The 62,433-nt window shown below is 44.7% G+C and overlaps 1 protein-coding gene across 2 annotated transcripts; it reads left to right on the top strand.

The window, feature by feature from the left end:
• Nucleotides 1-2,686: 2,686 nt before the first annotated feature.
• On the top strand, nt 2,687-41,612 carry mxi1 (max interactor 1, dimerization protein). Of its 2 annotated transcripts, none has more exons than XM_045707950.2 (6): nt 2,687-3,046; nt 5,338-5,443; nt 9,365-9,394; nt 33,819-33,933; nt 36,958-37,162; nt 37,472-41,612. In XM_045707950.2, exons 1-6 carry the CDS (start codon nt 2,812-2,814, stop codon nt 37,654-37,656), a joined length of 876 nt encoding a protein of 291 aa, XP_045563906.2. In that variant the 5' UTR covers nt 2,687-2,811; the 3' UTR covers nt 37,657-41,612. The 2 variants fall into 2 exon arrangements, with proteins under 2 accessions (XP_045563906.2, XP_045563916.2); XM_045707960.2 differs by lacking the exon at nt 2,687-3,046 and adding an exon at nt 4,472-4,968.
• The last annotated feature ends 20,821 nt before the right edge of the window (nt 41,613-62,433 follow it).

Here is a 62,433-nt window from a genome sequence, read left to right as displayed (position 1 = left end):
ACTGCACCCATTTACCTCGAAACACAGGGAAGTTATTTTGATTGATTTCTTTTTTATTTAACCTTTATTTAACTAGGCAAGTCAGTTAAGAACAAATTCTTATTTACAATGACGGCCTACCAAAAGGCAAAAGGCCTCCTGCAGCGACGTGGGCCTGGGATTAAAACAATTAAAAAATAAATACAATATAAATATAGGACAAAACAAACATTACAACAAGAGAGACACAACACTACATAAAGAGAGACCTAAGTCAACAACATAACAGCAAAACATGACAACACAGCATGGTAGCAGCACAAAAACATGGTACAAACATTATTGGGCAAAGTCAGCAGCACAAAGGTCAAGAAGGTAGAGACAACAATACATCATACAAAGCAACCACAATTGTCAGTAATAGTGTCCACAATTGAGTCTTTGAATGAAGAGATTGAGATAAAACTGCCCAGTTTGAGTGTTTGTTGCAGCTTGTTCCAGTCGCTAGCTGCAGCGAACTGAAAAGAGGAGCGACCCAGGGATGTGTGTGCTTTGGGGACCTTTAACAGAATGTGACTGGCAGAACGGGTGTTGTATGTGGAGGATGAGGGCTGCAGTAGATATCTCAGATGGGGAGGAGTGAGGCCTAAGAGGATTTTATAAATAAGCATCAACCAGTGGGTCTTGCGACGGGTATGCAGAGATGACCAGTCTACAGAGGAGTATAGAGTGCAGTGATGTGTCCTATAAGGAGCATTGGTGGACAATCTGATGGCCGAATGGTAAAGAACTCATAGAATTAGGAATTTGAAACTCCTATATAAGCCACTCGTATATAGGCCTACTAATATTCTGGAGCGTTTTATTTATAGATCCATTCATTTCGGAAATGCAATACCTTCAAACAAGGCCACTGAGCCAGAGCAGACCAGACCAGGGCAGCTAGCTCTGTCCCTCAAATGGCTTCCGTCCTTCCTCTTTTCCTTCTACGCAGCAGGGCATGACAGAGAGGGGACGGACTCTGTCGTGGTTCCCTGGTGCGTTGGACTTCTCTGTGAACCTTACATCAAACACCCATAGCCCACTGCTGCTGCTTTGAAGTGGTGTGTGTGTGTGTGTGTGTGTGTGTGTGTGTGTGTGTGTGTGTGTGTGTGTGTGTGTGTGTGTGTGTGTGTGTGTGTGTGTGTGTGTGTGTGTGTGTGTGTGTGTGTGTGTGTGTGTGTGTGTGTGTGTGTGTGTGTGTGTGTGTGTGTGTGTGTGTGTGTGGTGTGTGTGTGTTTGAAGTAGATTTCAAAGAGGAGAGAGCTCTGTCTCAACATGTAGTAGGCTATGTACCGGGTAAAAAGAACTATCTCATGCTGTAAAAAGCTAAAAGGCTCCTGGGAAATGGGCAAAGAATCAAGGGTAATCAGCTCCTTCCATTCCAGGCAGTCACACAAAAAAATGTAGTACTTTTCTCCCTTTTTCAAAGGAATGCTCCTTCCTGGTTGAAGTTCAAGAAGACTGGAGTTTTTTCTAGCCTATTCAGGCAGGTCATACATCAAACCAAATTTGATTTGTCACATGCGCCGAATACAACAGGTTACAGTGAAATGGAGGATTACAGTGAAATGCTTACTTACAAGGCCTTAACCAACAATGCAGATTTAAGATTTAAGAAAAATACCTAAAAAAAAGAAAGAAAGAAAAGTAACAAATAATTAAAGAGCAGCAGTGAAATAACAATAGTGAGGTTATATACAGGGGGTACCAGTACAGAGTCAATGTGCGGAGGTTAGTTGAGGTAATTGAGGTAATATGTACAGTACATGAAGGTAGAGTTATTAAAGTGACTATGCATAGATAATAACAGAGAGTAGCAGCAGTGTAGAGGGAGGGGGGGGGGGGGGCACTGCAAATAGTCTGGGTAGCCATTTGATTAGATGTTCAGGAGTCTTATGGCTTGGGGTAGATGCTGTTTAGAAGCCTCTTGGACCTAGACTTGGCGCTCCGGTACTGCTTGCCGTGCGGTAGCAGAGAGAACAGTCTATGACTAGGGTGGCTGGAGTCTTTGACAATTTTTAGGGCCTTCCTCTGACACCGCCTGGTATAGAGGTCCTGGATGGCAGGAAGCTTGGCCCCAGTAATGTACTGGGCCGTACGCACTACCCTCTGTAGTGCCTTGTGGTCGGAGGCCGAGCAGTTGCCATACCAGGCAGTGATGCAACCAGTCTGGATGTTCTCGATGGTGCAGCTGTAGAACCTTTTGAGGATCTGAGGACCCATGCCAAATCTTTTCAGTCTACATGTTGCACACACCTGGATCTGGTCCAGAAAGACAACAATTGTCTGAATGTAGACAATATGAATGGGTGTGTGTGACCTATCCTCTCAATTGCTGATAATATTAAAGTAATCCTTCATTCACATTACTTAGTGATGTGAACAAAACAGCCTACATGAGTCAAAAAGAACACCAAGATATAATCGTATTACATACAGTGCTTACAGCCACCTTATCCACCAACTCTAATAGTTGTCATTCTATTGCTATCATAAAGAAATATTGGCGTAATATTGTCTGTAGTCTACAAAATCTGGGGTAGAGACAACCGTCAGCAGGAACATACCTTGAAAAGCCGGCGTCAGGACCATGCGGCGTTCATCAGGCAGATGCAGGCTCTCCGGGTGCCCCATGCGCCACAATCCTCCAAGCACCGTTTCGTGCATTGTAACCTGCATTCATAAAAGCCCTATCACCACCAAGAAGCAAAGCAGCCTCTACTGCTAGCTGCCTTTCAGTTTATTTTCCTCCTGGAAAAGTAGCCGGCAAAGCAGGCCAAGTGAACGAAAATGGCCAGAAGTGATAGGCAGAAAAAAGAGTTGAAGAGCGAATATGTGTTTTTGGACTCCGAAACGTCTATGAATCGGCAAGATTTTGATATGTCTAGTTGCTCTATCAATGACGTCTTCAACTCCAGAGACTGCGCTTCTTCTCCATTGAGTCAGATTGATACTTTTCTGAAAAACGTTCAAGTTTTGCTGGAAGCAGCAAGTTTTATCGAGAACGCCGAGAGGAAGGATGGAAGTAAGTTTATTTGTGTAACGGTTTTCCCCCCAGTAATATTCAGGGAAACAAGAGTTTCATTGTCAACAGACGCGAGACAACAAAGGGCTGAGTTCATTCAACTGATCTACTTATTATTCTCATGCATGCATTATTATGCACTCGCACTGATATTGCACTGCACTAATAGCCTAATAGTATGAATGTATTACATTATCTATTACTTTCCCTGTAGCCTAGATTTCCGATATGATTAAGATATATTTATTTTTGTTGGTTGTACGTTTTTCTACCCCTCAAAAGCATAATTTGCTTTGCACCTGCTCACTGTAACAATTTCATAATTTAGCCTAAATTCCCATTTCACCATCTAGGCCTATTTCACCATATAGGCCAGGCCACCGACAAAGCCTAGATTGATTAAACCCCACAATGGTGTTGGGTGTGGGTGCACAGAACATTGTATTGGCCACTACTTTGAGATTAGATAAATCTGAGCACAGCATCGCAGCGCCCTCCAACTCATTTTTGGGTGACGTCATAGTGCCCCCGCATCCTTCTCTGTAGCCTAATCAGCTCGATTGTTAGGGGGGAGAGATAGGCCTATTGTTAGATGTTTGCACATATTTCAAATAGGATGCTTTTTCTCACTATTTTGACGCTAGCCTAGAGCACCTGGTTTCAGTTGTATTGCTTTATATTTCTGTTCATTGTGCAATAGTTTCACAATCTGTAAATCTCAAGATTATTTTGTTGAATAGATGCTTGCCTACTTTCTTAGATTCTTTTAAAATAAATACTTTATTTTGTACACTATGTATCAGGTTATTGCAAAAAGTGTAATATAATAAGTACGTTTCAAAGTTACAGAAAATTGATTACTATTCTCTTATTATCTAACAAATAATGAGATCTTTCGTGCAACATTTTCATCTCTTATTTTTTCCTACCCGATTGTTGTTGCTTCCTGATACTTGCGGGTTTTCCACATGGCGCGAAATCCCTTTGTGATTGGTCAAGTGCAAGTTCGCATGAGATGCCTGTCACAAGGTATCACCAATCGAGCGTCTCCTTTGCGGTGATGTAATTTGTTGCTGGGCCTGGCTTCAGTCGGCGGGTACACCCCCACTCTGGTGTTGATTCATGGGACTTGCAGTCTTTTTTGCCAGAAATGAATGCGAGAAGAGATATGATAATCGAGAATAGCATACAAATAGGGCTTATTCATATCATTTAGTCTCTTTCCTTTAAATATCCAATTAAAAGTAATTATTTCAATAACATGAAACGTTGTACGTGGACAGTAGCACCTTGCAAAGTTTCATAGCAGCCATAGCATAAGGGTCATATTTTCAGCGTGGAGGCCAGTAGAATAAAGACTACATATCCCATAAAGCTTTGCGTCGAGACCAGCCCCCAGTTTTATGCTAGGTCTCCGCCCCTCAGCTGTGGAGCTAGGTAAACAAACTGGGAGGAGTGAACACAGGCAGCAGCAGGGACTTTTTCAGGCTTTGGGTGGAAATTTGATGTAGTTTATATTCATTTTATACAATTTGTAACTGTTTTTCCTGAATACTTTGAATACTTTGCCACACTAGTTTTTCGATTTTTGAAACGGCTGAAAACGTGAATCACTAGGCTGCAGCTAGCTACCTGTGTTGCATGTTAAAACTGGGCAGATTTTTTTCGACAGCGCTTTAAATTACAGGGCCAGCTAACAAGACAAGACATTCATGAAGTAACGTTTTGTGTTATACTCAACGTGGAACAATTATTCCGATTTTTGATCGTGAACCGCAATACTACCTGTCTTTGAAATAGTATTAGAAGTTGTAGAAACGTTTAGCTAACGTTCGCTAGCTCCTGCAGAATGACGGCAGTGCAGTTGATGAACATCCAGAGGTTATTGGAAGCGGCAGAATATCTTGATAGAAGGGAGAGAGGTATGCAAAATAAAAACACGTTACACATTTGTGGTTAGATTAGTTTAATTTGATTATGTAGATTAATTTGTGTCGTTTCAGAGTTTTAAATAATTTGCTTGTCATGTTTGACAACTTTAAAATACACCACAGACAAATGTAGCTAGGCTATGTAAGTGTTCTGTGTGTGTGTTGATGCTGTTTTCAAGCGTAATCACCGAAAAACAAACGATTCATTCCGTTAACGGTAGATGTGTGGGTGGCATGAGTTGCCCCATATATTCAGATGATCTAGCACCAACATTGTATATATTTTGTCCGTTGTTTACAAAATGTTGCGTATGGTGGGGTACGGTCCAACTCGCCCTAACCACAATTTTATTTCAACAGAGTGTGAACACGGATATGCATCGACGTTTCCGTCGTCAATTCAGAACACGAACTACCAGAGGCAAAATAAATTTCGAAACAAGAAGTTCCACAATAACCATAACAGGTAAGAAAAACTGCACTTTTGTTGATCAATAGCTTCAAGCAGGCATGCGATGCCAATGTGTTATTTGCCTGGGTATGCATGTTGCGCTAAACTTCAGTTGACTTTCTGTATAATAAGCTGAATGACCGATAACAATGCTGCCATAATGTGATATCACTCGACTGTCAGTGCAACGTTGTAGCCTAACTGCTGGTAAAACAAGCCTAGATGTGGTTGCCACAACACCACTTGAGTGTCTTAACCTAGTTCTGCCCGCTGTCGCAGCATGTAAGCTCACTTATAGAACATCATGGCATGTTATAAGCAGAAGTTAACATATATTCAGAGAAATTGTCCAAGCATAAAATATACACGTGGATGAAAAACCGTGCAGCCTACAGAGAATGAATGTTAGGGCACTCTTTGCCTGGGGTATGGGGTAGGGCTGGCAGCACCAGCTGCTATCATCAGCTGATTGTCAAACTGATGGAGGTTAGGGACTGGGAGAAAGTTGCAGATGGAGATGGAAAAACAGACGAACACCACAAGGTTTTAAATTATTTTATGTACAAAACAAATCATACTTGGTTATAATATAGTCGTTATTACAGTCTTACAACTGTTTGCCATTTTACAGCGTTGAAACATTTGTTAATTCTATATGTTTCTATAGTCTTCCCAAGCTATAATATTTGGTTAGTTTTGTCCCCAACCCCGAAGGGAAAAAGCTCCTATTTGCTGCTGGTGTTGTATGCAGGCAGGCTGGTGTTGTATGCAGGCAGGTGTTGTATGCAGGCACAAGCAAGGTGAATACATAGAACCTTTTAAAAGACTGTCGATGTGGCTTTATGATTTTTTCCCCCCATTTGTATGTGTCATCTGATTTATAATTGAAATGTCTTTGCAGTTTAATCTAATGTATGTTAGCCTGCACTTCAATAGCCAATCTATTTGAGAATGACATTCTACAAAGAGCCTTAGACGAGATTGATACTACTGCACGTAATGCTCTTTCAGAGGAAAATGCATTGACGACTAGAGGCTGTATAGACTATAATAGCGTAAGGTGGTGTTTTCGGTTAAGAACATGGACAGACTATTGTCCTCTACTTATAAATCCATCTTACCATGGACAGCCAGCCACGATTCAATCCTACTGAGAGACTGAGAGCCTTTTTCATCTTAAACGTGAGAGGAATGAAAAACAGGAACAAACATTTGACACGGCTATGGTGTAGCCTAGTTATGCATGGCAACGATAGTGATCAGATTGGCTCTGGTGTGTGTGTGGCCAAGTAAGGCCTCCTCATTTGTAGCATGTTGAGGCTTATAGGTGATGGGCTTATCTCACTCTCTCTGTCCCTCTTTCACCCTATACAGCAGGGACATGGTTATCTCATCTGTGTGTGTGTGTGTGTGTGTGTGTGTGTGTGTGTGTGTGTGTGTGTGTGTGTGTGTGTGTGTGTGTGTGTGTGTGTGAGGGATCCTCCATTCCTCCATTCAAGTCATCTGCATCTGTTGAGCTATAGCTACAGACATTCTGATCGCTCTCTGATAGCTGATTTGATGTGTCCTGTAACCTACTGTAGAGGGTGATTATACGCTAGTGTCTACTGTATAGGCTAGTGCAGCATTTCCCAAACTCGGTCCTCGGGACCTCAAGGGGTGCACGTTTTGGTTTCTGCCCAAACACTACAATGCTTGATGATGAGTAGGTTATTTGAATCAGCTGTGTAGTGCCAGGATTTGGTGTTTACCTTGGGAAACCCTGGGCTAGTGTGTTTACTAGTGCTAACCCATATAGGAGATCTAGGTCTATCTGGCTTGATCTCGTTTACAAAGAGCCGCTCCAGGCCTCCATATAAAGATGTACTGTGGGTTTGTTGGTTGAGCCTTCCTCCATGGGCTGGCTGCTGCAGACCAGGGTTCAAATACTATTTGAAATGTTTCAAGTAGTTTAAGAGTTTGCTCTAACCTGCTTTGAGTAAGGATGGGCATTTGAAATTATTTGAATAGTGAAATCATTATCACAATTTTTTTTGGGGGGGGCGATATCCGGACAGTCGAAATTCAAAATAATCTTGACCAATGATGCAAAATGCCACAACAGCAGACAGTGCACAGTTGTTTTCAGGTGCTATTTTGTTTTTTGTTGGCTAACAGTAGCCTAGGCTAGGCTAACAGTAGCCTAGGCTAACAACAACAGTGGAAGAGAAGTCTGATGCTCGCCATCATAGAAATGATACTGTGTTGTGTATTGATCTCGGTCGTGTCTGGTGGACCCTCCGTTGGTGCGTGACGGGCTGAGGATGTCACTGATTCAGACTGTTGCTAGTCAGCCGCTGGCCACCATTAGAACAACTCAATAGCAGCAGACACAGTTTGACAGCGCCCCTTTAATAGCTCTCCATCGTTTTTTTTTTTACAGGGGAGAAATAAACTTGCAGGAGCATAAAGTTTTAACGTTGTATACTAGAAGGCTTTGTACAGTTTATGAGCTGAGCTGTAAATTGTGTGGTATTTCCACAAATAAATGGAGTCAGGCTCTGGCTCCTGGCTCCTGGCTGGCTGGTGGACTATAGGCTCTGTAGATAAAAACGCTTTAGATGAATCAAGATACGCTTGTGGGTGTAGGTTGTGTGTCTAGGAGTGTGTGTGTAGCCTGACACGCAGAGCCCAGCACGGTTGATTATTTACACCACAGAGTTGCAAAAATGTTTTGGGCGAGGATGACATTTTTCTACATAATTATTTAAAGTTTACACAGGAAATTGGTTACATCTTTGGTCTTGCTCGGCAATGATGGCCGGCTTAGCAGAGACCGAGTTCCATGGTCCTGTTAATGAGAAATGACTGTCACAGTTCAGTTGTTGACCCAGTCTTGCATACACAATAAGCACAAGAGCAGCAGCGGTGGTAATGTATTCTAATGGAGACATATGGTATTTTTATTTACATCAATAATTAAACACACACAAAAAAAAAGGCTTTGGAGTCGCTCTGAAGAGGCGCCAACTCCCAGAATCCCTTGTAACCTGGCAGTGTCTTTTTTCCTCCCCCTCTGTCTTTCTCCTTCCTCTCTTCCACACTCGTTCCTTGTTCCCTGTAGCAGAACAGCGAGCTATCCAATCAGGTCAGCTTCTGCAGGCGGAGGCCAATGTTTGGCGACTGTAATAGTCCCCCTCAAATAAAGAGAAGTGCCTATATGACCTGGGAACCAATAAATGGTTCCTCCTTGCGGCGAGTGGGTTGAGGAGCTGAGGAGGAGTTTGTTTTAAAAGACACACACACACACTCTCATACACGCACACACACACACACACACACACACCTGGGCGGGCAGGCAGGCCATTTAGGCCGAGGCAGGAGGGCCTGATTATCTTCAGTGTGTTGTCATACAAAGAGGCTCTTAGGGGACCAGCTGAATCACTTTGCATTATTAACACAGTACTGAGTCTGAGGCCTGGACTGACACACACACACGCCACACTCTCAGGCAGCCATATACATGGGGCTACATGGACTATGCACTGTTGGAGGAAGAGGAGGTTGAAGTGTGACGATACAGGCCCTTTGTATGGGACTGAAGCCTGGCCGGGCGTATCGACCAAACTCACAGTTCATAGTGCACGCTGACTCTCAGGCACTGTCTTGGTGTGGTACATCACAGCCCAGCTGGTCTGTGTGTGTGTTGTTAGAGGTTTGTACAGTACTTCTCAATTGGGATTAATTGATCAGTCCAATTCATTCTAATCAGACCAAGTCAAAGTGAGTGCAGTACGCCACCAATATACTGTCGCTCTCAACTGAATCCGTGGCTGGTTGTTAAAATACTTTTGAATTGAAGCTTTTTAATTGATTGAATGTGTTGAAATGTCACAGGTCTTTGCGATGTGTTGGTTCCTTGGTTAACAAGTTCCTTTCTTGTTTTTCCGTTTGCAGGTCTACACATAATGAGTTGGAGAAGAACAGGTGAGTTGGTCTTTCATTTTCATACTTATTAGACTTAAAACAAAAAGTAAACCTGTCCAAATCTATACTGAAAAGTCCAACTAGCCCCTCAAATTGCACTGCAAAAGCGCTTGCTCTTAGCTTGCCAGTTTGGAGCTTTCCACCAGGCAACTTTACCCAGCAACAGGTTATTAAAACCAAAAGTAAGATTTGACCTAGTTCCTCTTAATCTAAGGACATTCCCTCCCTCTCTCCTATACTCCACCTCTCTCTCTCTGTGTTGTCTGTATCTCTGCCCTTTCTCTCTCTGTCTCTCTGTCCCCCCTCTCTCTCTGCCCGCCCTCCCTCCCCCTTTCTCTCTCTGTCCTCCTTTCTCCCTCTCTGCCCTCTCTCTGCCCTCTCTTTCTGTCCTCCCTCCCTCCCCCTCCCTCTCTCTCTCTCTCTCTCTCTCTCTCTCTCTCGCCCTCTCTCTCTCTGTCCTCTCCCTCTCTCTCTGTCCTCCCTCCCCCTCTCTCTCTCTCTCTGCCCTCTCTCTCTCTGTCCTCCCTCCCCCCCCTCTCTCTCTCTGCCCTCTCTCTCTCTGTCCTCCCTCCCCCTCTCTCTCTCTCTCTCTCTGCCCTCTCTCTCTCTGTCGTCTCTCTCTGCCCTCCCCCTCTCTCTCTCTCTCTCTGCCCTCTCTCTCTCTGTCGTCTCTCTCTGCCCTCCCCCCCATCTCTCTCTCTGCCCTCCCCCTCTCTCTCTCTGCCCTCTCTCTCTGTCGTCTCTCTCTGCCCTCCCCCCTCTCTCTCTCTCTCTCTCTGCCCTCTCTCTCTGTCGTCTCTCTCTCTGCCCTCCCCTCTGTCTCTCTGCCCTCTCTCTCTCTCTATCGTCTCTCTCTCTGCCCTCTGCCCTCCCCCCTCTCTCTCTGTCGTCTCTCTCTGCCCTCCCCCCTCTCTCTCTGTCTCTCTGCCCTCTCTCTCTGTCGTCTCTCTCTCTGCCCTCTGCCCTCCCCCCTCTCTCTCTGTCTCTCTGCCCTCTCTCTCTGTCGTCTCTCTCTCCTCTCTCGCCCTCTGCCCTCTGCCCTCCCCCCTCTCTCTCTGTCTCTCTGCCCTCTCTCTCTGTCGTCTCTCTCTCTCTGCTCCTCTCTCTGCCCTGCCCCCCCCTCTCTCTCTGTCTCTCTGCCCTCCCCCCCCTCTCCTCTCTGTCTCTCTGCCCTCCCCCTATCTCTCGGTCTCTCTGCTCTCCTCTCTGTCTCTCTGCCCTCCCCCCTATCTCTCTGTCTCTCTGCCCTCTCTCTCTCTCTGTCGTCTCTCTCTCTGCCCTCCCCCTCTCTCTCTGTCTCTCTGCCCTCTCTCTCTCTCTGTCGTCTCTCTCTCTGCCCTCCCCCCTCTCTCTCTGCTCTCTCTGCCCTCCCCCCTCTCTCTCTCTCTCTCTCTCTGCCCTCCCTCGTCCTCTCTTTATGTTGAGTCTCCACTGTACACTACATTGGGTTCACTACTCTACAGTACATTGGGTTATGCAATGGGGTCATTGCTAAGGGCTTTGAGTTACACAGTTACAGCTAGGCAAGGTAGGGTGCAAGCAGAGCAAACTGGGCCTGAAACCAGAGGCATATTCAGTGTCTGAAATGGCACCCTATTCCCAATAAAGTGTAATACTTTTGATCCGGCACCGTAGGGCACTATATAGGGAACATGGTACAATTTAGTCCCTGGTCAAAAATAGTGCACTGCATAGTAAATAGGGTGCCATTTCAGACACACCCAGGGTTTTCATGGTTGCTTTGTACAGACAGAGCACAGTGGATCCTTAGAAGCCCTTATCAGAATAGAAGTTCAACCACCTACTTTGGAGTGTTTAGGCTTCATCAATCGCCTGAGAGGAGAGGAAGGTCTGGAAGGGTTCACCTGGAAACCATCAATAATACGAGGCGAGACAGCGAAGGATTTCTAGTAAAAACAAGCCCACTCATCTCATAATGTAGCCGCAAGCAATTCGTTTAATTGCATACCACCTCCTTATTTATTTTGTGACTTTTCTAAATGACAGGGACATTGGGGGAGGAGATGTGTTGGTTGACCAATAGTTAAACAGACATGGTTATGATGTCGTATCATCTCATGACTGTCCTGTGTTCTAGTGATACCATGGCATCCTACCATCCTGCCACAGAGACTGGTTCTGGCAGATAGTGCCCACATGGTTTTGCATCGTCAGTGCTGACGCAGCGTGTGGCCCTGGTGGCTCTGTGTGGGTTGTGGCAGAGATAAGTGATGAGGGTAGGAGGAGAGGAGAAGTACAGATGTAGGATCTTCATTTGAGCCAGTTTGCTACAGCAGGAAAATAATCCTGCAGCAACTGAAAATGTGAATGAATATGTGTATTATAATTAATAGATGTTTTTGTAGGGGAAATCAAGTTTGAAATGTCAAAGTGGAAATTCCGAACGTCAGAAGCCTTTTTAAACCTCAAATACACTACAAGTAAAAAAAAAAAAAGGAAAGATCTATGACAGGGTGATCAAATGAAGATCCTACATCTGTAGGCTTTTGCTGGTGTAACTAACTGATGTGCTTGCCTAGCTGGTTTGGAACATCCCGTGCTCAGTGCAGTATGCTAAAACAGCACTGTAGCAGCCAAGTGCACCTGCTAGTTGCTGTTGACAAGGTCTTCAACCTACCACATGACATTTAGACCTAGGCCACAGTGAGTGGTGTTTTTGCTGGGTAGATTAAGCCTAAAACAAATCAACATTAAATGAGAGAAATGAGTTTCATTCATGGAGCAATCGTAATCCAGCCCTTTAAGAAAAAACATTCAAAAATCTGAATATAACTTCTAATCCCTATATTTGCATGCAGTAAGCAAATAGCGTACTTTATATGTCATGGGCCTACTAAGCCTGTTAGGAAGTGAATTGTCCAAGCCAGCCCTGCTGCACTCTGGATTCTGGAGTGGAACACTTCCATTTTGTCAAGTTTATCAAACGGACTAGTTCTGTTCCATTCTTCTTGCTACCGCAGCAGGCCGGTGAGGTGATAACCCTGTAGTGACAGAGCCGTGCGGCAGACAGAGATGACAGGGTAGGAGATGAAAGGAACCTGAAACCCAGAAACCACATTCCAGATGCTCACATACTGTAGCAACAGCCTCCACCGCCACCAGACTAGATAACGCCTCGGTTTCACCCTCTTTGATTAGTTAGCTGCCTCTTATAAACCAGTTTCGCTCATACATGCAGACGTGAAATTAGAACCTACTGCATTAGAGCTAGAGTTTAAACTGGTTGGTTCAGCTTGTTTGTTAGGGTATGCTGGGTGCTTCCCAAAACGTCAGGTAACATTACACAAAACAAATAGTACCTAAAACAAATTATAAACTGGGTGGTTTGAGCCCTGAATACTGATTGGCTGAAAGCTGAGGTACAGTTGAAGTTGGAAGTTTACATACACTTAGGTTGGAGTCATTAAAACTCGTTTTTTCAACCACTCCACAAATTTCTTGTTAACAAACTATAGTTTTGGCAGGTCGGTTAGGACATCTACTTTGAGCATGACACAAGTAATTTTCCCAACAATTATTTACAGACAGACTATTTCACTTATAATTCACTGTATCACAATTCCAGTGGATCAGAAGTTTACATACATTAAGTTGACTGTGCCTTTAAACAGCTTGGAAAATTCCAGATAATTATATCATGGCTTTAGAAGCTTCTGATAGGCTAATTGACATCATTTGAGTCAGTTGGAGTTGTGGATGTATTTCAAGGCCTACCTTCAAACTCAGTGCCTCTTTGCCTGGCATCATGGGAAAATCCAAAGAAATCAGACAAGACCTCAGAAAAAAATTGTAGACCTCCACAAGTCTGGTTCATACTTGGGAGCAATTTCCAAATGCCTGAATGTAACACGTTCATCTCTACAAACAATAGTACGCAAGTATAAACACCCTGGGACCACGCAGCGTCATACCACTCAGGAAGGAGACACTTTCTGTCTCCTAGAGATGAACGTACTTTGGTTCGAAAAGTGCAAATCAATCCCAGAACAACAGCAAAGGACCTTGTGAAGATTTTGCTGCAGGAGGGACTGGAGCACTTCACAAAATAGATGGCATCATGAGGCAGGAAAATTATGTGGATATATTGAAGCAACATCTCAAGACATCAGTCAGGAAGTTAAAGCTTGGTTGCAAATGGGTCTTCCAAATGGACAATGACCCCAAGCATACTTCCAAAGTTGTGGCAAAATGGCTTAAGGACAGCAAAGTCAAGGTATTGGAGTGGCCATCACAAAGCCCTGACCTCAATCCTACAGAAAATCTGTGGGCAGAATTGAAAAAGTGTGCGCGAGCAAGAAGGCCTACAAACCTGACTCAGTTACACCAGCTCTGTCAGGAGGAATGGGCCAAAATTCACCCAACTTATTTTGGGAAGCTTTTTAAAGGCTACTCGAAACATTTGACCCAAGTTAAACAATTTAAAGGCAATACTACCAAATACTAATTGAGTGTATGTAAACTTCTGACCCACTGGGAATGTGGTGAAAGAAATAAAAGCTGAAATAAATCATTCTCTCTACTATTATTCTGACATTTCACATTCTTAAAATAAAGTGGTGATCGTAACTGACCTAAGACAGGGAATTTTTACTAGGATTAAATGTCAGGAATTGTGAAAAACTGAGTTTAAATGTATTTGGCTAAGGTGTATGTAAACTTCCGACTTCAACTGTATATCAGACCGTATGACAAACCTTAAGTTTTACTGTTCTAATTACTGGTAACCAGTTTATAATAGAAATAAGGCACCTCAGGGGTTTGTGATATATGGCCAATATACCACGGCTAAGGGCTGTATTGTCCATATACCACACCTCCTCAGGCCTTATTGCTTAATTATATCATCTGATTGTTTGTTTTTGGGGTGCTTCCTTGCTAGAGTAGTATGTCAGTTAGCATTTTGCTAACCAAATAGCCTAGCCCCTAATGCACCACTTAGTATTCTACTAACCAAACCCTACCATTAGCTTGTTTGCTATGCGTGATGCTAGGCTAAGTATTGTATGTACGGTAGTAGTCCCTATTGAACCAGCTGAGTGTTCAACTGGCCATGATGTTTTATGATGTCTCTGTTTATGGGTAATCAAGAGGGCCAGGCTTTTACTCTGGGGCATAAATCTAGAGATGCCGCCTCTCTCACCGCTCCCTATTCATTTCAGATTGTGTATTAGGCCAATAATACACCAGACAATAATAAAAACTCCCTAAAATGATATTGGTGCTGGTGGTCGGGTGTCTCTAGACTCTGCTGCTGATGAAATGATATTTAGTTTTTACGCTCTACACTTTATGACAACGGGTTGTGCAAACATACTCTCTCTTAAACAACCTTCAGCAAACGATGTCTGTGGTATATTAAGGGTACAATCTGCAATATTTACTGCAGTTCAATTGCCATTTCAATTACCCACTACCCATTGATTCTTGAAGTGGTCAGGGCTGCAATAGGAATTTGGGGTTGTCCCTTTGCACTTATCTTTTCCCCATTGTCTGTCTGTCTGTCTGTCTGTCTGTCTGTCTGTCTGTCTGTCTGTCTGTCTGTCTGTCTGTCTGTCTGTCTGTCTGTCTGTCTGTCTGTCTGTCTGTCTGTCTGTCTGTGTGTCGGGCTGGGCGCCCGCCCGCCCTTTGGTGGCATCCTGTCTGGTAAGGACGTGCATCGTTCCCTTTCAAAGTGAATCGATACGTATCTAGATACATCGGCTCTGATACAGGAATTCTATGTTTTATTTTGAAACACTTTGTTGGGATTGATGAGAGAACGATACGATTCACTAACATTTCCATTCTAAATTCAAATCTGCTGCTGATGGAGCTCATGAGCTGAGCCTCTCTGAGCTGTGTGTGTGTGTGGGTGTGTGTAAATGATGTATGTCTATGGGGTATACTATGTAGGCCTCTGATCTGAGCCATAAGGGAGACTAGGCGTCTACCACCCCACTATCAGATTAGGGGGGGTAATGTGTTTTTTTTGTACCGTCACTTTGTTTGAGATTGTAATGTAAAATCTCCTAATCCAATGGTTTTTAGTGAGTTTCTTTTCTCCTTCTGCAGATGAGATTTGTGTCTCTGGTAACTTGCTTCTATTCTGGTTAAACACAACTTTCAACAGTACATAGATAACAATAACCTAGCAAATTCCACAGGTTGTCACGCAGCTAATAAAGCCTAATGTTTGAGCAAGATCAGGAACAGCCGTCTACCTGGCGCTGGTCAGCACTCCAAGCTGAGCACAGCGAGCAGTTTGACTAGGCTTGGTTGTTCTGCGTGAAAATAACTTGTAGGTCAATGACTGTCACAAAATATGAGAGGTATTTTCAGAAGGTAAAAACTGATATGAGCAAAACATTGTAGTGAACCGGCGATTCGTTACGTCTGAATACAGTTTCTGACCGGTGAATGCTACGTCTGAATACAATTTCTGATCGGTGAATGCTACATTTGAATACAGTTTCTGACCGGTGAATGCTACATTTGGACACAGTTTCTGACCGGTGAATGCTACATTTGGACACAGTTTCTGACCGGTGAATGCTACATTTGGACACAGTTTCTGACCGGTGAATGCTACATTTGGATCGGTTTGGGGTCCGCGAAGCGACGCAGTCTTATCTTAATCATTTGAATCTGGAACGATGCGTATTGGTGACTTGTTACATCCCTGCTGCCTGGTGTTTGTTTTGGCTGCCCACAGTCTGATGAGAATGGCCATGGCTCATTACCAGGGGACTATGGAATGGTGTGGGACAGAACAACGGCTGCTTCTGTTGTCACTCAAAACGTTTTTTTGTGTGTGTCTGCTAGCGTTATATATTGGATCGCATGCATGTGATGTTCTGAACAACGCCGATGAAGCTTCTAATATACAACTGTATACCATGGCATTGTTGAATACTCGTTTCTGATTGGCTTGAAGGGCATTCTAGAGTGTGCATTATTCCCCTATAACACACAGTATATCAGCACGGTAGTATGTAATGGCTTCAGTTCATTCTTACATGTTCTATGTTTGAGCTGCTTTTAAAAGCAAAAGTCACATTGAAAACATTATTGGCAATGTTGAATCCGATTTTCATAATAGCAAGCTAGGACTGATGGTTTGGTTCGCTTAATTACCAAGTCTATTTGTTTGGTTACCAAGGCAACTACTGTAGCTAACTTAGCTACTTCAGTGGATGTTAAACACATTTCTACATACAAATGAACACATTTGTAGCTGCAAATGTGTTAAATTCTAGCCATGGTATAAAAGAGGTAGTCAACTCTGGGCTCTATGCGTCCTCTGGAAAACAATGCAACTCCGTGGGAGGTCAGTTTCACTCCACTAGCACCTAATGCAACACCTTCCACGTCGTTCATTATTTTCCATTGGACGCATAGCCTCTCATTGATTATCCCTTACGCATTGCATTCAATTGAACATAACTTCAGAAGAACCTCATGTCTTCTCTCAGCTGAGTATTCAGAATGACTTTAGGGGAGCACAATGAGACACAATACCAAAGTCGTGACTTCACTTTGAAAGCTGTTTTCGTTTTTTTGGCTCAGGCTTTAGTACTGTCACGTGCTCAGGACTACATCCTTCATGGCGTGTGAGAGCATAGTTTGCCCCAATTCTCCTCCGACCATAGCAACAACAATACCCCACCCTCCCTGTTGTCAGGCCTTGCAGCCAGGCCCAAACTGGACCCAGTTGGGCTTCATCCCAAATGGCAATATTTTCCCGATTATAGGGCACTACTTTTGACCCTATCGACTCTGGTAAAAAGCAGTGCACTGAATAGGGTGCGATTTGTGACACACTTGTTCCTAGCCAACCAACGTGATGCCTTGTAAGCTTTTCTTGGCTCAGAAAAGCAGCTTAAGGGACTTGATCTTTGGTCAGGGTGGAGCACAGCAGAGTCAGGGTGGAGCACAGCAGAGTCAGGGTGGAGCACAGCAGAGTCGGGGTGGAGCACAGCAGAGTCGGGGTGGAGCACAGCAGAGTCGGGGTGGAGCACAGCAGAGTCGGGGTGGAGCACAGCAGAGTCGGGGTGGAGCACAGCAGAGTCGGGGTGGAGCACAGCAGAGTCGGGGTGGAGCACAGCAGAGTCGGGGTGGAGCACAGCAGAGTCGGGGTGGAGCACGCATACGTGAAGGGGGCTGGATCACTTTCCCCTCTGGTCAGCCAGAGCCGCTACGCTAGGCGAGGCTATGCTAACCGCTAACTTCTATTTTTGTAGAAGAGTTCATTAGCCGTTTCTAGCAGTTAGCATTAGCAAAGCTAGCAAAGTTATATTCTGTTATAGGAGTTAGTTAGCAGTTAGCATAGTGTAGCGTTAGCTGATCTGGCTGTGAGAGGGTGCAATAGTAACAGTAACTGTGTCAGGGTGAATAGAGACAGAGAACACCTGTCTCACGAAGGGCCTGACTCTGAATGACACATGTTTAGCCAATCGCGTGCACTTATCCACTCACTACACAAACCTAGATGTACTGTATACACACAGTCCTACATCAGCTCATTACACACACACACACACACACACACACACACACACACACACACACACACACACACACACACACTCCGTGGAGGAGACACAGGAGAATCTCTAGGTCATCCTCATTACGCACGTCTATCTGACTGCCCTATATTCTCCCTCTGCTGAGTCGCTCTGTAAGAACACGCTGGTTTAGTGAACACACACACACACACACACACACACACACACACACACACACACACACACACACACACACACCCTCCAGTTGGATTAGGTGCCGGACACTCGTCCTTTCTTACCTGACCTTTGACTCCGGATATCTTTCCACCTCCTTGTTGTGCCCTTACACAGGGATGTTTGTGTTTATACAGGATATTTGCATTAGCGCGTACAGCATTCCAAGATGTGCAGGATACGGGGGGCCAGTTTGTTTAGGGATGACACACTGATGTTTGTTTAGAAGGATAGAAATAGAGCCGTGTGTTGATTGTTTTTGGGATATCTCCCTGATAAGGCTGTAAAAAGCTTTCAAATGACACAAATTGATACAGACAGTGCTTTCAATCAAATCAACATCTCTCCCTCTTTCGCCTTTCACCACAACTAATAAAACTCCTTATGTGGTGTAATTTATCAAGCACCCCGTAACGATAGTGGGTCACGCTTCCTGACAATCCAAACCCACATCCCAAGTGGCTGTTTAGTTGGAGGGTTCCAGGATGGAATGCACTAATGTTCCGTTCTCTCCGCTGCTGCTAGTCTAGAAGTGTGTCCCAACTGGCACCCTATTCCCTATGGGCCTTGGTAGAAAGTAGTGCACTATATAGGGCATCGGGTGCTATTTGGGACGCACACTAGAGCAGCGTGTCAGTCTGTTAGCATTCCAGCTAACCAAATCATCCAGCCTTAAAGGAAGAACTAGAAGCCTGTTGGAAATGAACCACCTCAATAAATCTTTCTGGGGTCTATATTTAGACAGCTAGAGGGAAAACTGCTCAGTTTCCACCAATCATGGATTTTTAAGGATTGTTGCCCTCCAATCAAAATGCGGTATCTTCTGACGACATATCCTTCCTGGTTGGTTTGCGTGGGCGGTGGAGTGTCATTGTTTACAGTTAGTGTTCCGGAACAGGGACAGAGCTAGCTTATAGGGTCCTGGGTTGGTGAACTACTGTATTTTTATTTATTTATTTATTTCACCTTTTATTTAACCAGGTAGGCAAGTTGAGAACAAGTTGTCATTTGCAATTGCGACCTGGCCAAGATAAAGCAAAGCAGTATCTAGCCACTGTTACAAGGCAGGGTTAAGTGGATATGCTTTTAGGCTTTGAGGTGGGGGTGGGGAGACAGCTGTGTGTGTGTGTGTGTGTGTGTGTGTGTACAGTATTAGCATAAACCAGAGCAGAGTGAGATGAGAGAGGATAACAGGGATAGCAGAAGGACAGTCGTGCCCCAGAAGCCAACATCTGGTTGGTTGGATGTCGGAGGGATCTCCCTCGGTTTGATCTGTTTCAGCCCAACGTGGTGTTTTAGGACAGTAAAGCCTTCTGGGTATTGGAGTTTAATCTAAAGCTCCTCTGACCTCAGGTCACTGTAGAAGGGGGGTGGAGGCATGGGAAGAGAGGGAGGCATGGGACGAGAGGGAGGGATGGAATGAGAGGGATGGATGGGGAGTGATAGAGAAAGAGATGAATGGATGGAAGAATGGATGGAAGAAGGGGAAGCAGGGAACGATAAAGGAAGGGATACGGGTCACCATGGAGGTAGGGATTGGGGAGGGAATGCCACACTTGATGTTTTGAGTAGTAGAGGGTTTGTGGATGCCAGAATCACATGATTCTGAGGTCATGTGATAGAGGGGTCTGCGCTCTCTTTCTCTCTATCTCCCCATCTCCACCCCTCCATCCCTCTCTCCACCCCTCCATCTCCCCTCTCCACCCCTCCATCTCCCCTCTCCACCCCTCCATCTCCCCTCTCCACCCCTCCATCTCCCCTCTCCACCCCTCTCTCCATCCCTCTCTCCACCCCTCCATCTCCCCTCTCCACCCCTCCACCCCTCTCTCCACCCCTCCATCCCTCTCTCCTCCCCTCTCCACCCCTCTCTCCACCCCTCTTTCCACCCCTCTTTCCACCCCTCTCTCCACCCCTCCATCTCCCCTCTCCACCCCTCCATCTCCCCTCTCCACCCCTCCATCTCCCCTCTCCACCCCTCCATCTCCCCTCTCCACCCCTCCATCTCCCCTCTCCACCCCTCTCTCCATCCCTCTCTCCACCCCTCCATCTCCCCTCTCCACCCCTCCACCCCTCTCTCCACCCCTCCACCCCTCTCTCCACCCCTCTCTCCACCCCTCTCTCCACCCCTCTCTCCACCCCTCCACCCCTCTCTCCACCCCTCCACCCCTCTCTCCACCCCTCCATCCCTCTCTCCTCCCCTCTCCACCCCTCTCTCCACCCCTCCACCCCTCTCTCCACCCCTCCATCTCCCCTCTCCACCCCTCCACCCCTCCATCCCTCTCTCTCCACCCCTCCATCCCTCTCTCTCCATCCCTCTCTCTCCACCCCTCCATCCCTCTCTCTCCACCCCTCCATCTCCCCTCTCCACCCCTCCATCTCCCCTCTCCACCCCTCCATCTCCCCTCTCCAGTGGACCAGATTAAAAGCTACAGAGCAGAGTGATGTTAGGCACGTGTGAACTAATCCATGTGTGTTAGTGATGGGCCTGGCTGGCTTCAGCTCCAGCCCCTTAGTCCCAGTCTCACTGGGGCCCTGCCTGCTATAACCTCCTGGACACTGCACAGCTGGCATAGCCTGCATAACCCCCTCCTCTTCCTCTAGTCATCCCCCACTCTGACTATTTCTGACTCTCTCTCTCACTTCAAAGGGCCAAAGCAAGTGACATAGACAATAAACAAGTATCTCTCTCTCTTTCACATGCCTACTTTTTTCTCGTTCTACAGGCTCTCTCTTTCTCTTTCACTCACTTGTTTTTTTTACTGTACACCAGCTCTCTATCCCTTACATTCCACCCTCTCTCTTCTCTCGCCATGTTTCCTTCTCATCCCTCCCTCCCTGTCCGTGTTGCTCTGTTGCCATGCGTCATTGCAGATTCCTCTCTGTGGTTTGGCATGGGTTCAGTGGTTCAGCAGGCGTGATGTGAGGTGGAACAGATCGACTACAGTGTATGTCTGCCCGGCAATTATCCTACAATTGGATTTATTTACCAACCAGCCCTCTTCTGTGTGAGTGGTGTGGGGTTCCCTGATATTCCAGGTATCCCGTGTTGATTCAACCCCTTTCCACACCTGCTGGTTTTGAACGGAGTTCCACTGTGGCTCCAGACTAAACAACCCAGTGGTTGTTGGGATGGATCCACAGGATGTGCTGCTCTCGACCAGCCAATCAAATCTCAAAGGAATGAAGAAGTCTAAAAAGGGAATGATTGATAGCCAAAAAAAGAGAGAGGCACACACACACAGGCACACACACACACACCACACACACACACAGAGTACCACCATACCCACACACTCAAAGTGATAAATTCCACCTCCACAGAATAACTATATTCCCAATGTTTCTCTTTCATTCCGACATGGAATTTGGGTCACCATCCGACTTAATTCCGAGAGGGAATTCCGACTCCCGAGACTTACTAATCAGTCTCTAAGATCCCTAATGAGTGCAGTAGGCTGTAACCCACTTCTACAATGAACACATTCCACATTCCTTTCATTCTTCAGTGCTGTTTGTTACATATATAACAATTGCCTGTCAGTGAAGCACTCAAAGGGGTGATTGTCCTCATAGGACGTCCCCGGCTCAGAAGAAGACAGTGAAGGATGGATCTCTCTCTTTCTCTCATTTACTAAGTACCAGTCTAAGAGTCCCAGATCGTTTCGTTCTGTCAATAGCCAGCTAGACAGGCTTCATGTCCTTGTGTTTGTTCTCTTTTGGCCTGTTGGCTTAATGAGGGTTTTCACTATACAAGGATGTTGTCTATGTTATCTCAACCACTAAGAGCTGGAGCACTCTGTCTTTAGTAGCCCAGCTAACGACGCAGCATTCCATACGTTTCTGTAGGCTTCAGATGCTAGTTTCTGGGCAGATTACACAGAGACGGACGAGTTAGATCTTTTAATGACGGTCTCTCCCCCCTCTTTCTCTCTCTCTCGTTCTCTCTTTCTCCATCTCTTTTTCCCCCCTCTCTGTTTCTCCCCACCACTCCCTCTCCCCACCTCTCCCTCCCCCGCTACTTATTGTAGCCCCCCCCCCCCATTTCTCTCTCCCTACATCCATCCCTCTCTCCCATCTGTTTATGTTTTATAATAGAGAACAGAAAAGCGTCCTCCAGTCCTTTAGTGTAAAGATGCCATTGGCAGGACAGGCCTATATTCGTCCAAGAGAGTCGTGCGTGTGTGTGTGTGCGTGCGTGCGTGTGTGTGTTCAAGCCCAGAAACGTGGCAGATCACCGCGTCACCACTGGGTAAGATATTACAATCCACCGCTCGCCAGGAATATCAATGTATTTCTTTATTTACACTCACGTCTTAGCTGTCGCTCGGATTTACATCCGATTTGCTTTGAGGGGGGACAGTGACACTTCCTATGGGAAGGTGGCTCCGTGTCCATCAGCTGTATGGTCTGTCATTGGCGGAGAATAAGTAGCCTTTTACTAGGGAATCAAATTGGGAATCCCAAAGTAATGAATTGAATCAAATAGGTCAAAACATGTTTATTTTGCTCTTTGATTATCATGGCAGTATGGTTCTTTAGGACATTCTGTTCCATTTAGAAAATCATGTGGTTGCTCCAAATAAAACATTTTATAAACTGGGTGGTTCGAGCCCTGAATGCTGATTGGCTGACAGCTGTGGTATATTAGACCGTATACCACAGGTGTGACAAAACATGTGTTTTTCCTGCTCTAATTACATTGGTAACTAGTTTATAATAGCAATAAGGCACCTCGGGGTTTGTGGTATATGGCCAATATACCACGGCTAAGGGCTGTGTCCAGGCACTCTGCGTTGCATCGTGGATAAGAACAGCCCTTAGCCGTGGTATATTGGCCATATACCACACCACCTCGGGCCTTATTGCTTAAATATAGCATTGGAAAAGGTCAATCTAGTACAGAACCTCGAAGTGACATTGACTGACTTCCTGGTGTGGTCGTCCTATGGGAAGGTGGTGATATGTTGTGATGATGGTGCTTTTGGGAGTTAACCATGTGGGAGCTACTACCATGTGCTTTAAGCATGGAGGACAATCCGTCCGTTAGGCTACGTGACCTATTGAGTCAGTCAGTTGGTCAGGTGCTGCTGGTACAACATGTGACCTGCACCATAGCAGTCACCACGTGACAGCACAGTGAGCGGTCGGCCTAAATGAAAGAGAAGGAGAACAACACACTCACACACTGAACCACACAGGGCATCCTTACCAGAAAAACAACGCCGCCATTGTGTTGGTAGCGTAGCTAGCAGACAAAAGTGATTCAACATTGGAGCCTGTATTCGTGTACGTGTGTGTGTTTGTGACTATGAGGATACAGTAAGCTGTTTTAGTTGTGTTTTCTTAAGACGGGTGGGCGTGCACGTGACAGAGAGCAGGGTTCGTGTACTCACACGGCTGCATGTATGTAATATTTATGTAACATGTATGTGGGCTGTGTGAAGAGTGACTGCCACATGCATTTCACCGTCTTCAAAGTGTTCGGGGGTGGATCAACGCTCTGCATGTTTGGCCCATATATTAATTCCAGATTATTCCATATGATCTACAGGGGCGTAAAGCGATTTCCCAAGAGTACACAGCTAAGCCAACATGCCGTTTGATAATTTTTTTTGTGTTTAAATTATAGATTTAACCTACACTTGAGTGTACAAAACATTATGAACACCTGCTCTTTCCATGACAGACTGACCAGGTGAATCCAGGTGGAAGCTATGATCCCTTATTGATATCACATATTAAATTCACTTCAATCAGTGTAGATGAAGGGGAGGAGACAGGTTAAAGAAGGATTTTTAAGCCTTGAGACAATTGAGACATGGATTTTGTGTGTGTGCCATTCAGAGGGTGAATGGGCAAGACAAAAGATTTAAGTGTGTTTGAACAGGGTATGGTAGTAGGTGCCAGGCACACCGGTTTGAGTGTGTCAAAACTGCAACGCTGCTGGGTTTTTCACACTCAACAGTTTCCTGTGTGTATCAAAAATGGTCCACCACCCACAGGACATCCAGCCAACTTCACACAACTGTGGGAAGCATTGGCGCCAACATGGGCCAGCATCCCTGTGGAATGCTTTAGAGTCCATGCTTCAACGAATGAAGGCTGTTCTGAGGGCAAAACGGGGGGTGCAACTCAATATTAGAAAGGTGTTCCTTATGTTTTGTGCACTCAGTGTATATATTTTTTTAAATGGCCGCTTCATTGAAATCATAGAGAACATCTGTGTGTGTTTGGTGTGTATAGCTCTCAATTTTACTGTTCAGGAAAATACATAAAATAGTTCCAATTTATTTGGATTTAGGCTGTGGCTTTGGGGCCTCAGATAAGGCTGGACGAAGCTGGAAAGAAAAGAAGTGGCGGATTTAATTTCCCTTCCTATCCCTGGAAAGAGACATGGTGATATTGGTCAGCGTCATGCTAAGAGACCATGTTCATAATGATTGTGGACTGTGTCCCAAATGGCACCCTATTCCCTATGTTGTGCACTTCTTTTGACCAGGGCCAATCGGGTTCTGGTCAAAAGTAGTGCACTACGTAGGGAACAGGGTGCCATTTGTGGCGTAGTTCATAATGCCCATGATGTCTCCATTTCCTGACTGACTTGTCGGCTTGGAGATTTACCACCGCGCTCCACCAAGGATCTGGAATAGTATCATATCCTGGGTCGCGTGCCAAATGGCGCCCTGCTCAATACATAGTGCACGACTTTTGACCAGAGCCTGGTCAAAAGTCGTGCACTGTGTAGGGAATAGGGTGCCATTTGGGATGCATGCAGCCTATGTGAAGGATCTGTAATTAGTTTAATATCTATGCGAAGGCTCACTTGTCAGCTCGCTACATAAATAACTAGGTCATATGGGAGGTGGGGTTGAGGGTGTGGGGCACGCTAGCAATGTGATCTGTCTTGATTAATCAGGAATTAGTGTTTTAAAGTCATTACCCTCTATTCATAGGCCTACATCATTGAAATTGACCTAACGCCAAACCAATATATTTCTTAACAACTTTTCCTGATGTTCTATACCGTTCTGATCACATCCTTTAAATGTATGGCGTGTTATCTGTAGCCAGGGTCTGAACGGTCCCTTTAAGAACATATGTAAGGTATATCAGACATCTTGGATGGACCGTGCCGTCAAGTCATTCATTATTTAAGACTTATTCAAAAGTTCCAGGAAATCTAGGCCAGCTATAGCTCCTTTATCTCTCTGCCTCATGTGTGTTCCACAAAATACTGTCACAACCAGCAGGACTTGATGTCCTCAGCCAGATCAGTGTTTTACACATGGGGGGGAAAAAAAGACATTTCTAAAATAAGCTCTTTCTTTTTTAGGTTTGGGGTTATTAGACTGCACCTTGGCTCTAGGTTTTCCCTGTGTTTGTTTCTCAAACAAACCCACCTTTTAATTAGCCTTATCTGCAAAACATTACAGAGACATCATCCTGTGTTAATGTCATGCTGCAAGCCACAGACCATAATGAAACAGTCTACACAAAGACCTCTAACCTCACAAAGACCACTCACATCTACCCTCTAACCTCACAAAGACCTCTCACATCTACCCTCTAACCTCACAAAGACCTCTCACATCTACCCTCTAACCTCACAAAGACCACTCACATCTACCCTCTAACCTCACAAAGACTACTCACATCTACCCTCTAACCTCACAAAGACCTCTCACATCTACCCTCTAACCTCACAAAGACCTCTCACATCTACCCTCTAACCTCACAAAGACCTCTCACATCTACCCTCTAACCTCACAAAGACCACTCACATCTACCCTCTAACCTCACAAAGACCACTCACATCTACCCTCTAACCTCAAAGACTACTCACATCTACCCTCTAACCTCACAAAGACTACTCACATCTACCCTCTAACCTCACAAAGACCACTCACATCTACCCTCTAACCTCACAAAGACCTCTCACATCTAACCTCACAAAGACTACTCACATCTAACCTCACAAAGACCTCTCACATCTACCCTCTAACCTCACAAAGACCACTCACATCTACCCTCTAACCTCACAAAGACCATTCACATCTACCCTCTAACCTCACAAAGACCACTCACATCTACTCTCTAACCTCACAAAGACCACTCACATCTACCCTCTAACCTCACAAAGACCACTCACATCTACTCTCTAACCTCACAAAGACCTCTCACTACCTCTAAAACACCAGTTACATCACAACCATAATGCAACAGTCTATAGAAAGACCTCTCACTACCTCTACTACACCAGTTACATCACAACCATAATGCAACAGTCTATAGAAAGACCTCTCACTACCTCTAAAACACCAGTTACATCACAACCATAATGCAACAGTCTATAGAAAGACCTCTCACTACCTCTACTACACCAGTTACATCACAACCATAATGCAACAGTCTATAGAAAGACCTCTCACTACCTCTACTACACCAGTTACATCACAACCATAATGCAACAGTCTATAGAAAGACCTCTCACTACCTCTACTACACCAGTTACATCACAACCATAATGCAACAGTCTATAGAAAGACCTCTCACTACCTCTAAAACACCAGTTCCATCACAACCATAATGCAACAGTCTATAGAAAGACCTCTCACTACCTCTACTACAGCCTCTGTAGCTGCAGGAGGTGACGGTTGAAAAGAGCCGTGTTAAAAACACCAACCACAATAAACGCTTGCTGCCTGTCTGTGTGCACAGCTGAGCATCCTTTCAACCGTCTTTTCAACCTCTCTTCAAACCATTTTTCAACACCTTGTCGGGGCAGTTTTTTATTTATTTCCTTTCAAACTCTCTCTTGATCAGATGAAAGAGAAAGAGAAAAGAGTAAATGAGGAACCTGTGGAGGGATGAATACAGAGAGAGAAGGAGTGCGTAGACCAAGAGCTGTGAGCAGTGCTCGGGGCGATCCTGCCGTGTTACAAAAGAGGGTTTTGAAGTGCGGATGGCCTTTTTCTCTGAAGGGTTAGCCCTTGTGTTGGAGGCAGGTTTGCGCGTAGGAAAGAGAGGAAGATTGATGGATAGAATGGAGGGAGAGCGTGGAAGACCATCTCTCCACACAATTTGTTTATTTGTGCCGTCATCAGGCAATCAGCTTCACAAACTACAACATTATGCATCCATTAACCTTTGTTGTCAATCAAAATCCTAGCTTTGATTTCCTGTGTGTGAGTTCTGAGGACTTCGTGGTAGCATCAGCATGCTAGCAGCACGCGTTATGTAATCTGCATGATGCAGATGGGAGCCCCATTCACGTAAAGCTAACGCTAGGTAATGCTATTCATGGGATGACCCGGAGAACAGGGCTCTTTGGCAGGCTAACGTTAGCACATGTTCTAGGCTATCAATAGCTAAAGCAACAAGGCTCATTAGCGGGCTAACGCTAGCAAGCGCTAGGCTATTCATAGGAGCAGCGCTAATGCTATCCAACCTCCTGTAGTGCTAAATTAGCTTAGCAGGTTATCTATACCCAGCACACTACTGACACTGAGGTTAGCGTCCTGGCATGATCCTTCCTGTAGCTAACTCTGGTGTGTGTGGTGTTGCAGTGTCCGACCACTGCAAATTAAAGCCAATGCCATTTATGTAACGAGATAGGCCTAGCAGGGTTGGGGTTAATTCCATTGCATTCAGGAAGTAAACAGAAATTCTCATTTTTACTCTGCATTTCAGTTTACTTCCCGGTTTGACTGAATTGAACCCAACCTTGAGACTTAGTCTCCGTTACTAGGTCTATATTCCGTTTGCTATTTTGTGCTCAGGAGGCCCCAAAGGAGATTATAGTGCAGAATGCCTGTGTTTAAAGTCCCACTCGGGTATTTAAGACCACAAACGACTCATTCATTTTTTTGTCACCTATTAAGGTTTAAGCCCAGGTCTTTGACCCGACCGATAAACAACTTCCCAGCATGCTTTAGGGATTACCACCATTAACTCTTAAACCTAACTGGTAAATAACCACACTAGAGGTCGACCGATTATGATTTTTCAACACCGATACCGATTATTGGATGACCAGGAAAAGCCGATACCGATTAATCGGCCAATTTTATTTATTTTTTGTAATAATGACAACTACAACAATACTGAATGAACACTTATTTTAACTTAATATAATACATCAATAAAATCAATTTAGCCTCAAATAAATAATGAAACATGTTCAATTTGGTTTAAATAATGCAAAACAAAGTGTTGGAGAAGAAAGTAAAAGTGCAATATGTGCCATGTAAGAAAGCTAACTTTTAAGTTCCTTGCTCAGATCATGGGAACATATGAAAGGTGGTGGTTCCTTTTAACATGAGTCTTCAATATTCCCAGGTAAGAAGTTTTAGGTTGTAGTTATTATAGGAATTATAGGACTATTTCTCTCTATACGATTTGTATTTCATATACCTTTGACTATTGGATGTTTTTATATGCACTTTAGTATTGCCAGTGCAACAGTATAGCTTCCATCCCTCTCCTCGCTCCTACCTGGGCTCGAACCAGGAACACATCGACAACAGCCACCCTCGAAGCAGCGTTATCCATGTAGAGCAAGGGGAACAACTACTCCAAGTCTCAGAGCGAGTGACGTTTGAAACGCTATTAGCGCGCACCCCGCTAACTAGCTAGCCATTTCACATTAGTTACACCAGCCTCATCTTGGGAGTTGATAGGCTTGAAGGGGTGGGTATAATTTGTGGAATGTTCCAACAGGAATCTGTTCCTAAAAACGTAAAGTAAAAGGTTTCCAACCAACAACGCATACAAAGTAGCAACGCATACAAACCTAGCTAACTAGCTGCTGAATAGGCATCAACTCACCACGTAGCTTATTCTTAATGTTTGTCCATAGGCAACCAGAGTGAGGACAGACATTTTACGCAATGAAATAGACCACTCCCTACTCGGTATCTTATTCTGCCGCTATACAACTTTGTATGCGTTGTTTTTTGGCAACCTTGTTATTTAAGAAGTTTTTGGAATAGATTCCTGTTGGAAATTATACCCACCCGGCTTGAAGTCATAAACAGCACACTGCTTGAAGCACAGCGAAGGGCTGCTGGCAAAACGCACGAAAGTGCTGTTTGAATGAATGCTTATGAGCCTGCTGGTGCCTACCACCGCTCAGTCAGACTGCTCTATCAAATCATAGACTTAATTATAATATAATAAACACACATAAATACGAGCCATAGGTCATTAATATGGTCGAATCCGGAAAATATCATCTCGAAAACAAACGTTTTTTCTTTCAGTGAAATAATAAACCGTTCCGTATTTTATCTAATGGGTGGCATCCCTAAGTCTAAATATTCCTGTTACATTGCACAACCTTCAATGTTTTGTCATGAGCCAGGCGGCCCAAACTGTTGCATATACCCTGACTCTGCATGCAATGAACACTAGAGATGTGACACAATTTCATGTCAGCAGGCAATATTAACTAAATATGCAGGTTTAAAAATATATACTTGTGTATTATGGTTAGGTACATTGGTGCAACGACAGTGCTTTTTTTGCAAATGCGCTTATTAAATCAACACCCGTTTATCGAGGTAGGCTGTGATTCAATGAGAAATTAACAGGCACCGCATCGATTATATGCAACGCAGGACACGTTAGATAAACTAGTAATATCATCAACCATGTGTAGTTAATTAGTGATTATGTTAAGATTGATAGTTTTTTATAAGATAAGTTTAATGCTAGCTAGCAACTTACCTTGGCTTCTTGCTGCCCTCGCGTAACAGGTAGTCAGCCTGCCATGCAGGCTCCTCGTGGAGTGCAATGTAAGGCAGGTGGTTAGAGCGTTGGACTAGTAACCGAAGGCTGCAAAATCCCCCCTGAACAAGGCAGTTAACCCCCGTTCCTAGGCCGTCATTGAAAATAAGAATGTGTTCTTAATCTGACTTGCCTAGTTAAATAAAGGTGTAAAAAATACCAATTACCGATTTGTTATGAAAACTTGAAATCGGCCCTAATTAATCGGCCATTCCGATTAATCGGTCGACCTCTAAACCACACTTTAAAGGTTTAGGAACATTTAACCCTTGGTGGACATTGTGTATGGACAGTGACAGAATTATAGGGACATACGTCTCTATCTCGTTCTCACTCTCTCTCTATTTCGCTCTGTTTGTCTCTCCCTCTTTTTTTTCTCTGCCTCTGTCGATCTCTGTCTCTCTACATCTCTATTTTCTCTCTCCCTCTCTTTCTCCTTCCGCCTCTCGTGTTCCTCCTTCCTCCTCTCTCTATCTCTGTCCCCCCATCCCCCCCGTCTCTCTCCATCTCCATCGCTCTCTGGAGGAGGGGAGAGAAGAGGAGGAAGAGGGGAAGGAGAGAGATATTAACCTTAGTTACATTGACCTTGCGTGTGTAGAAATCAAGGCTGAGAAATGTGCTTTGAGAAGTCATCACATATGTGTGGAGGTGTCTGTGGTTAGCTGCTGTGACTCACTATCAGAATAGGCCTACGCATTCAAACTACATCCAGACATGTTCTATGTGTGAAAGAACAGGAAGCCGTGACCGTATAGACCTACAATGACTGTGGTTAACTAGCCCTGCCTACTCATGAAGAGGTTAACCTTCACTTGAGACAGATAGACAGATGGGTCTGTGAACGGTGCCTGCCGTCTTCCCCCCTCACCCTCCCTCCAGGAAGTGAGGGTTATCTAGGGTCAGCTGCTGAGACTGCAGTAGGGTGCATGGTTGTCTTTATCAGTGAGGGGTGAAGTGGAGAGGGGAGGGGACATACTGTCTGGAGGAGCTCCATTCACCTCACACACTGTAGCCTGACAGGCATGTCTAGACTTGTCTAGGATACCCCTCCCTCCCTTCTTTTCTTTCTCTCAGTGTGTGTGTGCGTGCGCGAGAGCATGCGTGTTCAGTGTGATAACCCAGAGGTCTCCAAACCTGTCTGTAACCTGCTGTTAACACTATACAAGCGGCACTCTCCTAGCCACGCTAGCCTCACCCTCATGTGGGTGCTAGCAAGCAAGCTAAGTAGTGCTACGTATCAACAGCCATTGTCAGCCAATCCAGTAGAGATTGGAAGCTATGGTGAGCTTCGATTGGTCACTCATGTCACACGACATCCTAGAGGATTTGAATAAAGTTCAGCTTTCCCCATCTTAAGTCCCGCCCTGTTCGGCTTTCCTTCCGTTTGAAGTGAATGGCTTCCGATGTTTCACCGTGCGATGCCGCTTCCGAGTGTAAACTGAGAGTAAGGCCTGATGCACCGCTATACAGAGGACACCCACACCCACGCTAGAGATCAGAGAACAGAGATGAATGTGGATCGTAGTCCATCTCTGTGTAGGCCTGCTGGGTGAGAGGAGATGGTCACACACTACGTGCCTGCACTAGGATAACTGTGACTGATAAAGACTGAATGTGGGCTGGCCTGCCCTGTGAATGGGGCTGTTTACTGTCAGAGATAGAGGCAGACAGATATTTATCATATATAGAGACGTGTGTACGTGTGTGTGTGTGTGTACATGTGTGTGTGCGTGTTTATTATTTAAGTGTTATAACAGTGCTGCCCTCCCATCCTGTCCACACAACCCAGAGGCATAACGTTCAAGTTCTTCACATAGTTGAACACACACAGATATATATATATATATATATATATATATATATATGTCTGTCTGTGTGTGTTCAACTATGTGAAGAACTTGAACGTTATGCCTCTGGGTTGTGTGGACAGGATGGGATATATATACACATACATACATACATACATACATACACACACACACACACACAGACACAGACACAGACACACACACACAGAGGAGAGTCGTTTCTGAGTAGTTGCTGGTGTCTTTAGGTTGTAATTTAGCCTCAGGGCCGAGACACTTTGCATGTCCTAGTCTGAGTAGCCTACTGCCCTAGGTTAGCTAAAATACCTCTTCACTACAGCCTACTGCCCTAGGTTAGCTAAAATACCTCTTCACTACAGCCTAATGCCCTAGGTTAGCTAAAATACCACTTCACTGCAGCCTAATGCCCTAGGTTAGCTAAAATACCTCTTCACTACAGCCTAATGCCCTAGGTTAGCTAAAATACCTCTTCACTACAGCCTAATGCTCTAGGTTAGCTAAAATACCTCTTCACTACAGCCTAATGCCCTAGGTTAGCTAAAATACCTCTTCACTACAGCCTAATGCTCTAGGTTAGCTAAAATACCACTTCACTACAGCCTACTGCCCTAGGTTAGCTAAAATACCTCTTCACTGCAGCCTAATGCCCTAGGTTAGCTAAAATACCTCTTCACTGCAGCCTAATGCCCTAGGTTAGCTAAAATACCTCTTCACTGCAGGCTAATGCCCTAGGTTAGCTAAAATACCTCTTCACTGCAGCCTAATGCTCTAGGTTAGCTAAAATACCTCTTCACTACAGCCTAATGCCCTAGGTTAGCTAAAATACCTCTTCACTACAGCCTAATGCTCTAGGTTAGCTAAAATACCTTTTCACTACAGCCTACTGCCCTAGGTTAGCTAAAATACCTCTTCACTGCAGCCTAATGCCCTAGGTTAGCTAAAATACCTCTTCACTACAGCCTACTGCCCTAGGTTAGCTAAAATACCTCTTCACTGCAGCCTAATGCCCTAGGTTAGCTAAAATACCTCTTCACTGCAGGCTAATGCCCTAGGTTAGCTAAAATACCTCTTCACTGCAGGCTAATGCCCTAGGTTAGCTAAAATACCTCTTCACTGCAGCCTAATGCCCTAGGTTAGCTAAAATACCTCTTTACTGCAGCCTAATGCCCTAGGTTAGCTAAAATACCACTTCACTACAGGCTAATGCCCTAGGTTAGCTAAAATAACTCTTCACTGCAGCCTACTGCCCTAGGTTAGCTAAAATACCTCTTCACTACAGCCTAATGCCCTAGGTTAGCTAAAATACATATTCACTGCAGCCTAATGCCCTAGGTTAGCTACATGTCGCCTTCACTACAGCCTAATGCCCTAGGTTAGCTAAAAGTCCCCTTCACTGCAGCCTAATGCCCTAGGTTAGCTACATGTCCCCTTCACTGCAGCCTAATGCCCTAGGTTAGCTAAAAGACCCCTTCAGTGCAGCCTAATGCCCTAGGTTAGCTACATGTCCCCTTCAGTGCAGCATAAAGGACAGGTTGTGTTACACCCTCAGTGATCTCTCTCTACCTCTCTACTCAGCCATTACCTAGGTATACTGTCCTACCTTCAGTAACGTAGTCTAGCTAGCTATCATTATAATGAGCCAGAGAGGGAGGGAGAACTGAAGTGGGAGGGGGTGCAGGAAATGCCATTCACAATTCTCTGTGTCATTTGAGATTGTGTGTGTTGTGGTGTAATTAGGGCTCAGACAATTTCATTTACATTTTATTAATAAAGCAGTTGCTTTTATCCAGAGAGACTTACAGTTAAGTGCATTCATCTTAAGATAGCTAGGTGAGACAACCATTATCCTGGTCAGGTCATGTGGTCAGCCATGGAGGGGGGAAGGAGAACTGAGTAGGGTGCAGGAAACACCATTACACCTCTCTCTCTCAGTATCATCTGGACCTATGTGTTGTCTTGTTATCTACTGTATCTGGCTCCTGAATCCTTTAATATCATGTCTCTAACCTTTTTCTTTGTCTGTCCTGTCTGTCTGTCTGTCTGTCCGTCTGTCCGTCTGTTTGTTTGTTTCAGGAGAGCCCACCTGCGTCTGTGTTTGGAGAGGTTGAAGGCCCTCATCCCTCTAGGAAAAGACTGTAACCGTCACACTACCCTGGGGCTGCTCAACAAAGCCAAATCACATATTAAGGTAACTATACCGCACGGACACACACACTTATGACCTGTTCAAGTCTAAAACACACACACACACACACACTTATGACCTGTTCAAGTCTAAAACACACACACACACACACACACACACACTTATGACCTGTTCAAGTCTAAAACACACACACACACTTATGACCTGTTCAAGTCTAAAACACGCACACACACACACTTATGACCTGTTCAAGTCTAACACACACACACACACACACACACACACACACACACACACACACACACACACACACACACTTATGACCTGTTCAAGTCTAAAACACACACGCACTCACACTTATGACCTGTTCAAGTCTAAAACATACACACTTATGACCTGTTCAAGTGTAAAACACACACACACACTTATGACCTGTTCAAGTGTAAAACAGCTCTCCAAATGCTTTAAATATGTATGACAAATATTTGACATTTTCCATTGATTTATTTGAGTTGTATGAAGCTTTACTATTTTAACTCAAACAACACATTTGACTAGTAACCAATGTTCCCTCTGAGCTGTGTTTCCCCGTTAGTTAACTCTATCGACATTTCCCTTTACCGTGGGAATTGTGATCGAATCAACGCAATCATTATTAGCCACTTTCAACACAACATACCGAACAAAACAAACTATGCAAGAGACTTTGTCGTACGCAGAGCGCATCGGATTTCTATTGCACTGACAGGCACGACTCAGGCCTGTACTCTACACAGACCAGTGCAGCATAACCAATCAGAGCTTCAATAGGCCAATATGCAAATAGACCATTTCCAAATATGGATTTGTGCCATTCACTTTGAACTGGACTGTGTTTACAGCATGAGCGTCTGCGATCGTTATGCGCTTGTTTTGAAATCAAAGCGAGAGCTGCATGTAGACAGGTGTACACATTTGTTCATATTCTTTGCTAGTTAGTGAGTTATTAGCCCAGTTATAGATAATTTGTAGTCAGCAATGTGGGAGTGGTTGCTTCCTACAAGAGAACAAAACTTGTACATTTCTTGGCATGTTTGAAAGCGAGTCGGTAAAGAGCTTTTTTTATGGCAGTTTTTTATTTGGAGACGGTCTTGAATAAGCTAAGTAGCCAGTAGGCAGAGGGTAGCATAATATGTCTGATTCTCTGTAATAATGGTATGGAAATAATAATACATTTTATTTTGGAAAGTGGTTTCTTGCATCAAACAACACAACAAATTGTTCAGGATAAACAGGTTAATGTCAAGCCCTGCATGTGTTTTTCAAAAGTCTCATGGAATGTAGGCCAGCATTGGACATCACACATTGGCTGCTACTGTAGGCTGAGTGATAGAACAGCTATTTCCGTGTTAAAATGTTATGGGATGCATATTCTCCATATTTGTTTACGTTAGGCCACTCTGGCAGGCCTACATTATGATCAAATAGCCACAGTGGTCCACTTGATCACTGTTAAAACTGTAACTTAAAGTGGGTACAGCCTCACTGTTCACAGTAAACGCGCGCTGGAAGTTGCACAGAATTTTCACAACGTTCAAGTTTGCGCTCAGCAGACCTGAAATTCGCTCACTGCCGGAAAAAATGAGAGGGAACATTACTAGTAATGAGAAACATGTTGCTTGTTCTGAGTCTATGGCCCGTGCAGCTTCCCCACTACTGACAGCCACCTGAATGAGATTAACATGGGAATGAAGATCAATAACATTGACCCTGACAATGACACAGAAACATGGAATGAAGGCTTGCATTGTTGTTGCATGTCTCTCGCTCTTTCTCTCTCTCTCTCTCTCTCTCTCTCCCCTCTTTCTGTCTCTCTCTCTCTCCTTTTTCACTCTCTATTTCTCTCTCCCCCTCTCCCTCTCTTTCATTCTCTCTCTCTCTCTCTCCTGCCCCTCTCTCTCTCTCTTTCTCTCTCCCTCTCTTTCACTCCCCTCTCTCTCTTTGTCTCATCTCTCTCTCTCTCTCTCTCTCTCTCTCTCTCTCTCTCTCTCTCTCTCTCTCTCTCTCTCTCTCTCTCTCTCTCTCTCTCTCTCTCTCTCTCTCTCTCTCTCTCTCTCTCTCTCTCTCGTGTGTGCTGTAACTGTCAGCTCTAGTCTTTATCAAGTATTGACGTGACTCTGTGTAACACCAGTAGTAAACAAACGCATCGTAAACAAAACACTGATACAAGATAAACAACGCCAAGTCTGGAAAGACAGAACGTTACTTCTGTGTTGGACTGTTGGGTGATTTCCCTTCCATAGGTTAGAGTTAGTCTGTAGGTCAGGAGACGGGATACTGAGGTCTGACATTGGAGTTGTAGCGTTTGGAGAATTGATTGGCGGTTTCATTGACTCCTCTATCTCTCATTTTCTCTCCTCGTCCCAATTTTTAGTTGACTTCCTTATCTGTATCTCTCCCTCCATCCCCATCTCCCACTGTCACTATCCCTCTGAGAATATCTTCTCCATCAACCTTACCCGCTAAAATATAAACATTAAAATCTATTCATAACCACGTTCTCTCGTCTCTTTCTTCTCTCCTCTCCCTCCTATAGAGACTTGAACACACCTGGTAAAATGTCCTGTTAAATAGATAGAGGAACACACAGAGGATAGCAACTCGTCATCTCTCTGAGGGTGTGGTGGAGGAGGCAGGTGCTCTTTGGAAACAGCTATACACATCCAGTTTGTTCAAGATAACTAAACACACTCTCTCCTCTCTCTCTCTCCTCTCTCTCCTCTCTCCCCCTTCTCCTCTCTCTCTCTCCTCTCTCTCTCTCCTCTCTCTCTCTCCTCTCTCCTCTCTCTCTCTATCCTCTCTCCTCTCTCTATCCTCTCTCCTCTCCCTCTCTCTATCCTCTCTCCTCTCCTGTCTCTCTCTCCTCTCTCTCCTCTCTCCTCTCCTGTCTCTCACTCCCTTCTCTCTCCCTCCTCTCCTACTCTCTCTCCTCTCTCTCTCCCTTCTCTCACTTCTCCTCTCTCTCCCTTCTCTCCTCTCTCCCTTCTCTCACTTCTCCTCTCTCTCCCTTCTCTCTCCCTCTTGTAGAAACTTGAAGAGGCGGACCGTAAGAGCCGTAACCAGCTGGACAGTCTGGAGAGGGAGCAGAGGCACCTCCAGCGCCAGTTGGACCTGCTGCAGGGGGGCACCGGGGCCGGGGTAGGAGGCACCGGGCCGGGGGAGGGAGAGAGGATACGCATGGACAGCGTGGGCTCCACCCTCTGCTCCTCCGAGCGCTCCGACTCGGACCAAGGTGAGCGACCGTGACCGCCGAAAGGGATCTTTGTCAGATTCCAGTCTTCATTTCAGTGTATCACACACATAAGCACATCAGTTAAAGAGACGTGGACTTTGCACACTTGTACCCTATTCTTAGGATAACCAGAATGGTTTGTTTCCACACAGAATCAAGCTAACTTCTCAGTTTAGTAGTGTTCCTGTTTAGATCCAAGAAGTTCTTATTTTGAGTGTGTTATTCCAACGTTCTGCTCTTCTCTTACTCCCTCTCTGTCTCTCTCTCTCTCTACCTCTCTCTTTCTCCCACCTCCCTCGCCCTCTACAGAGGAGATTGAGGTGGACGTGGAGTCTACAGAGTTCTCGGAGCACGGGGAACTGGACTCGGTTTCTACGGCCTCCACTAGCGATCTAGACGACCACAGCAGCCTCCAGAGTCTAGCCAGCGACGAGGGCTACTCCAGCTGCAGCATCCTCAAACTCTCCGCAGCCTTCTCCGGATCCTCCTCATAGGAGATGGCTGTTGGGTGTAGACTCCTCCCCCCACCTCGGGAGAGCTAAACCAACATCCAAAGACCAACCACCTGAACCTGGCCAGCGACGAAGGTTACGAGGGCGAACGTTAATCCTACATTAATCCTGCGTCCTCGTCAAACTCAGCGCCTTCTCTGACCGGCCGATTAGAGTTGTCTCCAGCCCCAGCTCCAACCTGCAAAGACCTTGGCCTCCCACCTCCATCCACCGACCCTGTTGTGTATCGTCATGTCACCCATCTACATGTATCATCGCCGACTACACCATCGCCATGGCATCCCTCAAGTGGCGCCCTGACGTCCTTCTAACTTCCTGTCTGTAACCCCTCCCCATCGCATCATCCGTCGCTCTGCTGCTGAACCTCAACCCCCCCCCCCCCCCTCGGAACCCCTCAACCCCCCTCCGTCCCAAGCAGAAGGTCCAACCCCCTGCATCGTCCCGATAACAGGTACATGAAGAACAGAGATTGATCCAAACACAGAACCAACCAACTTTTATTTTGAGAATCTGAATAAGAGCAATGGTTTTAGATGAGATTTTAACTTGAGTGGCTTTATGAATGATTGAAAATGAAGATGAAAAAGGATGTATTTTTATGAATATGTTGGGATCAGCATTATCTTGGTTTTATTGCAGACATAATCGAAGGGAATAGACCACTTTTTTAAATCAAACAATTGATTAAGTTATTTTAGAAACAAACAAAAAAACAACCCCATTTTTTTAGCATCAGAAATGCACTTACATTTCTAATATATATTAGAATATTTTCTGAGTTTTAAAACCCTGTTTGGTTCTATGTGTTTGAGTGTTTGCTCTGGTCTTGTGTCCGAAGTCAAGTCAATGTTCTGCTGGACTTAAAAACGAATTTGGGAACAAGTGGTAATTTGGACACAGACTCTGTGGAATGTCAAGAAGTCTACTTGCCATATCAACACATTTTGGCCCTTTAACGACGTCCTTTTTTATTTTAAAATTCTTGTCTTTGTGGGTTTTTTTTACCACTGTGCAACCACAGCACTGCATCCAGCAGACACTTGAAATGGTGCTACCTGAAACAGCAACAACAAACCCATCAACAACGCAGCTCAAACGCTTGTACAACCAACGATCCTCGTCTGCTGTGTCATACAGGACGTTTCCCCAAACGAATGGAGGAGAGAAAAAAACATGCATTATATGCATTCCCATGGAACGTGGGTGGTGCTCGGTGTGGAAATCAATCTTCAAATGTGTTTTTACAACAACGCAGCTACCACAACAAGCTATCCTGCACCTGCCTACCTTATGGCTGTCTATAGAAACAAATCGGCACAATTTAAAAAGAAAGAATACCAAGGAACTTTGGACTATAGAGACAACATCATCCTTTCTCTCTATCCAGCAGTAACAAGCAATAACTATTTCTAGTAGGTTTATTTCTTTTTTTCGACCATTTGAGCTCCTCCTGTTTTTTCCCCCTCTCTTTTCCAAGGCAACAGGCCTGTGGCCGTCCAAAAAAAGCTCATTCAACTTGCTTTGTTTTTTTTGTACATAATTAGATAGCTTACAAATAGCTTAATAAATTAACGATGAAAAAAGGAGTGTAAAAAAAAGTTTGAAAACTTGTGGATAGAAAAAACCTATTGCCTCTGTTGCTGTTTTTGACCTTGTGTTTTTGTGCATTTTAAATTATATTTTTGAAAAGATTTATTCTACTTCTCTCAGTGTGACAGGCAAGCGGTCAGTCAGTCGTCGACATGGCATGAATTGGACAGTATTGCTTTGTTCATTTTGCTGGTTGAAACGTTCAAAAGTTACCATTCTGTAGCTGTCCCCCATTAACCCCAAGAGAAGTTCCACTTCATAGTACTTAACTTAAAGTTCAAGACACAACAACTATATGGCTGTAATACAAAATGGCCGCCACCCCAGGACATCTTCTGTTCATAAATACAGACTTTGTGTGGCACTCTTATTTATTCAAATTTGTTTGTTTTTTACTTTTATTTTGAAACCTCCTATATGGCATTCCACTAGTGGTATCTGGTGAGCTGTGGGGGAACTCGAGTCTGAAGAGACAACACCAAGGTGTATGATGATGTCATTGACTGTGTGTGTACATCCTTAGCCCTTGTTACTGAAGCGAACTCAACATGCACTTTGAAAAGTCTTGTTTTCCACTGGTATTCACGTATCTCTTCATATGAAAGAACAATCCCACCCTGACCCTTGAGTTTTTGAAGTTTATATATTTATTAGCCTATTTCTCCATCCAACCATCCCTCACAGAAAAAATATGAAAAAAGTTAACTTATTTGGTTTCTGTCTTATCTTATTATTCTCCTCCCTATTTTTTAAATGATTTTATCTCTTATTTTAAGATTTTATGTTTAAAAGTGAAACAACGTCTGTTTCCCAAATAGCACCCTATTCCCTACATAGTGCACTACTTTCGACCAGACTCTGTCAAAAGTAGAGCACTAAGTAGGGAATGGGGTGCCATTTGGGAAACAGACAATGGTGAATCGTAGTGAAATCAGTCAGGATACCAGGCTAATGTTGTTTTGTTAGACGGACACTTGAATTGTAATCAGCCCCCAAGCTGCTCCCAGTACTGAGCCTTGCCTCTTAGCATCCACGGTCGAGTTCAAACTCACCCCAAGCTGTATGGTCATTTCTTCTCCTTCTCTGATAGGCTGGGTGGAGTTTCTGTCGTAACAGTTTACACCTATCCAATAATCCTAGAATTTGCTAGGAGGGGATGGGGGTGTAGGGTCAAGGGGTTGATTTTGGACTCAGCCTACAATAGCCAAGTCTAATTGGCAAATACTGAGCCAGCTACTATACAAAATGGGGGCTAACTAACTAACTCCACACTCCTCTAGTAGGAAGACAAGTAGTAGTCTTTACTAGATTATGTTTAAGTCAACAAAATGTGTCTTACATTTACAAAAAGCCTCAGATTAATATTATTGAGAACAAAAACCTATGGTTTCAACGAAGGACATCATTTAAGGTGTAAAGTTAGTGTAATCAAGCGGAATTTCATGATCTCCTCAAATTGATGGTTCACTGACGATGGTGCTTTCTCGATATAAACAAATAAGCCAAACAACCTCAGAACACCAACAGTGTCCTCTTCTCTTTCACAGGGGGCAGATTACTTCACTCTCCTTCATTTACACTTTTATCGTCTAGCGCTTTTTGTTTGTCGTTTTTTGAACCTGCACTATGAGAAAAAAGGGCCCATATTTAATGAAAAACTGTGTTTTTCCCCAATACCCTCTCTCTTTTGTGTGTGTTGTCTGGTGTCCTTAGTGCGGCCATATAAGTGATACCTGCTTTTGCCTCTGTATGGCTAGCAGTATGTTGTTATATCCAGATTTGGGGTCTATTCTAACTCAATTCCTAACTCAATTCCTATCTGTTGAGTTCAAGATGGGAATTTCTTACCTGGTATCCAAATTGAATTGACGTTCCATTTTGCGGATGGAATTTAGATGGAATTGACCTCCACCCTGAATAATGTCACTCCAGTGTACTAGGTATTGGTCTTATAGACAACGACTCGAAGGGGGAGAACGAATAGCCTGGGACCCAGATCTGTTTGTGCTGTCTTTCCAACTCCTATGGTCATTCTGGTCAAGACAGCACAAACAGATCTGGGAACCAGGTTAAGACAGAATGAATGGGTCAAAGTAGATACAGCTATTCCCACCTCCAAACAGGACAGACCTAGCCTGGGTTAAATTAGGCTGAATGCTGTGATACGAGTTAGCGTAGCATTCAGTCTGGTTTAACCAGGCTATAGGAGAGACTATAGTCCCCTTGTTGTTCAGATGAACTCTGTGGCCATCAATCCTTTGTAGAACATGCTGTCTGATGATGATTCTCGCTGTGTAAGTTTAAAAATGCAATACTTACAATAAAACACCAAGATTTTCAAACCGGAACTTGTTGACTTTGTTGTCTACTATCTCTCTATATTGTTATTTTCAAGGTTATTTTTAATCCATTCTCCGTTCATTTTGAGGAAGTCAGACACTTCTTATTGGTTGGGTTCCTGTCAGTCAGCCATACACTGAGTGTACGAAACATTAGGAACACCTACTCTTTCCATGACATAGACTGGCCAGGTGAATCCAGGTGAAAGCTATGATCCCTTATTGATGTCACTTGTTAAATCCACTTCAATCAGTGTAGATGAAGGGGAGGAGACAGGTTAAAGAAGGATTTTTAAGCCTTTAGACAATTGAGACATGGATCGTGTATGCGTGCAATTCAGAGGGTGAATGAGCAAGACAAAAGATTTAAGTGCCTTTGAACGGGTATTGTAGTACATGCCAGGTGTCAAGAACAGCAACACTGCTGAGTTTTTCCACGCTCAACTGTTTCCTGTATGTATGAAGAATTGTCCACCCAAAGGACAACTAGCCAACTTGACACAACTGTGGGAAGCATTGGAGTCAACATGGGCCAGCGTCCCTGTGGAAAGCATTTGACACCTTGTAGAGTCCATGGCCTGACGAATTGAGGTTGTTCTGAGGGGAAAAGGGGGGTGCAACTGAATATTAGGAAGGTGTTTTTAATGTTTTGTACGCTCAGTGTATCTTAAAGTGTGAACTGGGTTAACAAGACCCTGTGCAGATTACAGTATCTTAGTTTTGTTATATATTGTATATACATATCATATATAGACTTTTGCCAGGCATTGTAAAGTTCTGATAAACCTCTGCAGATATGCACAGATTTTGCATGACTGTCTGGAATGAGCCCAAGTACGTGTCTCAAAGTTAACTGTATATATATATATATATATATATATATATATATATATATATATATATATATATATATACTACTGTTCAAAAGTTTGGGGTCACTTAGAAATGTCCTTGTTTTTGAAAGAATAGCACATTTTTTGTCTATTAAAATGGCATCAAATTGATCAGAAATACAGTGTAGACATTGTTAATGTTGTAAATGACTATTGTAGCTGGAAACGGCTGATTTTATTAATGGAATATCTACATAGGTGTACAGAGGCCCATTATCAGCAACCATCATTCCTGTGTTCCAATGGCACGTTGTGTTAGCTAATCCAAGTTTATAATTTTAAAAGGCTAATTGATCATTAGAAAACCCTTTTGCAATTATGTTAGCACAGCTGAAAACTGTTCTTCTGATTAAGGAAGCAATAAAACTGGCCTTATTTAGACTAGTTGAGTATCTGGAGCATCAGCATTTGTGGGTTCTATTACAGGCTCAAAATGGCCAGAAACAAAGAACTTTCTTCTGAAACTCATCAGTCTATTCTTGTTCTGAGAAATTAAGGCTATTCCTTTCGAGAAATTGCCAAGAAACTGAAGATCTCGTACAAACCTGTGTACTATTCCCTTCACAGAACAGCGCAAACTGGCTCTAACCAGAATAGAAAGAGGAGTGAGAGGCCCCGGTGCACAACTGAGCAAGAGGACAAGTACATTAGAGTGTCTAGTTTGAGAAACAGATGCCTCACAAGTCCCCAACTGGCAGCTTCATTAAATAGTACCCACAAAACACCAGTCTCAACGTCAACAGTGAAGAGGCGACTCTGGGATGCTGGCCTTCTAGGCAGAGTTGCAAAGAAAAAGCCATATCTCAGACTGGCCAATAAAAAGAAAAGATTAAGTTGGGCAAAAGAACACAGACACTGGGCAGAGGAAGATTGGAATAAAGTGTTATGGACAGACGAATCTAAGTTTGAGGTGTTCGAATCACAAAGAAGAACATTCGTGAGACAGAAAAAATGAAAAGATGCTGGAGGAGTGCTTGACGCCATCTGTCAAGCATGGTGGAGGCAATGTGATGGTCTGGGGGTGCTTTGGTGGTGGTAAAGTGGGAGATTTGTACAGGGTAAAATGGATCTTGAAGAAGGAAGGCTATCACTCCATTTTGCAACGCCATGTCATACCCTGTGGGCGGCGCTTAATTGGAGCCAATTTCCTCCTACAACAGGACAATGACTCAAAGCACAGCTCTAAACTATGCAAGAACTATTTAGGGAAGAAGCAGTCAGCTGGTATTCTGTCTATAAGGGAGTGGCCAGCACAGTCACCGGATCTCAACCCTATCGAGCTGTTGTGGGAGCAGCTTGACCGTATGGTACGTAAGAAGTGCCCATCAAGCCAATCCAATTTGAGGGACGTGCTTCAGGAAGCATGAGGTGTAATCTCTTCAGATTACATCAACAAATCGACAACTAGAATGCCAAAGGTCTGCAAGGCTGTATTTTCAGAAAATGTAGGATTCTTTGACGATAGCAAAGTTTGAAGGACACAATTATTATTTAAATTCAAAATAATTATTTATAACCTTGTCAAAGTCTTCACTATATTTATATTTGCAACTCATTTCATGTATGTTTTCATGGAAAACAAGGACATTTCTAAGTGACCAAACTTTTGAACAGTAGTGTATATATAAAAGGGTGGACACCCCTTCTGTCACGGTTGTCGTAGGAAAGAGCGGACCAAAGTGCAGCGTGATTATCTTTCCACATTTTCATTGAACTGTGAAACTATGCAATACATATAAATAAACTGAATAACAAAACAACAAACCGTGATGCAGAGGTGAAACATACACTAACTCAAAGACAATCTCCCACAACCCCAGGTGGAAAAAAAAACACCTACTTAAGTATGATCTCCAATTAGAGACAACGAGGATCAGCTGCCTCTAATTGGAGATCATCCCAAACAAAACCCAACATAGAAATACAAAACTAGAACATAACAACATAGAAAAACTAAACTAGAAAACCCCCCTTTCACGCCCTGACCTACTCTATCATAGAAAATAACAGCTTTCTATGACGTGACACCTTCAAATTAGTGGATTTGGCTATTTCAGCCACACCCATTGCTAACAGGTGTATAAAATTGAGCACACAGCCATGCAATCTCTATAGACAAACATTGTCAGTAGAATGGCCTTACTGAAGAGCTAATTTAATTTCAACGTGGGACCGTCATATGATGCCACCTTTCCAACAAATCATTTTGGCAAATTTCTGCCCTGCTGTAGCTGCCCTGGTCTACTGTAAGTGCTGATTGTTGGGAATGGCCCATAAGTAAGCATTTCACTGTTAGTCTACACCTGTTGTTTATGAAACATGTGAGGAATAGCATTGGATTTGATTTGATTATGGACATCAACAATAAGAACCATTTTGTTTACAGTGTAACAGCAGGCTGTTGTGCTGTGTAAATCCTCACACGTACCATACTTAAGGAGGTGCTCCCCCTAGTGGTTGAATGTAATTGTGAACCTGTCATTTGTACAGTGCATTCGGAAAGCATTCAGACCCCTTGACTTTTTCCACATTGTTACGTTACAGCTTTAGTTTAAAATTGATTAAATAGATTCAATCACACAATACCCCATAATGACAAAGCAAAAAACGTTTTTTAGATTTTTGGCTAATTTATTACAAATGTATATAAGTATTCAGACCCTTTGCTATGAGACTCGAAATCCAGCTCAGGTGCATCCTGTTTACATTGATCATCCTTGAGATGTTTCTACAACTTGATTGGTCCACCTGGGGTAAATTCAATTGATTGGACATGATTTGGAAAGGCACACACCTGTCTATGTTTAAGTCCCATAGTTGACAGTGCATGTCAGAGCATAAACCAAGCCATAAGGTAGAAGGAATTGTCCATAGAGCTCCGAGACAGGATTGTGTCGAGGCACAGATCTGGGGAAGAGTACTCAAAAATGTCTGCAGCATTGAAGGTCCACAAGAACAGTGAAAACATAATTCTTAAATGAACACATAATTCTTAAATGGAAGAAGTTTGGAACCACCAAGACTCGTCCTAGAGCTAGCTGCCCGGCCAAACTGAGAAATGGGCCTTGGTCATGGAGGTGACCAAGAACCCAATGGCAGAACCCGATGACAGAACTCGAGAGTTCCTCTGTGGAGATGGGAGAACCTTCCAGATGGACAACAATCTCTTATTTTATTTATTTTTTACACCCCTTTTTCTCCCCCAATTGGAATTTACAGTCTTGTCCCATCGCTGCAACTCCCGTACGGACTCGGGAAAGGCAAAGGTCGAGAGTCATGCATCCTCCGAAATACGACCCTGCCAATCCGCACTGCTTCTTGACACACTGCTCAGGGCTCCTGAGTGGCGCAGCGGTCTAAGGCACTGCATCTCTGTGCTAGAGGTGTCACTACAGACCCTGGTTTGATTCCAGGCTGTATCACAACTGGCTGTGATTGGGAGTCCCATAGTGTGGCGCCAATTAGTCGGGCCAAATAAAAACCAGGAAGCCAGCCACACCAATGTGTTTGGGGGAAACACCGTACAACTGGCGACCGAAGTCAGCATGTATTCACCTGGACTGCCACAAGGAGTTGGGAAAGGACATCCCGGCCAGTCAAACCCTCCCCTAACCCGGACGACGCTGGGCCAATTGTGCGCCGCCTCATGGGTCTCCCGGTAGCAGCCAGCTGCAACACAGCCTGGGATCAAACCGTGGTTTATAATGAAGACTTAAGATTGCAATGCAGTTCCTTTATTTCACTGCGCCACTCCTCCAGCCTTAGGACAACCATCTCTGCAGCACTCCACCTGTCACGCCCTGACCTTAGAGAGACGTTTATTTTCCTCTAGTTTGGTTAGGTCAGGGTGTGATGTGGGGTGGGCAATCTAGTTTGTCTATTTCTTTGTGTTGAGCCGAGTATGGTTCCTAATCAGAGGCAGCAGTCTATCGTTGTCTCTGATTAGGAATCATACTTAGGCAGCCCTTTTTTCCACCTTTAGTTGTGGGATCTTGTTTTTGTGTAGCTGCCTTTGAGCAGCCCCAGAACGTCACATTTTCATTTTTCTCCTGTTTGTTGTTTTGGTGAGTTTCATTTTCATAAAAAAAGATGTGGAATTCCATGCACGCTGCGCCTTGGTTTATTTATGATCGGGAGTTCGAAGATAGCGATCGTGACAGAAGATCCCACCACAAGAAAGCCAAGCAGCGTGCGCTTACTGGGAAGACGAGCTGGACCGGTGAGAACCAACATCGACGGAAGCATGAGAGGCAGCCCCCCAAAAAATTTGGGGGGGCACACGGGGAGTTTGGCAGAGTCAGGGTGGAGACCTGAGCCAACTCCCCGTGCTTACCGTGGGGAGCGAGTGACGAGGCATGCACCGTGTTATGCGGTGATGAGCACTGTGTTGCCAGTGCGCATTCACAGGCCGGTGCGATCTGTGCCCGCGCCCTGAAGTTGTCGAGCTAGGTTGAGCATCCAGCAAAGACAGGTTGTGCCACCCATACGCTCCAGACCTCCAGTGCGCCTCCACGGCCCAGTATATCCTGCGCCAGTTCTACGCACTGTGTCGCCAGTGCGCCTGTACAGCCCAGTTCGTCCTGTGCCAGAGTTCCGCCCTTGCCGGGCTAAAGTAAACATCCAGCCAGGACGGGTTGTGCCAGCCCTAAGCTCCAGACCTCCAGTGCTCCTCCACGGCCCAGTATACCCTGTGTCAGCTCTGCGCACCCGGTCTCCAGTGCGTCTCCCCAGTCCGGTGAGACCTGCTCCAGCTCCACGTAAGAAGCCTCCAGTGATGATCTATGGTCCGAAGCCTCCAGTGATGATCCATGGCACGAAGCCTCCAGTGATAATCCATGGTGCGGAGCCTCCAGTGATAATCCATGGCACGAAGCCTCCAGTGATGATCCATGGCCCGGAGCCTGAAGGGATGATCCATGGAATGAAGCCTCCAGTGATAATCCATGGCACGAAGCCTCCAGTGATAATCCATGGCACAAAGCCTCCAGCGACGTCCCCCTGTCCGGAGCCTCCAGTGACGGTTCCCTGTCCGGAGCCTCCAGCGACAGTTCCCAGTCTGGAGCCTCCAGCGAAGGTCCCCAGTCCGGAGCCTCCAGCGGCGGCCCACAGTCCGGAGTCTTCAGCGGACTGCGGGCCGCCGCTGGAGTTCAGAGCCTCCGGCGATGATCCACGGTCTGGTTCCTCCGGCGACACAGAAGCGGGGGGATCAGCAGGCGGAGTGGGGGCTACACCCCGAACCAGAGCCGCCGCCAAGAATAGATGCCCACCCGGACCCTCCCCTATAGGTTCAGGTTTGCGGCCGGGAGTCCGCACCTTTGGGGGGGAGGTAGTGTCACACCCTGACCTTAGACAGACGTTTATTTTCCTCTAGTTTGGTTAGGTCAGGGTGTGCTGTGGGGTGGGCAATCTAGTTTGTCTATTTCTTTGTGTTCCTAATCAGAGGCAGCAGTCTATCGTTGTCTCTGATTAGGAATCATACTTAGGCAGCCCTTTTTCCCTCCTTTAGTTGTGGGATCTTGTTTTTGTGTAGCTGCCTTTGAGCAGCTCCAGAACGTCACGTTTTCGTTTTTCTCCTGTTTGTTGTTTTGGTGAGTTTCATTTTCATTAAAAAAGATGTGGAATTCCATGCACGCTGCGCCTTGGTTTATTTATGATCGGGAGTTCGAAGATAGCGATCGTGATACCACCAATCAGGCCTTTATGGTAGAGTGGCCAGAGGGTAGCCACTCCTCAGTAAAAGGCACATGACAGCCCGCTTGGAGTTTGCTAAAAGGCACCTAAAGACTCTCAGACCATGAGAAACAAGATTCTCTGGTCTGATGAAACCAAGATTTTACTCTTTGGCCTTAATGCCAAGCGTCACGTCTGGAGGAAACCTGGCACTATACCGACAGTGAAGCATGGTGGTGGCAGCATCATGCTGTGGGGATGTTTTTCAGTCACAGGGACTAGGAGACTAGTCAGGATGGAGGGAAAGATGAATGGAGCAAAGTACAAAGACATCCTTGATGAAAACCTGCTCCAGAGCACTCAGGACCTCAGACAGGTGCGAAGGTTCACCTTCCAACAGGATAACGACCCTAAGCACACAGCCAAGACAACGCAGTCGTGGCTACAGGACAAGTCTCTGAATGTCCTTGAGTGGCCCAGCCAGAGCCTGGACTTCAACCCAATCAAACATCTCTGAAGAGACCTGAAAATAGCTGTGCAGCGACTCTCCCCATCCAACCTGACAGAGCTTGAGAGGATCTTTTTTTAAAATGTTTTATTTCACCTTTATTTATCAAGTTCTCATTTACAACAAGTATATATACAGTGTGTGCAAGATAAGATAAGGGAGATAAGGCAATAAAATAGGCCATAGTGGCGAGTTAATTACCATATAGCAATTATACACTGGAGTGGTAGATGATCTGCAGAGAAGAATGGGAGAAACTCCCCAAATACAGTTGTGCCAAGCTTGTAGCGTCATACGCAAGAAGACTCAAGTCTGTAATCGCAGCCAAAGGTGCTTCAACAAAGTACTGAGTAAAGGGTCTCAATACTTATGTAAATGTATATTTTTTATTTGAAATAAATGTGATACAATTTCAAAAAATCTGTTTTTTCTTTGTTGTTATGGGGTATTGCGTGTAGATTGATGAGGGGTGTCACGACTTCCGCTGAAGTCGGTTCCTCTCCTTGTTCGGGCGGCGTTCGGCGGTCGACGTCACCGGTCTTCTAGCCATCGCCGCTCCACCTTTCATTTTCCCTTTGTTTTGTCTTGTTTTCCCCCACACCTGGTTCACATTCCCTCAACAGACTGAATGTATATTACCCTCTGTTTCCCCCATGTCTGTGTGTGGAATTGTTCTTTGTGTAGGGTGTTACGCTACAGACTGGTTTGCGCTAGGTTTGTTTCAAACCTAGGTTTGTTTGTTTTGTTTAATCCGGTTCATGTTACAGTGGTTGTGCTTTGTGCTGCCTTGCCTGTGCCTTTGGACCAGGGTGTATATTAAAGTTCTCCTGTTATCACCCATCCCAAATTATTTTATCCATTTTAGAATACGATTGTAACGTAACAAAATGTGGAAGAAGTCAAGGGGTCTGAATACTTTCCGAATGCACTGCATGTCAACAAACCCACTCTAACTTGAAAGCACATTCCTATTTATACCAGTAGATGGCGCAAAAGCCTTGAAAATACTGGCTCTACTACGTTGCATCCAGTAAACTTATCGCTGGTCTCGATGAGAAAAGTAATGCTCCATAGACTTTAAATGCATTTTTCAAGGTAGGTAAACTGTTGTCCCAAAGTAAACTGAGTTTGCCTACACCACTGATTGCATCCACAGATTCCAGTTGATATTCTCCCTAACGGCCAAACGCCTGCTCTGAGTCTCCCACTATCTCTGTGCACACTGCATAATTAGTTTACATCATCACAGTTCATTTGCTACTTCTGTAAACGACAATTATCTTTTGATTTCAACATTTGAATTGGATGGTGATTCATTGATTATCTGAGCAGAACTGGAAAATGTCAAGGACCAACTTTTAGTTACAGACAACACACCTGTATTCTCAAGACCAAGGTAATCAACAATTAAACACTGATCCACAATAAAATAAACACCTGGATCATTGCCTCTCAAACATGGTTTGATTGGTTTTGACTTAATCAAGGCATATCCATAGCCCAATAAAATTCTGAATTCATTGGAATACAGGTAGCTATTATATCTCTTTGGTCTTGGCCATGATGGAGAGTTTGGAATCTGATTGATTGATTGCTTCTGTGGACAGGTGTCTTTTATACAGGTAACAAACTGAGATTAGGAGCACTCCCTTTGAGAGTGTGCTCCTAATCTCAGCTCGTTACCTGTATAAAAGACACCTGGGAGCCAGAAATCTTTCTGATTGAGAGGGGGTCAAATACTTATTTGCCTCATTAAAATGCAAATCAATTTATAACATTTTTGACATGCGTTTTTCTGGATTTTTTGTTGTTGTTATTCTGTCTCTCACTGTTCATATAAACCTACCATTAAAATTATAGACTGATCCTTTCTTTGTCAGTGGGCAAACGTACAACATCAGCAGGGGATCAAATACTTTTTTCCCTCACTGTATCTCTAATCTCAAATTATATGTATCTAATGAGCTATGTTAGAATGCGTGGTCTGACGGCTAATTAATGTCATAACAAGATGAGATCCATATGTGAAATGTCACATGATTCTCTCTCTCTCTCTCCACTCCAGTTGAATTCTTTCTCCCTATGACTCATTCTCTGAGACTCATCTTCTTCACTGTTTACCATTCCAGCAGCAAACACACACACACACACACACACACACACACACACCCAGTTGAATTCCTTCTCCCTATGACTCATTATCTGAGACTCCTCTTCTTCCCTATTTACCGTTCCAGCAGCAAACCAATAGGGCCAATTATAAGACTGATACGCACACACACACACACACACACACACACACACACACACACACACACACACACACACACACACACACACACACACACACACACACACACACACACACACACAGATATAATGAATACACACGGATCCCCCATTGAGACCTGCAGGGAGGGTAATCCCACTGATGACCTCATGACTCATACACACAGACGCAGCGTTGACATCAACAGACTTGTGTGTGTGACGAGGAAAAGCAATTCCCTACAAGCTCGATATTAGAAAACGTATCAAAGTAAATATCCAGCAGTCAGCCTTATTATCCTGCCAGGGATGGGTGAGGTGGATGAGATATGAGATATTGATATTGGTTGAGGTTGTTATTGACTATGAAATAAGTGGAGCGGTAGAGGGAGTAGGGAGGGAGAGACAGCGGAGATGGGTGATGGAAGAGAGATAAGAGGTAGTGCGAGAAAGTGAAAGACTATTTGTACATTATTATAACACTGTACGTAGCCATAATATGACATTTGATATGTGTCTATTCCTTTGAAATTTTTGATTGTTTATTTCACTTTTATTTATTATCTATGAAACAGAGTGAAGATCAGTTGTGTGTGCATTTTATCATTCTCCCTCGCTCTCTTTCTCTTTCGCTCTCTCAATTCAATTCAATTCATTTCAAAGGCTTTATTGGCATGGGTTGTATTTACAATGGTGTTTGTTCTTCACTGGTTGCCCTTTTCTTGTGGCAACAGGTCACAAATCTTGCTGCTGTGATGGCACACTGCGGTATTTCACCCAGTAGATATGGGAGTTTATTGAAATTGTGGATTCTTTGTGGATCTGTGTAAAATGAGGGAAATGTGTCTCTAATATTGTCATACATTTGGCAGGTGTCACGACATCGATGGAAGGTGGCGCCCCTCCTCGCCCGGGCGGCGCTCGGCGGTCGTCGTCGCCGGCCTACTAGCTGCCACCGATCCTCTGTTTCACTTTCTGTTGGTTAGGTCTAGGTTAGGCACGCACCTGTGTTGTTTTAGTTGTTAGTGGGGTGGGGTATTTAGTCTAGCTAGGTAGGTTTGTGTTTTGTGCGTGATTGTTCTATGTCAGGACTTATGTCGTTTGAGGAACGAGTGTTTCCCTCTGCCTGTGTTTTTTTTGCCGCAGAGGTTATTGTGGGCTGCGTCCCTGCTTAGTGTTTGAGCTGGGGTTTTTGGAGCATTTGTTTTTATGCGCCCTGTCCTACTGTGTTCGTACGTTGTGGATGCTCATTAAAAGTGTATTCACGGATTTTCTGTCTCCTGCGCTTGACTCTGCCTCTCCTGCTTCCTTGAGCCAACCTTGACAGCAGGAGGTTAGGAAGTGCAGCTCAGTTTTCACCTCATTTTATGTCTTCTCTTAAGAGCCAGGTCTGCCTACGGCGGCCTTTCTCAATAGCAAGGCTATGCTCACTGAATCTGTACATATTTAAAACTCTCCTTAAGTTTGGGTCAGTCACAGTGGTCAGGTATTCTGCCACTGTGTGCTCTCTGTTTAGGGCCTGTTTTTTTGTTAATTCTTTCCAATGTGTCAAGTAATTATCTTTTTGTTTTCTCATGATTTGGTTGGGTCTAATTGCTCTCTCTCGCTGTCTCTGTCTTTGTCTCTCTCTCTCTCTGTCTCATCTACCATCCTTCCTGTATTTAGCCAAGTCATGTGATGTGGGTGAGTGCATGGCAGGGGTGTGTCCTCACAGTCATATCAGAAAGAGGGAACATGGTGGGTGGGAACTGGAAAGCCTTACTAGTCACAACAACAGCTGGATATGACTCTGATGACTGTCATTCATACTCAGAGGTTGAGTCAAACCCACACAGTTTATTGAATAGCAGGCTTTATTTGCCAAAGGGGCTGGTTTGTAAAAAGGCCTCTCTCTCTCTCTCTCTCTCTCTCTCTCTCTCTCTCTCTCTCTCTCTCTCTCTCTCTCTCTCTCTCTCTCTCTCTCTCTCTCTCTCTCTCTCTCTCTCTCTATATATATATATATATATATATATATATATATATATATATATATATATATGAGAGGGGTACGGCCCGGAGGAGATGTGCTGGGTACCGGTGGAGGACATATTGGACCCAGCGCTAATCCAGGAGTTCCACAGCCTCCGTCCGGATCGCCCTGCACCTCGCCCTCCGGGGCGTCCTCGAGGCCGGCGTCGGCGCGCTGCGGGAGCCGCAGAGAGAGAGCAATGATTCACCATTAGTGGTAGAGCGCATGACAGGATATACTGATATAGAGTCAACCCATCGCTGTAAACAACAAGTTTAGCCCTGACCTGGGTTCTGAGGCATCACTACAAGGGAGGGGAGGACAACAGCCTGAAAATCAACCCTTATTTTGTCACCGGAACATAAATAGCCTGGTATTTTTAAAGAGTAAATGTTATAGAGCACTTGACATTAAAAGATCATTTCCCATTTTCATGAATACATTAACATTACCTTTAATACCCACATTGCCTAAAAGCACAATGGGATTCAATCCCGGCCAAGACTGTAGTTCATACTGTATCATACAGCATATACAGTACACTATTTTGGGAAGCACCTCTACCCCTGTTGTTTGAACCAATTGTCTTGTGGGTCACAAACACACACTACACACACACACACACACACACACACACACACACACACACACACACACACACACACACACACACACACACACACACACACACACACACACACACACACCCTCTTATCTACCAACTGAATAGGTGAAGTGTGACTATACTGTACGCCACATTCATGTCCTCCTACTGTGGAGTTGAATTGTTCTGCTGGTAAGAGCCTTTTCACTCTACCACAGTTATTCTAGAGGTTTTGAGAGAATACCCTCGACTGTACCTTTTTTAAAAATCTAACCCTAATAATGTGAACTTGCGAATTTGCTACGTCTCTACTGCTTAATAAAATAAAATGAATCGTTCCACTGGTCTTAGCTTAGCCTTATTGGTACAGGTGTCTGTAGCTATAAACATGCCTACCAATTAAAATATCTGTACAGCTGGCTACAGTGAGATTAGAATAATGACGGACAGACTAGGATGACTAATCTTCTGCTGTACTTTGAATCCTTGAGGATCTGCCCTTACACTGTGGTAGTGTGATTATTATTAAACTGTGGTAGTGTGATTATTATTACACTGTGGTAGTGTGGTTATCATTACAGTGTGGTAGTATGATTATTATTACACTGTGGTAGTATGATTATTACAGTGTGGTAGTATGATTCTTATTACACTGTGGTAGTGTGATTATTATTACAAAGGTGAAAGTATGATTATTATTACACTGTGGTAGTGTGATTATTACACTGTGGTAGTATGATTATTATTACACTGTGGTAGTGTGATTATTATTAGACTGTCATAGTGTGATTATTATTACACTGTGGTAGTATGATTATTATTACACTGTGGTAGTATGATTATTACACTGTGGTAGTGTGATTATTATTACACTGTGGTAGTGTGATTATTTTTACAGTGTGGTAGTATGATTATTATTACACTGTGGTAGTATGATTATTACACTGTGGTAGTGTGATTATTATTACACTGTGGTAGTGTGATTATTATTACACTGTGGTAGTGTGATTATTATTGCCCCCTGCAGTGAGGAAGGGATTTAAAGGCAGTAATTTGTCAGTCGCTCCATTCTAAACATTCCTTGTAAATCCCTGAACCATATAATATAATAAACAAGAACATCTCCAAACATCGGAAGCGGCTCTGATTGAATGTTGTTCCGATGTTTTCATCTTGTGACAGACATTTACAGTATCGTCATCCACATCATCTTTCAGGCCCAATAATGACAAATGAGTTGGGTGAGAAATCAAGCATGTGTCACATCTCTGCTTCTGGTGTCACACACACACACACACACACACACACACACACACACACACACACACACACACACACACACACACACACACACACACACACACACACACACACACACACACACACACACACACCCCTTCAGCTTTTATCTCTGCACTTTGATGTCTGTGACACCGTTTACGTGACCAACCGGAAATGCAGGGTGACTCACTCTGTGGTGTGAGTTGTGTGTGTGTGTTTCTGTGTGTGTTTCTGTGTCTGTCTGTGTCTGTGGCACCACTGCCACAGCCTCATAGACGCCACATCGCTAATACCCAGGAATTATTTGTAATGTCTGAGAAAAGCAAGTACCCAAAACATACTGTCTCTCTGCACTTTCTCTGTGAAGAAGAAATTTGGGCCAACAGATTGTGTCCCCAATGGAACCCTATTCTCCTAATAGTGTCTGGAAGAGACTCTGCAGCCCTAATGGTGTCTGGAAGAGACTCTGCAGCCCTAATAGTGTCTGGAAGAGACTCTGCAGCCCTAATAGTGTCTGGAAAAGACACTGCAGTACTAATAGTGTCTGGAGGAGACTCTGCAGCCCTAATAGTGTCTGGAAGTGACTCTGCAGCCCTAATAGTGTCTGGAAGAGACTCTGCAGCCCTAATAGTGTCTGGAAAAGACACTGCAGTACTAATAGTGTCTGGAGGAGACTCTGCAGCCCTAATAGTGTCTGGAAGTGACTCTGCAGCCCTAATAGTGTCTGGAAAAGACACTGCAGTACTAATAGTGTCTGGAGGAGACTCTGCAGCCCTAATAGTGTCTGGAAGTGACTCTGCAGCCCTAATAGTGTCTGGAAGAGACTCTGCAGCCCTAATAGTGTCTGGGAGAGACTCTGCAGCCCTAATAGTGTCTGGAGGAGACTCTGCAGCCCTAATAGTGTCTGGAAGAGACTCTGCAGCCCTAATAGTGTCTGGAAGAGACTCTGCAGCCCTAATAGTGTCTGGAAGAGACTCTGCAGCCCTAATAGTGTCTGGAAGAGACTCTGCAGCCCTAATAGTATCTGGAAGAGACTCTGCAGCCCTAATAGTGTCTGGAAGTGACTCTGCAGGCCTAATAGTGTCTGGAAGTGACTCTGCAGCCCTAATAGTGTCTGGAAGAGACTCTGCAGCCCTAATAGTGTCTGGAAGAGACTCTGCAGCCCTAATAGTGTCTGGAAGAGACTCTGCAGCCCTAATAGTGTCTGGAAGTGACTCTGCAGCCCTAATAGTGTCTGGAAGAGACTCTGCAGCCCTAATAGTGTCTGGAAGAGACTCTGCAGCCCTAATAGTGTCTGGAGGAGACTCTGCAGCCCTAATAGTGTCTGGAAGTGACTCTGCAGGCCTAATAGTGTCTGGAAGTGACTCTGCAGCCCTAATAGTGTCTGGAAGAGACTCTGCAGCCCTAATAGTGTCTGGAGGAGACTCTGCAGCCTTAATAGTGTCTGGAGGAGACTCTGTAGGCCTAATAGTGTCTGGAGGAGACCCTGCAGCCCTAATAGTGTCTGGAAGTGACTCTGCAGCCCTAATAGTGTCTGGAAGAGACTCTGCAGCCCTAATAGTGTCTGGAGGAGACTCTGCAGCCCTAATAGTGTCTGGAAGAGACTCTGCAGCCCTAATAGTGTCTGGAAGTGACTCTGCAGCCCTAATAGTGTCTGGAGGAGACTCTGTAGGCCTAATAGTGTCTGGAAGTGACTCTGCAGCCCTAATAGTGTCTGGAAGAGACTCTGCAGCCCTAATAGTGTCTGGAAAAGACACTGCAGCCCTAATAGTGTCTGGAGGAGACTCTGCAGCCCTAATAGTGTCTGGAAGAGACTCTGCAGCCCTAATAGTGTCTGGAAGTGACTCTGCAGCCCTAATAGTGTCTGGAAGTGACTCTGCAGCCCTAATAGTGTCTGGAAGAGACTCTGCAGCCCTAATAGTGTCTGGAAGAGACTCTGCAGCCCTAATAGTGTCTGGAGGAGACTCTGCAGCCCTAATAGTGTCTGGAGGAGACTCTGCAGCCCTAATAGTGTCTGGAGGAGACTGCAGCCCTAATCGTGTCTGGAAGAGACTCTGCAGCCCTAATTGTGTCTGGAGGAGACTCTGCAGGCCTAATAGTGTCTGGAAGAGACTCTGCAGCCCTAATAGTGTCTGGAGGAGACTCTGCAGCCCTAATAGTGTCTGGAGGAGACTCTGCAGCCCTAATAGTGTCTGGAGGAGACTGCAGCCCTAATCGTGTCTGGAAGAGACTCTGCAGCCCTAATTGTGTCTGGAAGAGACTCTGCAGCCCTAATAGTGTCTGGAAGAGACTCTGCAGCCCTAATAGTGTCTGGAAGAGACACTGCAGCCCTAATAGTGTCTGGAAGAGACTCTGCAGCCCTAATAGTGTCTGGAAGAGACTCTGCAGCCCTAATAGTGTCTGGAAGAGACTCTGCAGCCCTAATAGTGTCTGGAGGAGACTCTGCAGGCCTAATAGTGTCTGGAAGTGACTCTGCAGCCCTAATAGTGTCTGGAAGAGACTCTGCAGCCCTAATAGTGTCTGGAAGAGACTCTGCAGCCCTAATAGTGTCTGGAGGAGACTCTGCAGCCCTAATAGTGTCTGGAAGAGACTCTGCAGCCCTAATAGTGTCTGGAAGTGCGTTCAACAGCCGCGGAGTCGCGCAACTGAAAGCCTTGTCACCCATAGTTTTTAGTCTGCTGCGGGGCTGCTTAAGGGAGATGGACCTGGAGGAAAGAAGGCTGCTTAAGGGAGATGGACCTGGAGGAAAGAAGGCTGCTTAAGGGAGATGGACCTGGAGGAAAGAAGGCTGCTGAAGGGAGAAGGACCTGGAGGAGAGAAGGCTGCTGAAGGGAGACGGACCTGGAGGAGAGAAGGCTGCTGGAGGGAGACGGACCTGGGGTAGAGAACGCTGTTGAAGGGAGAAGGACCTGGAGGAGAGAAGGCTGCTGAAGGGAGAAGGACCTGGAGGAGAGAAGGCTGCTGAAGGGAGACGGACCTGGAGGAGAGAAGGCTGCTGGAGCTGGCTAAAGCTAAAACGGGCGAGTGTAGAGAGTATAGAGATATTGTTATCCATGTCGGCACCAACGATGTTAGGATGAAACAGTCAGAGGTCACCAAGCGCAACATAGCTTCAGCGTGTAAATCAGCTAGAAAGATGTGTCGGCATCGATTAATTGTCTCTGGCCCCCTCCCAGTTAGGGGGAGTGATGAGCTCTACAGCAGAGTCTCACAACTCAATCGCTGGTTGAAAACTGTTTTCTGCCCCTCCCAAAAGATAGAATTTGTAGATAATTGGCCCTCTTTCTGGGACTCACCCACAAACAGGACCAAGCCTGGCCTGTTGAGGAGTGACGGACTTCATCCTAGCTGGAGTCCGTCACTCCTTCGTAGATAAGATGAGGGGTGCTCTCATCTTATCTACGAACATAGACAGGGCTCTAACTCCTCTAGCTCCACAATGAAATAGGGTGCAGGCCAGGCAGCAGGCTGTTAGCCAGCCTGCCAGCTTAGTGGAGTCTGCCACTAGCACAGTCAGTGTAGTCAGCTCAGCTATCCCCATTGAGACCGTGTCTGTGCCTCGATCTAGGTTGGGTAAAATTAAAGATGGAGGTGTTCGCTTTAGCAATCTCACTAGTATAAAGACCTCCTCCATCCCTGCCATTATTGAAAGAGATTGTGATACCTCACATCTCAAAATAGGACTACTTAATGTTAGATCCCTCACTTCAAAGGCAGTTATAGTCAATGAACTAATCACTGATCATAATCTTGATGTGATTGGCCTGACTGAAACATGGCTTAAGCCTGATGAATTTACTGTGTTAAATGAGGCCTCACCCCCTGGTTACACTAGTGACCATATCCCCCGCGCATCCCGCAAAGGCGGAGGTGTTGCTAACATTTACGATAGCAAATTTCAATTTACCCCAAAAAAAACAACAACGACGTTTTCATCTTTTGAGCTTCTAGTCATGAAATCTATGCAGCCTACTCAATCACTTTTTTATAGCTACTGTTTACAGGCCTCCTGGGCCATATGCAGCGTTCCTCACTGAGTTCCCTGAATTCCTATCGGACCTTGTAGTCATCGCAGATAATATTCTAATTTTTGGTGACTTTAATATTCACATGGAAAAGTCCACAGACCCACTCCAAAAGGCTTTCGGAGCCATCATCGACTCAGTGGGTTTTGTCCAACATGTCTCTGGACCTACTCACTGCCACAGTCATACTCTGGACCTAGTTTTGTCCCATGGAATAAATGTTGTGGATCTAAATGTTTTTCCTCATAATACTGGACTATCGGACCACCATTTTATTACGTTCGCAATCGCAAAAAATAATCTGCTCAGACCCCAACCAAGAAGCATTAAAAGTCATGCTATAAATTCTCAGACAACCCAAAGATTCCTTGATGACCTTCCAGACTCCCTCTGCCTACCCAAGGACGTCAGAGGACAAAAATCAAACCACCTAACCGAGGAACTTAATTTAACCTTGCGCAATACCCTAGATGCAGTTGCACCCCTAAAAACTAAAAACATTTGTCATAAGAAACTAGCTCCCTGGTATACAGAAAATACACAAGCTCTGAAGCAAGCTCCCAGAAAATTGGAACGGAAATGGCGCCACACCAAACTGGAAGTCTTCCGACTAGCTTGGAAAGACAGTACCGTGCAGTATCGAAGAGCCCTCACTGCTGCTCGATCATCCTATTTTTCCAACTTAATTGAGGAAAATAAGAACAATCCGAAATGTCTTTTTGATACTGTCGCAAAGTTAACTAAAAAGCAGCATTCCCCAAGAGAGGATGGCTCTCACTTCAGCAGTGATGAATTCATGAACTTCTTTGAGGAAAAGATCATGATCATTAGAAAGCAAATTACGGACTCCTCTTTAAATCTGCATATTCCTCCAAAGCTCCGTTGTCCTGAGTCTGCACAACCCTGCCAGGACCTAGGATCAAGGGAGACACTAAAGTGTTTTAGTACTATATCTCTTGACACAATGATGAAAATAATCATGGCCTCTAAACCTTCAAGCTGCATACTGGACCCTATTCCAACTAAACTACTGAAAGAGCTGCTTTCTGTGCTTGGCCCTCCTATGTTGAACATAATAAACGGCTCTCTATCCACCGGATGTGTACCAAACTCACTAAAAGTGGCAGTAATAAAGCCTCTCTTGAAAAAGACAAATCTTGACCCAGAAATTATAAAAAACTATCGGCCTATATCGAATCTTCCATTCCTCTCAGAAAATGTAGAAAAAGCTGTTGCGCAGCAACTCACTGCCTTCCTGAAGACAAACAATGTATACGAAACGCTTCAGTCTGGTTTTAGACCCCATCATAGCACTGAGACTGCACTTGTGAAGGTGGTAAATGACCTTTTAATGACGTCAGACCGAGGTTCTGCGTCTGTCCTCGTGCTCCTAGATCTTAGTGCTGCTTTTGATACCATCGATCACCACATACTTTTGGAGAGATTGGAAACCCAAATTGGTCTACATGGACAAGTTCTGGCCTGGTTTAGGTCTTCTCTGTCGGAAAGATATCAGTTTGTCTCTGTGAATGGTTTGTCCTCTGACAAATCAACTGTACATTTCGGTGTTCCTCAAGGTTCCGTTTTAGGACCACTATTGTTTTCACTATATATTTTACCTCTTGGGGATGTCATTCGAAAACATAATGTTAAATTTCACTGCTATGCGGATGACACACAGCTGTACATTTCAATGAAACTGTACATTTCAATGAAACTGTAACGGTTGTCGTCTGGAAAGGAGGACCAAGGCGCAGCGGGTTGTATACTCATCTTCTTTTAATAGGCGAAAGAAGGAAAACCAAACAAACACGTATACAAAAATAACAACAATGATGAACGACGAAAATACAGTCTTGTCAGGCATAGACACGCAAAACAAGAGACAATCTCCCACAAACACATACCCATATATAGGACTCTCAGTCAGAGGCAACTAGAAAACACCTGCCTCCAATTGAGAGTCCAACCCCAATAAACTAGACAAAGAAATACAAAAGACTAGAGACCACATAGAAATACAAACCTAGAACATAACCCGGAAATAATAAATCAAACACCCTACTACATAAAACACCACCCCGAACCACATAAACAAAATACCCTCTGCCACGTCCTGACCAAACTACAATAACAAATAACCCTCATACTGGTCAGGATGTGACAGAAACATGGTGAAGCCCCAAAATTGCCCTCGCTAGAAGCCTGTGTCTCAGACATAAGGAAGTGGATGGCTGCAAACTTTCTACTCTTAAACTCGGACAAAACAGAGATGCTTGTTCTAGGTTCCAAGAAACAAAGAGATCTTCTGTTGAATCTGACAGTTAATCTGGATGGTTGTACAGTCGTCTCAAATAAAACTGTGAAGGACCTCGGCGTTACTCTGGACTCTGATCTCTCTTTTGAAGAACATATCAAGACTGTTTCAAGGACAGCTTTTTTTCCATCTACGTAACATTGCAAAAAACAGAAACTTTCTGTCCAAAAATTACGCAGAAAAATTAATCCATGCCTTTGTTACTTCTAGGTTGGACTACTGCAATGCTCTACTTTCCGGCTACCCGGATAAAGCACTAAATAAACTTCAGTTAGTGCTAAATACGGCTGCTAGAATCCTGACTAGAACCAAAAAAAATGATCATATTACTCCAGTGCTAGCCTCCCTACACTGGCTTCCTGTTAAGGCAAGGGCTGATTTCAAGGTTTTACTGCTAACCTACAAAGCATTACATGGGCTTGCTCCTACCTATCTTTCCGATTTGGTCCTGCTGTACATACCTACACATACGCTACGGTCACAAGACGCGGGCCTCCTAATTGTTCCTAGAATTTCTAAGCAAACAGCTGGAGGCAGGGCTTTCTCCTATAGAGCTCCATTTTTATGGAATAGTCTGCCTACCCATGTGAGAGAAGCAGACTCAGTCTCAACCTTTAAGTCTTTACTGAATACATATCTCTTCAGTAGGTCCTATGATTAAGTGTAGTCTGGCCCAGGGGTGTGAAGGTGAACGGAAAGGCTGGAGCAACGAACCGCCCTTGCTGTCTCTGCCTGGCCGGTTTCCCCTCTTTCCACTGGGATTCTCTGCCTCTACCCCCATTACGGGGGCTGAGTCACTGGCTTACTGGTGTTCTTCCATGCCGTCCCTGGGAGGGGTGCGTCACTTGAGTGGGTTGAGTCACTGACGTGGTCTTTCTGTCTGGGTTGGCGCCCCCCCTTGGGCTGTGCCGTGGCGGAGATCTTTGTGGGCTATACTCGGCCTTGTCCCGGGATGGTATGTTGGTGGTTGGAGATATCCCTCCAGTGGTGTGGAGGCTGTGCTTTGGCAAAGTGGGTGGGGTTATATCCTACCTGTTTGGCCCTGTCCAGGGGTTTCATCGGATGGGGCCACAGTGTCTCCTGACCCCTCCTGTCTCAGCCTCCAGTATTTATGCTGCAGTTGTTTATGTGTCGGGGGCTAGGGTCAGTCTGTCACATCTGGAGTATTTCTCTTGTCTTTTCCGGTGTCCTGTGTGAATTTAAATATGCTCTCTCTAATTCTCTCTTTCTCTTTCTTTCTTTCTCTCTTTCGGAGG

The sequence above is a fragment of the Salmo salar genome, chromosome 02, assembly GCF_965601325.2.
Source record: "Salmo salar chromosome 02, fSalSal1, whole genome shotgun sequence".
Lineage (NCBI taxonomy): Eukaryota > Metazoa > Chordata > Actinopteri > Salmoniformes > Salmonidae > Salmo > Salmo salar.
The sequence above is the reverse complement of the archived record's forward strand: the minus strand, read 5'-3'. Positions and strand labels throughout refer to the sequence as shown.

What these genes read in the sequence shown, in the direction of transcription:
- mxi1 (XM_045707950.2), top strand. Translation starts at nt 2,812, where the DNA reads ATGGCCAGAAGTGATAGGCAGAAAAAAGAGTTGAAGAGCGAATATGTG. An exon ending in AATGAGTTGGAGAAGAACAG is followed by an intron (nt 9,395 to 33,818) that starts GTGAGTTGGTCT and finishes TGTTTGTTTCAG; the next exon opens with GAGAGCCCACCTGCGTCTGT. An exon ending in AAGCCAAATCACATATTAAG is followed by an intron (nt 33,934 to 36,957) that starts GTAACTATACCG and finishes TCCCTCTTGTAG; the next exon opens with AAACTTGAAGAGGCGGACCG.